At 42.1% G+C, this 60,948-nt stretch overlaps 2 protein-coding genes and 1 long non-coding RNA gene across 3 annotated transcripts; all 3 read left to right on the forward strand.

The window, feature by feature from the left end:
- The first annotated feature begins 5,831 nt into the window (after positions 1 to 5,831).
- LOC109897653 (uncharacterized) lies at positions 5,832 to 7,518 on the forward strand. The gene is made up of 3 exons (XR_004211111.1): positions 5,832 to 5,949; positions 6,831 to 7,006; positions 7,364 to 7,518. It is a non-coding gene; the product is annotated as an uncharacterized LOC109897653 (long non-coding RNA).
- A 4,549-nt stretch (positions 7,519 to 12,067) lies between these two features.
- Positions 12,068 to 20,317, forward strand: LOC116375770 (interleukin-6 receptor subunit beta-like). The gene is made up of 8 exons (XM_031832855.1): positions 12,068 to 12,265; positions 12,562 to 12,793; positions 12,994 to 13,182; positions 15,762 to 15,863; positions 16,015 to 16,290; positions 16,397 to 16,490; positions 16,668 to 16,774; positions 20,289 to 20,317. The coding sequence occupies exons 2-8, from the start codon at positions 12,730 to 12,732 to the stop codon at positions 20,315 to 20,317; spliced, it is 861 nt and encodes a 286-aa protein (XP_031688715.1). The 5' UTR covers positions 12,068 to 12,265; positions 12,562 to 12,729.
- Positions 20,318 to 26,386: 6,069 nt separating this feature from the next.
- Positions 26,387 to 60,030, forward strand: LOC109897871 (phospholipid phosphatase 2). Its single transcript, XM_020492497.2, has 6 exons — positions 26,387 to 26,779; positions 51,066 to 51,217; positions 51,415 to 51,677; positions 51,923 to 51,980; positions 58,068 to 58,244; positions 58,609 to 60,030. Exons 1-6 carry the CDS (start codon positions 26,719 to 26,721, stop codon positions 58,759 to 58,761), a joined length of 864 nt encoding a protein of 287 aa, XP_020348086.1. The 5' UTR covers positions 26,387 to 26,718; the 3' UTR covers positions 58,762 to 60,030.
- The last annotated feature ends 918 nt before the right edge of the window (positions 60,031 to 60,948 follow it).

Consider the following 60,948-nt stretch of genomic DNA (forward strand, 5'->3'; position numbering starts at 1 on the left):
TTCTCTTCAAGGTGGTATGACCAGTTCGTGTAGATTGAGTATAGTAAAGAAAAAGATGTAATTCATTGTAAGTTTTTTAGGTAACAAATGTCGAATTCAGATTTGTATGAGATGGATTTAAAAACTGGAAACTCACAAGAAATGCTTGCTGCAAACACGAGAATAGCAAATGACATGCTAGTGCCCTTGCAAAATTTGAATCCTACAAGGCGACCCATGGGCCTAGAAGTTGTGGGACTGTGTTGAACCAAATACATGGTGATGCAAACATGGATTTTATAGAAAGAAACCGTGCCCATGTTAAAGTGGTCATAGATATGGTCCTAATGTGTGCAAAGCAGGATATTCCACTCAGAGGGCATAGAGAAACCGAATAGAGGCAATCAACATGGTCACTTTTTAGAAATCTTCAATTTCATCTCAAAGTATGACTCAGAAATACAAAACAGGCTTAATGAGCTACCTCACAATGCAACGCTTATGAGCCCCGAAATTCAGAACGAGTTGCTACATCATTGTTACTGTGCTATCCATGTTTCTAGGCCTATCCCCACCAAAATAAATCTGGCTACGCCCCTGCCTGGATCTACTGTACATTTCTGCGCTTTTAACATAGTGTTTTCAATTTACATATGTGACACACGTTGACCAAGATTGTTACTTTGTGCATGTTCATTTCTACAGGTATTATTATTCAACAGTTCGCACCTGGGTTTTTGAACCCACAGCCTCTTGGTTCCCGGCACTTCAATCTGTCCACTACACCACCATGCCCGTGTTCATAGCGGTTATCGGTTAATCTGACTATTCTCAGCATTGATTTTATTTTTTTATTTCAGCAAGTTAGGGCTTTCTGTATAGTCTAATGTTTGTCGGCGTGTTAACCTGTTTTAATGTTTGTGGGGCGTGTTAACCTGTTTTAAAGATACTCATGAACAATGGTGAAAGTATAACTAATTTCTTCCCTGTACAGGACCTCCACATTTTTGTATGTGCCTAATCATATATTTCCGTACATAATATCTTAATTCAATATGATCTCTGTGGAAATAGTCATAAATATGTGTCATTTAACTTTTCAAATGTAGACCTAATACATTTTTATTCTGTCATAAACTCTACCAGTTATGATGTTTTAATCTGATTGTCAAACAATCACGTTTAGGCTAGCGGCTGATTGCACGCATGTTGCTGAAATATGAGAGGTTGCTGAAGAGCATCGTCATAACTGGTATGAGGGGCTCGTTATACTAGCTATGTTCCTGGAACTGTCACAGGTCTTCACACTGTATATTCAGAGCTCTGTTGTGTGACACTCCGAGGACACCGTTAGTGACAGCAGGAGGAGGCATAGGAATTCATCGTAACTCGAGGATGTTCGACAGGAGTCTAGCACTTGTGGCTCTTTACATTGGACTAAATATTTGCACTGCTACAGGTGAGAGTTTGTATAACTTTTTAGTGTGTTTTATCAACATACATTGGAAGTTGGAACAAGTCTTGTTTCTCTTATGAAAGTTTTTAAAAAACGACATATTTAAGAGATCTTGATTAAATACTAGGTCATGTAATAATTGGCATGCTGCTACCTACCCAGCTAACAACAAACATTCCCACAACTTTAGAGAACGTTCCTTTGAGTCTCATTAGGTCATTAACTAACGTTTTCATAGGAATGTTCATTTGATGTGCAAGGAATGTTTCCAGAGACTTTTCCCATAATGTAAAATATAACTTACCCAGAATGTGGTTAACATGTTCTCAGAATTTAAGATATTAATGTTCTGGACATGTTTCATGGGAATGTTGCAATAACATTCATGTGTCCAGTTCTGAGGATTAGGAGAATATTCAATCAACATCCCACCAAACATACACAGAACATGGTTGCCATGTTCTCCGAATAGAAGATAATGTTCTAGACATGTTTCATGCTAACGTTGCAAGAACATTCATGTGTCCTGTTGTAAGGATGTCGCCTGATGTTTAAAATGTTTATTTCATTACACATCAAGCCTTATTTCTGTTGCCGATTAGTGTACCACTAATCTGTTCATAGCTCTTTGTCTGTTGGCAAGGTTAGGGATACTCTCTCTCACACACACACACACACACACACACACACACACACACACACACACACACACACACAGTACTTTTATATACAGTGTTTTCAACGTTGACAGCAGTTGCCATACCAAGCGGTGATGAAGCCAATCAAGATGCTCTCAGTGGTGCAGCTGTCATTTAGTAATGACAAAATGTATTTAGAACTTCACGCACAGTAAAACTTTTGTATGATTTAATACATATGTATGATTTAATACAATTATTTTATTAATAGGAGAGGGGAAAATGTCCGGCTGTTTGCAAGATACATTTTCTTTAATTTTTATTTAGTCACAAATGAAAATGTGACACTGACTCACCCATGGATTCATGTTTCAGCATTGTCTTAATGAAGAGTTCAGCGGTCAGTATCCACCGGTCGTAGTACAGATGTGTAACATATACCCTGGGAATCGGGAAGCATGTACAGGGAGTGCAAATGTAATAACAAATAGAACATAGTACAAAACAAGAAACACGAAAGCATACAGATAAGAAACAGAGTCAATAACACCTGAGGAAAACACCAAGGGGAGTGACAGATATAGAGGAGGAAATCAGGAAGGTGATGGAGTCCGAGTGAGTGTCATGAGGCACAGGTGCGCATAATTTGTATTTATTTATTTATTTATTTGACCTTTATTTAACTAGGTAAGTCAGTTAAGAACCAATTCTTATTTTTACTGACAGCCTAGGAACAGTGAGTTAACTGCCTTGTTCAGGGGTGGAACAACAGATTTGAACCTTGTCAGCTCGGGGATTCAATCTTGCAACCTTTTGGTTACTAGTCCAACACTCTAACCACTAGGCTTCTTGCCGCCCCAATGATGAGACAACTGGCGCCGGAGAGGGTGCCTGAGCTGGAATGTGAAGCTAACTGAAGCTGTCTAGCTTTAGAAAACCCTGAGTAGATCTAGCTTCCTTCATAGTATAGTACACCTGGCATACTACAAAGCAGGATCAAGGAGTTAGCCAGCTAACTAGCCTAAATATTCTGGGGGAAAAACAGATATTTTTGAAAGATAAGCTTGAAATGGGCAATCTCTAATTGACTCAACAACAAAGAACACATATCTAAGTTTAGCTTTCTTACTGAACTGGAAAATCATCAATTATTTCTCGCTATTTATCAAAGTTATCTGGCTAACTTATTGCTCCTGCTTTGTAGTATACCCTGCAGAACTAATAACATAGATTTCTGCAACCTACTTCAGGTTGGTTAGTTGAGGTCAAGCCTACACTGATATATTTAACAGTGTCAAGAGCACGTGTGGAGAGGTAGCATACCAAATTTACATCACTCTAGTAGTCAATCAAGGTCAGTATTTTTGGTGTGCCAAAATCCTGGACTATCCCAAATTCAGGACCTTAATTAAGAGCTTGGTTGTGGAGGAATGCAATATTTTTTGGAATGTATTGCCTTTTGATTAATTACTATGTATGTTGTTTCTTAATATTTTATTGGCTTTCAGGATATAGATCTAATTTCAAAAATAGGTTAGCTAATCTCAATATGACTTCATAGAAATTATATATAAGGCTAAATAGATAACTAGATTAGTAAGGAATGCACAGTAATATCCAGGAGTATATCAGAAAGGACTATAATTTGTTGGTATTTCTTGAGAGAGACAACGATAGGGAGGAGGTCAGAGACCTGGCAGTGTGGTGCCAGGATAACAACCTTTCCCTCAATGTGAGCAAAACAAAGGAGATGATTGTGGACTACAGGAAAAGGAGGACCGAGAACGCCCCCATTCTCATCGACAGGGCTGTAGTGGAGCAGGTTGAGAGCTTCAAGTTCCTTGGTGTCCACATCACCATCAAACTGTCATGGTTCAAACTAAGAGGTTGACCGATTATGATTTTTCAGACTGCTCTATCAAATATCAAATTATAGACTTAATTATAATATAATAAACGCACAGAAATACGAGCCTTAGGTCATTAATATGGGCAAATCCAGAAACGATCATTTCGAAAACAAAATGTTTATTCCTTCAGTGAAATACGGAACATTTCCGTATTTTATCGAACGGGTGGCAAACCGAAGTCTAAATATTGCTGTTACATTGCACAACCTTGAATGTTATGTCATGATTATGTAAAATTCTGGCAAATTAATTACGGCCTTTGTTAGGAAGATATGGTCTTCACACAGTTCGCAACAAGCCAGGTGGCCCAAACTGCTGCATATACCCTGACTCTGCTTGCACTGAACGCAAGAGAAGTGACACAATTTCCCTGGTTAATATTGCCTGGTAACATGAATTTATTTTAACTAAATATGCAAGTTTACAATAATATACATATGTATTGATTTTAAGAAAGGCATTGATGTTTATGGTTAAGTACATTTGTGCAATGATTGTGCTTTTTTCGCAAATGCGCTTTTGTTAAATCATCACCTGTTTGGCGAAGATGAAGTAGGCTTTGATTCAATGATAAATTAACAGGCACTGCATTGATTACATGCAACGCAGGACAAGCTAGTCCTAGTTACACTAGTAATATCATCAACCATGTGTAGTTAACCAGTGATTATGTTAAGATTGATTGTTTTTTATAAGATAAGTTTAATGCTAGCTCGCAACTTACCTTGGCTCCTTGCTGCACTCGCATAACAGGTGGTCAGCCAGCCATGCAGTCTCCTCGTGGATTGCAATGTAATCGGCCATAATCGGCATCCAAAAATGCTGATTCCTGATTGTTTTGAAATCTTGAAATCGGCCCTAATTAATCGGAAATGCCGATCGGCTATGCCGATTAATCGGTCGACTTCTGGTCCAAACACACCAAGAGTCGTGAAGACAGCGCCTATTCCGCCTCAGGAGACTGAAAAGATTTGGCATGGGTCCTCAGATCCTCAAAAAGTTATATTGCTCCACCATCGAGAGCATCTTGACTGGTTGCATCACCGCCTGGTATGGCAACTGCTCAGCCTTCAACCGCAAAGCACTACAGAGGGTAGTGCGTACGGCTCAGTACCACACTGGGGCCAAGCTTCCTGCCATCCAGGACCTCTATACCAGGCGGTGTCAGAGGAAGGCACAGAAAATTGCCAAAGACTCCAGCAACTCTAGTCATAGACTGTTCTCTCTGCTACCGCACGGCAGGCGGTACCGGAGCGCCAAGTCTAGGTCCAAAAGGCTCCTTAACAGCTTCTACCCCCATAAGATTCCTGAACAGCATAATCAAATGGCTACCCAGACTATTTGCATTGTCCCCCCACCCCCATTTTTACGCTGCTGCTACTCTCTGTTTATTATCCATCCATAGTCACTTTACCTCTACCTACAAGTACATATTACCTCAATTACCTCGACTAACTGGTGCCCCCGCACATTGACTCTGTACCGGTACCCCCTGTATATAGCTTCGCTACTGTTATTTTAAAAAACATTTTTACTTTACAGTTTATTTTTGTAAATACTTTCTTAACACTTTTTTTCCCTTAAAACTGCATTGTTGGTTAAGGGCTTGTAAGTAAGCATTTCACTGTAAGGGCTGCCTTCACCTGTTGTAATCGGCGCATGTGTCAAATTACATTACATTTGATTTGATTTGAGACTGTGGTTTGTTCAGCCAATGGCAAGCAATAACATAGATCAAAGCAGATGATTTTGAATGTGCTGTTTCCATATGTGAGCATTAATTAAATATTATTTCTACACACTTTGAATCACCTGTATCCTTTCTCTCCCCTCTGGTCCATGCAGAATTCCCTCTCAGCCCTAGCCAGCCTCAGTGTGTCTTTATTGCCTACTCCAACGTGACCTGCTACTGGACACCTGGACAAGGCTCTCCCTCAGACACGCGCTTCACACTGCAGGTCAACATGTAAGACACGTGCTACAACATCTACGGCACAAGTTAATGGTTGTGATTGTATGAGGCCCCTTAGACAAAGGAAGAGGCAGTACTTGAATGCCAATATATCCTTCAACATGCAGTGTGCCCTGACTGAAGTAAACAAAGGCAGGCTGACATATTCCAGCAGTTGCGCAACCACAGAATGATTCATTACATTTCGGAGGAAGCTGGTGGGAGGAGCTATAGGACGGGCTCAATGTAATGGTTGGAATGGAATTCTTGGAACAGAGTCAAACATCTGGTTTCCATATGTTTGATGTGTTTGACACCGTTCTATTAATTCCATTCCAGCCATTACAACGAGCCCGTCCCATAGCTCCTCCCACCAGCCTCCTCTGTTCTATTTCAAAGAGTACTACACCTTGACATCAGCATGCCTTTGTTTTCTCCATGACCACAGGCTGAATGAGGAGATTTAAAATATAATTCATAGAGTTCATTAGTTATATTGATGGCAAAGCTCCCAGCATAAGTTGCCTAATGTCTACCCAAAGCCATTCTGGTATTTCAACTTTATCATTGTGTTTCATTATGTGTTAGTCATATTTGAGTTTGTAATGGTTATTTCCCTGGTTTGTACTTAAAAATGAAATTGTAACATGTTTATTACACAGATCTGTAGAATAATATATTCTCAAAGTTGGTACTCATGAACCTTTACATATAGATCATCTTATTTCATCACCAGGCAACATCAGGCGAAACACCTGACTGCAGTGTAATATGATTTGAGGTTCGGATTGGGTTGTTCTGAGGCTGACACAGTGGAGATTCATTGTGCAGGAAACTATTCAGGAAACAAACAAAATTTTGTGTGCGTGTGCATGCCTGTGTGTTTGTGCCTGCAGAACCGGATGCGATGACCCTGTGATCCATCAGTCCCAACTGTGTCAGACTGTTACCCAGACCCACTGCTCTGTTAACGTGACCTATCTGAGCCGCTGCTACTGCATCAGGGTCCTGGCCGACAGCCCTTACACAACAGCCAGCTCACCCAGCCTCTGCCTCAATGCCATAGACGCAGGTAATACACAGTGTCATACAATAGACTATACAGAATGAAGGATCTTAATTTGATCACCCTGTTGCAGGAGAATATTGGAAATGTAAACCTTGTAGTTTATTTAAAGTTTAAAATGGCTTCTGAAGTTTGTAAGTTCCGCTTTGACATTTCTGAGTTGATTTTCCCTTGTGAAAAATGTATCAACCCCTACAAAAATGTCCATTAATTACAAACCCCATAATAATTCACATTTCCTATTGCTACAGGATTATTTTTCTGCTGTAGCAAACTGGCTCAAATTAAGATCCTACATCTGTACGCACATGTTTTACACACATCTTACTTTACATCTAACCCTTTGTCTTTTTCTCCCCCCAGTGAAGCTTCCCACCCCTGTCCTCTCCAATGTGTCAGCAGTGAGAGGCAAACCCAGATGCCTGAAGCTGCAGTGGACTACCAATACCAGCTTCCCGGTGACCAGAAAACATATCTCCAATGGTGCTCTGGTCTTCCAGGTGCAGTACAGCACAGAGGAGCAGGTGTGTGGCCCACTGTCATCTCCAATCTATCAGTTACTGTAGGACTATGTAATGTATACAGTGTGATGTGTATAATATATGTATATCTACAGCGGGTGTTTGGCGTTAAGTTGTTATCCGTTTTTTTCCCTATATATTGCCATCAGCCTGAGCCCAAGACAGTGAAGGTGGACCTGAGACCTGAGAGAGAGCAGGGTCTCTTTTCTGCCTCCACGTGTCTCTTCTCCGCCTCCACTCTATATACAGTGATGATGCGTTACCGATACAATAGTACCCTCAGCCACTGGAGCGACTGGAGTCCAACACAACAGCAGTGTACAGAGGTGGCAGGTGAGAGTGAGTGAGTGTGTCAGTGAGTGTGTGAGAGAAAGAGAGAGATCTAGTGGTCTAAGCCGTGTCCTCCAGACCGAAAACACATACAGTGGGATCCAAAATTACTGGCATCCCTGACTGGCAATGCACAAATAATACTTTAAAATTAATAATTATAGAGACAAACTCAAAATAATGTACTTTATTAATGTTTCAATGGAACCAACCAAAATCATACAATTATTTAATGCAAAATACATTTCCCCAAAGTCAAGGTTTCATAATTATTGGCACTCCTCATTTAGTACTTAGTTCAACCACCTCTGGCAAGGATAACAGCATGGAGTATTTTCCTGTAATGTTTGACAAGGTTAAGGAACACATTTGGAGGGATTTTGGACCATTCCTCTATGCAGATCCTTTCAAGATCCTTCACATTCTTTGGTTTGCGCTTATCAACTGCCCTCTTCCACTCAGCCCACAGGTTTCCGATTGGATTGATGTCCGGCGACTGAGATGGCCATGGCAGAACATTGATTTTGTTGTCATAGAACCATTTCGGTGTGGATCTTGAGGTATGTTTTGGGTCATTGTGTTCTTGGGAAGTTCACCTACGGCCAAGTCCCAGCCTTCTGGCAGAGGCAACCAGATTGCCAGCCATAATTGCCTAGTACTTGGTGGAATTCCTTATGCCATCAGTCTTAACCAGTGCCCCTGGACCTCTGGAATTAAAACATCACTGACCCACACAAAACATCACTGACCCACCACCATATTTCACCGTGGGTATGAGGTGCTTGTCCTAGTATGCATCTCTGTTTCGACACCAAACATGCTGATGCTGTATCTGACCAAAACGTTCAATTTTGGTCTCATCTGACCAGAGCACCTTCTTCCAGTCATAATTTAAAGGACGTTTGGCAAACTCCAAGCGCTTGCGTCTGTGTTTTGGGGTCAGAAATGGCTTTCTTCTGGCAACCCTTCCAAAGAGCCTGTAGTTGTGGAGGTGGCGTCTGATGGTGCTTTTTTAAACCTGGTGACCCCAAGACGCCACCAAGGCCTGCAATTCTTTCACAGTGATTCTTGGCGATTTTTTGGCTTTTCTCACGATCCTCATCCCTATCCTGGGGGGCTTAATGCATTTGCGTCCTCTACCCGTGAGGTTTTCAACTGTTCCATATCTTTAGATTTAAAAATAATAATTGCCCTGACAGTGCTCAGTGGTATATTCAATCGTTTGTGGATCTTCTTGTAGCCATTACCAGATTTATGAAGGTCTACGACCATCTGTCTCTTTTGAACTGCTAGTTCTTTTGTTTTCTTCATGGTGTTGGCTGACAGAGGGATACCGCATGTGTGTTACCTCATTTTTATATCCTAGTGAAACAGGAAGTAATTTAATGGCTCAATATAGTTCCTTAAGACTTAGATAAACTTAAATAAGTGGAATTTAATTCCAGGTTTAATTTTGGTAGATGTTATTTACAATAATCTTTAAGGGTGCCATTAATTGTGAAACCTTGATTTGGAGGTCATAGATTCTTTATTAAATCAATAATTGATTTTGGTGGGTTCCATTGAAACATTAATAAAGTACAGTATTCTCACATGTTGGTATCTTGAGTTTATCTCTATAATTATATTGTTTATATTTTTTAAAGTATTGTTTGTGCATTGCCAGTCATTTTGGAGCCCACTGTATACAGCTGCAGCATGGATTCCAATGCCCTACTCCTTTAGGAAAAAGAAAATAAGAAAAAAAGAAAGCGAGGAGAGGGAAACCATGTGACCATGAGAGAGTTTGATGTGCTTTCTAGTAGAAAAAGAAAAGAAGGGATGTAGAGTAGAACATTATATTGTCAGCGTAGTGTGCTTTGTTCCTAGGACTATGAAACGGTCAAGGAACAATGATCTGGGAATATCTTTTATCACATCAAATCTAAAACTGCTGATAAACCCCAGTTTCTCCTATTCCCCTCATATAGATCTGTGTGGCTTTTCAAATTACTCATGTAGAATCATTTGACCTGTTAAGCTAGAACAGAAGTTGATTTCTAGTACATTCTAGCTCCTGAGTGGCGCAGCAGTCTAAAGCACTGCATCTCAGTGCAAGAGGCGTCACTTCAGTCCCTGGTTTGAATCCAGGCTGCATCACATCCGGCTGTGATTGGGAGTCCCATAGGGCGGTGCACAATTGGCCCAGTGTCATCCAGGTTTGGCTGGGGTAGACTGTCATTTTAAATAAGTAACTGACTTGCCTAGTTAAATAAAGTCAACAAAACATTCAAATGAAGGGAAGAGGAAATTCAACAACCCCTGAAGAGTTGTATTCATGATCATTTCATGACCGTTGGTTGGAGAGGGAGGTAGTGGCAGTGTAGCTTCCCCTTAGCACACGAAAGGGGCAAACTGCATTTTAACTTAATGATATATACCCAGAGATTTTTTACGAATTTAACTTATGCCTCATGAGCTTAGTTCAACTAACCCCATAAGAACCCAAAATATAAGCTTGTTTAACTCCTTAAACTATGTAATTGTAAACAAACACTGTATATCCTCAAAACATGGTTAAAACTATCATGTTGATATCGTTAATGGTCAAATCAAATCAAATGTATTTATATAGCCCTTCGTACATCAGCTAATATCTCAAAGTGCTGTACAGAAACCCAGCCTTAAACCCCAAACAGCAAGCAATGCAGGTGTAGAAGCACGGTGGCTAGGAAAAACTCCCTAGAAAGGCCAAAACCTAGGAAGAAACCTAGAGAGGAACCAGGCTATGAGGGGTGGCCAGTCCTCTTCTGGCTGTGCCGGGTGGAGATTATAACAGAACATGGCCAAGATGTTCAAATGTTCATAAATGACCAGCATGGTCAAATAATAATAATTACAGGCAGAACAGTTGAAACTGGAGCAGCAGCACGGCCAGGTGGACTGGGGTCAGCAAGGAGTCATCATGCCAGGTAGTCCTGAGGCATGGTCCTAGGGCTCAGGTCCTCTGAGAGAGAGAGAGAAAAAAAGAGAGAATTAGAGAGAGCATACTTAAATTCACACAGCACACCGGATAAGACAGGAGAAGTACTCCAGATATAACAAACTGACCCTATCCCCCCGACACATAAACTACTGCAGCATAAATACTGGAGGCTGAGACAGGAGGGGTCAGGAGACACTGTGGCCCCATCCGATGATACCCCCGGACAGGGCCAAACAGGAAGGATATAACCCCACCCACTTTGCCAAAGCACAGCCCCCACACCACTAGAGGGATATCTTCAACCACCAACTTACCATCCTGAGACAAGGCCGAGTATAGCCCACAAAGATCTCTGCCACGGCACAACCCAAGGGGGGATGCCAACCCAGGCAGGAAGATCACATCAGTGACTCAACCCACTCAAGTGACGCACCCCTCCTAGGGATGGCATGAAAGAGCACCAGTAAGCCAGTGACTCAGCCCCTGTAACAGGGTTAGAGGCGGAGAATCCCAGTGGAAAGAGGGGAACCGGCCAGGCAGAGACAGCGAGGGCGGTTCGTTGCTCCAGAGCCTTTCCGTTCACCTTCACACTCCTGGGCCAGACTACACTCAATCATATGACCCACTGAAGAGATGAGTCTTCAGTCAAGACTTAAAGGTTGAGACCGAGTTTGCGTCTCTCACATGGGTAGCCAGACCATTCCATAAAAATGGAGCTCTATAGGAGAAAGCCCTGCCTCCAGCTGTTTGCTTAGAAATTCTAGGGACAATTAGGAGGCCTGCGTCTTGTGACCATAGCGTACGTGTAGGTATGTACTGCAGGACCAAATCAGAGAGATAGGTAGGAGCAAGCCCATGTAATGCTTTGTAGGTTAGCAGTAAAACCTTGAAATCAGCCCCTGCCTTGACAGGAAGCCAGTGTAGGGAGGCTAGCACTGGAGTAATATGATTAAAAAAATTGGTTCTAGTCAGTCCATAACTCTTGTCTATGAATTTGAGAGTGGTTACGTTTCTCCAGTCCCATCACTCAATTGTTTAAAGAAAGCAGGGTGACCACTTTGTTATTGTTTAAATTGCAGATTGCCCCTTTAAAAGTCACACGTTAGGTGAAAATGAAAACCAAGCCAAGTTGGCCATAGTGTGCTTCCTCCTTGGCTGCACAGGCATGTGGGAAATGTTGTCTGGGCAGACCATAAATCATATGTAGATAAGAACAGAAATTGTCTGCTTAAATGAGCACATTATTGTCCATTAATCTTTTATACATCACCTTACATGTGTGATGAGGTTTTTGAATGGATGTGGTTAGGAGTGTGTTCTAGATACTAGTGAGGTTTGCGCTATCTGATTGTGTTCTCCCCTCTAGCACCCTCTACTGTCCCTCAGCTATGGAGAACCATTGAGCTTGTAGGTGGAGTAGACCTGAGACGAGTGACTCTGCTGTGGAAGGTAAGGTGGCACAGAGGAGGCTGGTGGGGGGAGGTATAGGAGGACGGGCTCATTGTAGTGGCTGGAATGGAATGGTATCAAACACATTAAATATATGAAAACCACGTTTGACTCAGTTCCATTTCAGCCATTACAATGAGCCCATCCTCTTATAGCTCCTCCCACCAACTTTCTCTGAGGTGCCACTAGGGCTAGTTATTCTGCTCTCTCAGGTCTATTCCATTGTAAAGTGTCTATATGGATATTCTTCTATAAACATTCAGTTTGAGTTGTTGTTGTCCTTGTGTGTCTTGCAGTCCCCACCCAGGAGTCAAGTGAAATGCTCAGTCCCATGGTTTAACGTATCCTGCTGTACTGAGGGTTCCCAGAATGCACTGCATACATGGGACTGCAATGCCCTGAGTGTGTCCGACACTTCCTGTCATCTGACCCTTCCCCCTGAGCGCTGCTCCTGCACACTGAGCATGTCCAACCCTGCCGGCATCTCTCCTCCAGCTACCATCACAATCCCCAGCACCACGGACTCAGGTACACAGACTCTGACTCTATTTGACCATTGACGTCAATAGCATTGCGACATATTAAGACGATAGCATTGTGTGGCAGTGTATATATTGATATGAATTTGAAGAAATGCCCAGAAACTTTTGCATCATTTTAGTTGTATTGTGTCCAATGCATATCCTCTGTAAAATGAGAGTATAACTTACTGATGGTATGATCACCAGCACCCAAGGCTCTGGTGGATGTCAGTGTCACAGCATTGGATGATTTCAGACTGGAGGTACGATGGACAGCTCTAGAGTCCCCATCACTAAGCAGCTTCCTGGTGGAGTGGCGGGCTTTATCTGAGACAGCTAGCTATACTCCATACTGGCAAAGACTGAGCCACAATGCAAGCAAAATTATAATCACAGGTAAATGGGTTGATTGTATGCATCATTCAGCTAGTTAATTGTCATGCCTATGACTAGGACACAGAGTTTTCCCTGATCAGGTCACATGTCACAGGGGCCTCCTACTCTATGTGTGCCGGGGGATGTTGTAGTGGTTGTCCTGCTGCCCCCGCCACGACCAGGTATGCCCCTGGTGGCAGTGGTCTCTCATATCTATTTCCCCATCTCATATTCTAACCTATACCTGTCAATATAACTTCCAAATACTCCACAAAATATGGCCAAAAAACAAAGTGGATAATATCCACCCCTTAGTAAACTGAAAATGGCAGAACATTTATTGTGGGTCTTACTTTTCCTCATCAAGGCACTCTTGAAAAAAAACGGAGAGATGCACTTGTTGATCCTTTTACACCCTATTGAAGGCTTGTACCAAACCCAAACACTTAGGCATTTCGGGTTCTGTTTTTTATTATACCGTATAAAAACATGACAAACCAAAATGACAAGACAATAAAGGCTTTTTACATCACCCCCCTTCAAAATTGCCTTGATGTGAAAAGTCAGCCCAATTATAATTCTTTCTACATTTTTCACTTATGAAGTTGTGGACATTATACTTTTTGTTTTAATGCCAGTCATAGTCCACCTTTTGCAAAGAGCACCTTCTACCAAATTTCCAATGGCCTTACAGCCTTTACCAGTGGAGGCTGCTGAGGGGAGGACGGCTCATAATAATGTCTGGAATGGAGTCAATGGAGTAGTATCAACCAAATGGAAACCACGTCTTTGATGTGTTAGATATCATTCCATTGTCCCCATTCCAGCCATTATTCAAATCAACTCACATTCTATTGGTCACATGCACATATTTAGCAGATGTTATTGCTGGTGTAGCGAAATGCTTGTGTTCCTAGCTCCAACAGTGCAGTAGTATCTAACAATTCACAACAACACACACAAATCTAAAAGTCAAAGAATGGAATTAAGAAATATATCAATATTAGCACTAGCTATGTCGGAGTGGCATTGACTAAAATACAGTAGAATAGAATACAGTTTATACATATGAAATGAGTAAAGCAGTATGTAAACATTATTTAAATGACTAGTGTTCCATTATTAAAGTAACCAGTGATTCTATGTCCATGTATATAGGGCAGCAGCCTCTAAGGTGCAGGGTTGAGTAACATGGGGCCAAGTAACAGGGCGGTAGCCGGCTACTTATTATGACCCGTCCTCCCCTCAGCAACCTCCACTGGTCTTTACCCATTTGAGTGCAGCAGCATATTGTTTTTTCTACCCTAAAAATATGTACTGAACAAAAATATAAACCCAACATGTAAAGTGTTGGCAACATGTTTCATGTGTCTAAATAAAAGATCCCAGAAATATTCCATACGCACAGAAAGCGTATTTCACATCCGTGTATTTGAGCATTTCTCCAATGCCGAGATAATCCATCCACCTGACAGGTGTTGCATATGAAGAAACTTGTGCTGGAGACAATAAAAGGCCACTGTAAAATGTGCAGTTTTTTCACACAACACAATTGCCTGAGATATCTCAAGTTCTGAGGGAGCGTGCAATTGGTGTGCTAACTGCAGGAATGTCCACCAGAGCTGTTGCCAGAGAATTCAATGTTAATTTATGTACCATAAGCTGCCTCCAACGTCGTTTTAGAGAATTTGGCTGTACGTCCAACCGGCCTCACATCCGCAGACCGTAACCACGCCAGTTCGGACCTCCACATCCGGCTTCTTCACCTGTGGGATCGTCTGAGACCAGCCAGCTGGACAACTGATGAAACTGTGGGTTTGCACAACCAAAGAATTTCTGCACCTACTTTTAGAAACCACCTCAGGGAAGCTCATTTACATGCTCGCCATCGGGGTCTTGACTGCAGTTTGGCATCGTAACCAACTTCAGTGAGCAAATGTTCATCTTCGATGCCCACTGGTACCCTGAAGAAGTGTGCTCTTCAACTATGAATCCCGGTTTCAACTGTACTGGGCACATGGCAGACGGCGTGTATGGCATCGTGAGGGCGAGCGGTTTTCTGATATCAATGATGTGAACAGAGTGCCCCATGGTGGCTGTTGGGTTATGGTATGGGCAGGCATACACTACGGACAATGAACACAATTGCATTTTATCGATGGCAATTTGAATGCACAGAGATACTGTACCATGACAAGACCCTGAGGCCCATTGTCGTGCCATTCATCCTCCGCCATCACCTCATGTCAGCATGATAATGCACGGCCCCATGTTGCAAGGATCTGTACACAATTCCTGGAAGCTGAAAATGTCCCAGTTCTTCCATGACCTGCATCCTCACTAGACATGTGATTTCCTCATATGCAGTGTAACTCAGTAAAATCTTTGAAATTGTTGCATGTTGCGTTTATATTTTTGTTCAGTGTAAATAAATAAAATGGCCTATATTTGGTGACGTGATCAGGAAAACCTCTGGGGCCCTACTTTTACAGTATATGTTGTATCTACAAAGACTTAACAGACAAGTATGTTTTGTTGCATGGGATTACATTCTGACGATGGGTGTGAGTAATGTGCGACCAAATACCCATTGTTGTCAGAGGGCGTGTGGCCGAAACTGTGCTACAAAGTGACTGTGAGGCCTGAGTATGATGCAGAGACTGGGGAGGAGCTGTCAGTAGAAGCCTACACCAGGCAAGAAGGTCAAACACACACACACACCACAACAACTTACTTTATATCCTAGGCTTTAGCTCATTCATTGTTTTTTCAATAGCTGCCACCATAATGAATAACCTTTTATGTGGATGTGTTGTACACCTTTTTACTCACCCTTTTACACTGACTCTTCAGCTCCCTCTGCTGGCCCCAAGCCAGTGGTGCAGGAGCTGAGCAGCAGTGCTGTTGTCCTGCAGTGGGAGCCTGTTCCTCTGGAGCAGAGGCATGGCTTCATCCGCTACTACACCCTCTACATCCAGAGTGAAGAAGAAACTCCAGAGGTTGTAGTGGTGCCAGGAGACAGCCTGAGGTACCAGTTGAGTGGTTTGTCTGGACTGTACAGGATCCACATGGTGGCTCACACTGATACAGGAGGGAGTCCTCCTGGTCCAATGCTTGATGTGGCTGTAGGTGAGGACTAATACAGGCTGAGATGTTTTAACTGTTCTACTGACCTACCTCCGTTGGAGTGGACAGTTGTTCATTCATTTGTGTGTGTGTGTGTGTTCCAATCTAGGGGGGGTTGTTTTAGTGGACACCATCCTGTGGTGTTGCATTCCTACAGTGCTCACTGTCATGATACTGCTGAACTGCCTACAGTGGAGACAGAGGTGAGAGAGCCACAGAGAGGGAAGCCTACTAGTAGAGGTCTTGAAGTGGAACTCTCCCCATGTCTTGACAGCCTGCTGCACTTTTCCAGACCCACATGTATCCCTGGCTGATTAGCAGCAGACTGCAGATGCCTCCACTTAGTCTGTGAGTCTGATAACAGTGTCTGTTCTCTGCAGGATAAAGCAGAATCTCTGGCCTACAGTCCCTGACCCTGCACATAGTAGCCTGTCCACCTGGAACACGGAGACTAAATACACCACAGTCGTTTTCACTGGGGGGGGGGGTGAGTACTTTTATGATCCTTCCCATCCGGAATCCTCGGGACGTCCCTACCCCATTAAAGTTTACATTTAAAATGGTTAAGGTTAGAGTAATAATACATTTTATTTTAAGTGCTTTTCACGACACCCAATGCCACTTTACATACACAAGAAAATCAGAAGGATTAAAGGCAATAAAATCACACATTAAAATAAGTAAGTGTATAAAACCAAACCTGATGACAGACTAACCATGGAGAACACTAAACATGATGACAGACTAACCATGGAGAATACTAAACATGATGACAGACTAACCGGGGCAGCAGGGTAGCCTAGTGGTTAGAGCGTTGGACTAGTAACCGGAAGGTTGCAAGTTCTAACCCCCGAGCTGACAAGGTACAAATCTGTCGTTCTGCCCCTGAACAGGCAGTTAACCCACTGTTCCTAGGCCGTCATTGAAAATGAGAATTTGTTCTTAACTGACTTGCCTAGTTAAATAAAGGTAAAATAAATCTATAAAAAACCATGGAGAACACTAAACATGATGACAGACTAACCATGGAGAACACTAGACATGATGAAAGACTAACCATGGAGAACACTAAACATGATGACAGGCTAACCATGGAGAACACTAGACATGATGAAAGACTAACCATGGAGAACACTAAACATGATGACAGGCTAACCATGGAGAACACTCAACATGATGACAGGTGTCGTGTCTTTGGCTATGCCAGATTAAGTGATATGACATGCTATTCTATAAAATTATTTCTCTGTAATTAATATTACCTGATTAAGCTAATCAGGTAGATAATTAACTAGAAAATCGGGGCACCACGAAATAATATTAATATTAATGTTATCTTCCGAATAAACCTGGTAATCTTTTACATCAATAGCAGTCAATTATTAATCGTCACCTTTTTAGTCTCATCTGAAAGTGATACATTCTTGGTCATCTTCCCGAACCCTGGCTAACAAGTTGAATCAGCAATACAAAATTTGATTTAATTATTTATTTACTAAATACCTAAATAATCACACAGAATGGATCATACATTGATTACAAATTATGTCATAAAGAAAACGTCCCTGGTGGACGGAACAGATATGACGGCTGAAAGAGCGGGAAGACTGAGTAACAAAGGGAGAAGCTATGCTTTCGTAAATACAGAATCTTATGCATTCTAAATAACCGCCTATTTGAAAAAGGAGAATGCAATAAATATTTACTCTGAGCTGCGCTTCAGTAGATTGGTCGTCGATGGAAGGCCGGTTTGTCCTTTATGGATCTCTGGTCCTCGTCGTCCTCTCGTCGTCCTTTATGGATCTCTGGTCCTCTCGTCCTCGGATCAGAAAGTTACATTTTCGTCAAAGACTTTATATAGGAGGGGAGAGAAGGGCGTGTTTCATAGTTTATAACGGGGCCACTGAGTGAGCAGAGCTTTAACCTAAAATTACATTTTATCTTTTCACAAATAGTTTCATATTTAAATATTTAAATTGCACAACAATTCCATGTGAATCTGATAACTATAATGTGTAGACTTTCCAAGATACAGTTTATGTCATCCTATCATTAGTAAGAATGTCTCAGACGCCACCTGATCTGGCATCATATTCATTAAGTACCAATGCATATTTTCAACTGGTTGGATTACCGAAATATGGTTCCTTTCCCCCCACCTTTTGATGTTCCCAGACTCTATATGTTTAACAAAGGCTTTTCAAGAGTCCTTCTGTAGAGTCAAGAGAGAGGAAAGGGAGAAAGGTATTTATGGGGTGGGGTCATAAACCTCACCCACAGGCCAACGTCATGACAGTCTCCCCATGTTGGGTTCAATCTTGAGATTAACCTGCACGTTGGGGGTGATCTTAAATACATGTTTAATTGTCACATACACATCTTTAGCTGATGTTATTGCGGGTGTAACGAAGTACTTTTGTTTCTAGCTCCAACAGTGCAGTAATATCTACCAATTCACAACAATACACACAACCTAAAAGTCAAATAATCTAAGGAATATACAAATATTACGATGAGCAATGTCGGAGTGGCATAGACTAAATACAGTAGAATAGAATATAGTACATACAGTGAGATGCAGCCAAGATGCAGCCAAGAGGCCCATGATCACTCTGGATGAACTGCAGAGATCTACAGCTGAGGTGGGAGACTCTGTCCATAGGACAACAATCAGTCGTATATTGCACAAATCTGGCCTTTATGGAAGAGTGGCAAGAAGAAAGCCATTTCTTAAAGATATCCATAAAAAGTGTTGTTTAAAGTTTGCCACAAGCCACCTGGGAGACACACCAAACATGTGGAAGAAGGTGCTCTGGTCAGATGAAACCAAAATTGAACTTTTTGGCAACAATGCAAAACGTTATGTTTGGCGTAAAAGCAACACAGCTCATCACCCTGAACACACATCCCCACTGTCAAACATGGTGGTGGCAGCATCATGGTTTGGGCCTGCTTTTCTTCAGCAGGGACAGGGAAGATGGTTAAAATTGATGGGAAGATGGATGGAGCCAAATACAGGACCATTCTGGAAGAAAAACTGATGGAGTCTGCAAAAGACCTGAGACTGGGACGGAGATTTGTCTTCCAACAAGACAATGATCCAAAACATAAAGCAAAATCTACAATGGAATGGTTCAAAAATAAAAATATCCAGGTGTTAGAATGGCCAAGTCAAAGTCCAGACCTGAATCCAATCGAGAATCTGTGGAAAGAACTGAAAACTGCTGTTCACAAATGCTCTCCATCCAACCTCACTGAGCTGTTTTGCAAGGAGGAATGGGAAAAAATTTCAGTCTCTCGATGTGCAAAACTGATAGAGACATACCCCAAGCGACTTACAGCTGTAATCGCAGCAAAAGGTGGCGCTACAAAGTATTAACTTAAGGGGGCTGAATAATTTTGCACGCCCAATTTTTCAGTTTTTGATTTGTTAGAAAAGTTTGAAATATCCAATAAATGTCGTTCCACTTCATGATTGTGTCCCACTTGTTGTTGATTCTTCACAAAAAAATACAGTTTTATATCTTTATGTTTGAAGCCTGAAATGTGGCAAAAGGTCGCAAAGTTCAAGGGGGCCGAATACTTTCGCAAGGCACTGTATGTAAAAAATGTTAAGTGACTAGTGTTCCATTATTAAAGTGGCCAGTGATTTCAAGTCTATGTATATAGGGCAGCAGCCTCTAAGGTGCAGGGTTACGTAACCGGGTGGAAGCCGCCTAGTGATGGCTATTTAAGTCTGATGGCCTTGAGAAGCTGTTTTTCAGTCTCTCTGTCCCAGCTTTGATGCACCTGTACTGACCTCGCCTTCTGGATGATAGTGGGGTGAACAGGCAGAGGCTCGGGTGGTTGTTGGCCTTCCTGTGACATCGGGTACTGTAGGTGTCCTGGAGGGCAGGTAGTTTGCCCCCGATGAAGCGTTGGGCAGTTGCCGTACCAGATGGTGATACAGCCCGACAGGAAGCTCTCAATTGTGCATCTGTAAAAGTTTGTGATGGTTTTAGGTGCTAAGCCCCCAAAATTGGCCTCCTGAGTTTGAAGAGGTGCTGTTGCATCTTCTTCACCACACTGTCTGTGTGGGTGGACGATTTCAGATTGTCAGTGATGTGTACACAGAGGAACTTGAAGCTTTCCACCTGCTCCACTGTGGTCCCATCCATGTGTTTGGGGGCGTGCTCCCTCTGTTGTTTCCTGAAGTCCACAATCAGCTCCTTTTGTTTTGTCGACGTTGAGTGAGAGGTTATTTTCCTGGCACCACACTCCCAGGGCCCTCACCTCCTCTCTGTAGGCTGTCTCATCATTATTGATAATCACGCCTACTACTGTTGTGTCGTCTGCAAACTTGGTGATTGAGTTGGAGGCGTGCATGGCCACGCAGTCATGGGTGAACAGGGAGTACAAGAGGGGGCTGAGCAAGCACCCTTGTGGGGCCCCTGTGTTGAGAATCAGCGAAGTGGAGTTGTTGTTTCCTATCTTCTCCACCTGGGTGTGGCTTGTCAGGAAGTCCAGGATTCAGATCCAGGGCCCGAGCTTAATGATGAGCGTGGAGGGTACTATGGTGTTGATTGCTGAGCTGTAGTCAATGAACAGCATTCTGAAAAATCCACATCCAACCTGACAGAGCTTGAGAGGATCTGCAGAGAAGCAAATACAGGTGTGCCAAGCGTGTAGCGTCATACCCAAGAAGACTCAAGGCTGTAATCACTGCCAAAGGTGGTTCAACAAAGTACTGATTAAAGGGTCTGAATACATTTTTATATTTACATTTGCTACAATTTCTAAAACCCTGTTTTTGCTTTGTCATTATGGGGTATTGTGTGTAGATTGATGAGGGGAAAAAACTATTTAATCAATTTTATAAATATATATTTTTTACCTTTATTTAACTAGGCAAGTCAGTTATGAACAAATTCTTATTTACAATGACAGCCTAGGAACAGTGGGTTAACTGCCTTGTTCAGGGGCAGAGCGATAGATTTTTACCTTGTAAGCTCAGGGATTTGATCTAGCAACCTTTCGGTAACTGGCCCAATGCTCTAACCACTAGGCTACCTACCTCCAATAAGGTTGGAACGTAACAATATGTGGAAAAAGTTATGAGGTCTGAATACTTTCCGAATGCACTGAAAACAGATAAAATCCTTAAAAATAGGCTACTACACCAGAAAATATGATGATTTGGCCACAGGGGATCATTAGCTTCATAAAAAAAAGATGTGGATTGTTTTAAATCACATAACCTACAGTCTGAAGGGCCCGCAATTTGCGCAGCTCATGCTGCAAATACCAAATAGATGATTGTTGAGTTATGACTGTCAGTGAAAAGCAGAGATCCAGCCAGGCATATCACAATATTTAAAAATACAATCATGGAGAAACTGTTTTAAAAGCAAATGGCTATTACTGTAAAAAGATGACATTGAAAAGACTCCAATTTGTCTTTTAGTTATCAAAATGATTAAGTTAATTGAGCAAATCTTATTGGCACCAGCGGAGAACATCGGCCATATCCCCTGTGAGTGTGCATATTCACTGTCTTTATCATTGGGTCAGTGCCACCTTTGTTTCTTTTTGGACAATAATTTCCTCCTTCAGGTTAGATGGACGTCATATTGTATTCGTGTCGCCACTTTTCGTAGGCCGATTATATGGATCAGACAACATGGTTTTTATTGATCTGTTTGTCAGTGTCAACAGAGTAAGCTACCCTGTAATTGTTGTAGTATAAAAAGAAATGTGTGTGTGCACTTGGGTGTCCCGTACCATTAAGAAAGGGTGAGACTTGCAGCTGTTGGATAGATAGCCTCGACTTTGTTTTGAAAAGAGGCCAGAAAACTGACATAAAGGTCGATGGTGAAGTTTGTTGATGTTTGAGAAGAGCTCTCTTGGGTTTCCTTGTTCATTCCTTATGATGTTGGAGAAATAGGCAGATTAGGTTGTGGCAAGTGAGTCCTTGCAGTTGTGAATGTGGTCTTTGTAGGCCTCCTTATGGACAATGAGCCCTGTTCCGTTTGTAGAGCCGTTCTAGTTGTCATCCTGTGGCTTTCATGGCACGCAACTCAGGATTGTACCATGGCGCTGGGATGTTGAAGGAGACCCTCCTTTTAAGGGGGAAAAGGACATCCAGGTGGGAGGATAGTTCACTGTTGTAATGAGCCACCAAGTCAGTCACTGCATGAGGGTCAGAGGGGTCATGCAGGTAGGGGTTAGGGTTTAGGGTAGGGACGTCACAAGGATCCACAATTGCATACTTTTATATTCCCGATGGCAAAATTGGACTGTGCCCTAAAAAATTTAAAAACACAGATTTCTATTGTACATATCTGTAGACAATGATCTCATTGAAGATCTCTGGAAGTCCACATAAAAATACACAGAGTAGGACTAATTTAGTGAAGCATTTTTGTTTGATTGATTACTCTGTATTGCACGTTTATTCTATATTATTTGTCTAACCAAAAAAACATGTTCTAAGTTATTCTCTTTATTTTTCAGAATCTCAGAGGAGAGAACACCATTTCAAATAAAGCCCCAGTGTCCCCACTCCCCCAGCAGGGGGCAGAAAACTATTGATGTTGATTGTATGTGGTAATATAATTTCTTATGACGTCTGAACCCTGTTCTTTGTTTTTCTGTTATATGTTCTGAATTTGTTAATGTTATAACACACTGTGAGGTTTTCATTGGCATCTGTACAGTACTTTGAATATTGTTTTTATCCAATCAAGTTTCATTGTGACCTGGCAAGTCAAAATAAGGCCACTTGCAAAGTAATTCAAGTAATATATGTTTCATCTGTTCTATATATATCCTTTATATGCTGTAACATCGTATCATCTACTGATGCTACTGATGCATGTCTACGTATTTACTGCAGTTTCTTTTAAGAGCTGCTGTGTTATAAGAGAGGCTATAAGTCTGTCAAACCAGGCTAGAACATCTAGCCCCAGGTCTAGTGCTGATGAAGAAACAAAAAGTTATCCCAGTTCCTCTGAGTCCTACTGTTGCTTGGTGATGTTAATTCTACAGTCCCAGCAGGACTTATAAAACTCCCTTTGCTTTTGTAACTCATAGAGTTTTAATCTTTCCACATACTGAGTCCAGTACGCCCACACACACTTTTTTAGAGCTTTGAATAATGCCCACAACTTATGGCACATTTAAACCCTATTTTATTTTTACTACCCAGTGTCAACCGGTCAACCCCAGTCATGTGTGAGTCAGCATCCCTGGTGTTTTTTGCTCTTTCAACAGCGGGTACAGAAGGGGTTGACAGTTTGGGAGGATAGCATGTTGTTAAATACTGCATACTGAATTAAGGGTCCGGCTCTGCATGGTAAACTATGCAAATGATTTTCAAGAATGCAGTATTGGCTCCGGACAAGAAAACGCTGCATGCGATGCCTGCTGAGGTCTGTAGCCTACTGGCTCGAGTGGATGGAGTTTGGTTGTCATGGATGTCATGTCATGTTGTAGCGACCTTAACTTAACACCTAATGAGCTAGTCAAGAGTATACGACCTCATGGTGTCACAGTTAAGGTGTTGGCTACACAGTTACTGGACCCATGTTCGAGTCCTGATTGGGGCTACCCCTGAATTTGTAACGATAATGTTATTAGAATGTTTAGAATTATATTTAGTAAATAATTACTTGCCTTGAATTCTGTGACTGATCACTTTAGACTAATCATATAACATATAAAATATATAAAAATATCTTTATTATCAATATGTCACCATTAATGTAGAGTGCCATGGATTTCCCCCCAAAATCCCAGTAGACACTGATCTATGGAAATGCCCTAAAATATCCCCATAAGTTTTATGGCACATGTAACACAGGCAACTCCCCAATAGTCAGCTGCTATCCACTGTGTGCACTGTAGAGTACTCTGAGAAACTAACTGCTTTACCACCAGCAAGACTGACAGGGGCTGGTGCAGAGCGCAAGGATGATTTCTGCTCTGCTTTCCTTTATTGTTGCTGTCAGTAGCTACAGTAGGTTTCCATCCAATTGGGAGTATTCAAAAATCCGCATAACAACAATATGTGCATTTTCCCACAAGAGATGTTTCCATCATTTCCATTGACTTGTGTGAATAAAAGGCTGTGCATGATGACGTAGTGCACAAAAATAAATTTTTGCTGTTAAATTCCCATATACCAAATAAAAAATATAAGTTAAAGGAAAATTCCACCCCAAAACTTTCAAAATACAGAATACAGCCGTTATGATCATATGATTCAAAATGCATCATAGAGGCTGTATTTCTGTATTTTGAAAGTTACATATCTTGAAAACTTAATTGCTGAGATACAAAACATTTTGAGACAATATCAACAATGGAAAAATGAAATTAATATTACGAGAGTTTTTGTGTAGAGTTTTCCTTTAACCTCTACGGGTTCGGTGTCCCCCCCCCCCACCCACCCACGGGATGGTTGAGTAAACGTGCTCTTATGTGATTAGCATGACGTAAATAACAAGAACATTTCCCAGGACATAGACATGTCTTATATAGGCAGAAAGCTTCAATTATTGTTAATCTAACTGCACTTTCCAATTTACAGTAGCTATTACAGTGAAAAAAATACCTTGCTATTGTTTGAGGAGAATGCACAACAACAAAAAACTTTCATCACGGCAACTGGTTTGACCACTGAAGGTAAATAAAATACTTACGTTTTTGTAATTTTTGTAATCTTGCTCTGATTTGTCATCCTGATGGTCCCAGAGATAAAATGTAGAATAGTCTTGTTTGATCAAATCTATTTTTATATTCAAATGTAGGAACTGGGTTCTACAGTTTGAATCCCTGCTGTGTCTGGCCCCCCTCACCCCATCTAGATGTGTGAAGGTTGGTGTCTTTTCTGTAGGGAAGCTAATTATCCATAATTTATGACATTCCTGGGAGTGTGTAAACTTAAATGTTGTATTATCATATCATTTTTGTATGTTCTCTATTATGTTGTGTACTTGAAAAAGTATAAATTGACGAATTTGGCACATTATACAACATTTTGAATCGTAATGCAATGGTTCATTGGATCAATCTAAAACTTTGTACACACACTGCTGCCATCTAGTGGCCAAAATCAAAATTGCGCCTAGAGTCCTACGTGTAATAATGTATTTTCTCTTGCATTTCAAAGATGATGAAAAAAATAAAAATTTGAAAACGCATGTTTTTTTCTTTATATTATCTTTTACCAGATCTAATGTGTTCTATTCTCCTACATTACTTTCACATTTCCACAAACTTCCAAGTGTTTCCTTTCAAATGGTATCAAGAATATGCATATCCTTGCTTCAGGTCTTGAGCTACAGGCAGTTAGATTTTGGTATGGCATTTTAGGCGAAAATTGCACAAAAAAAAGTGTCGGATCCATTTTAAATGGGTTTCCATGCGTTTTCAACTCTGCCGATGGTTTTGTCTCAAACTGTTGCATTATATAGCAAATGTGCCCAGTCTGGTCTTGGCAGTGAGCTCTAGCCTACAGCTCGCAGATACAGTGCTGGTATAGCCTACATTATGATATTATGGATAAGAGCGGGATAATTTTTATTTCTCAAACTGGAGCCAATTTAGCATTGATCATGTCACCAGAATTAGATCCCCCATATTTATTGGAATGGAGCATTAAACTCATCACAGTGCACTTTCACCACCCTGTAAAGTTCATAATTTATTTCAGCTGCAGCCTTCTAAACTGCATGCTTTCCCGAGTCATAGTGGGAAGACCATACGTCATCGCGTCACCTAAAATGTACTACGATATGATGGTTATTAGGCCTATAGGCTATCAATATTTGAGCATAATGTCGTTTCCACCACAATTTCTCGAATTTCTCATTTATTTTACCGAGGCAAACAAATCACACCTTTTCTATCATATTTTGTTTTGTCAACATTTGGAAAGTTTACTGATTTGCTATTACCATCGTGACATTTTTTATCCGACATGTACTTTATATCTATAAAAAGGTTGGCTGGAAACCTGGCTTGTGTCAGTTCTTACCTTTCAAATTTCGCACATTTAAGTAACTATTTCCGAGTTCCCAGTTGTTTTGAACGCCGCATAAAATACTGTAAGGAAGTGGGAAGGAGGGATCAGTGGCGTGGTGCACTGAGAGGGTTGCGTTGGTTTGTGAGACGCCTCAACTAATATAAAAACGTTTTCTTTTTCAGTCCGTAACCAAAATATGCGGGCAAAGGGCGTAATAGTTTTAACACTGTGGCCGATTGAGATGATTAGAGTCTGAGTTCGGAAGACATCTTTGGGATTTCAAAATTGCATTCCAAGGTAACAGCATTTGTGGGCAGGTAGGGAAGTAGCCTTCCGGAAGAACTCGCGATACAGGTTGACAGTTTGCATACGGCACTCGTGAAGTGAGTTTTGAAAAAAGTTTTTAATCAAATACAGAAGGAAAAATGACGGATTTTAGAAAAAAGAAGCTGTATGTCTTCGTGGACGTGCTGTGCGTGGTAGTGGGTAAGTACAGTAGCTACAGTGTATCAATTTCACACTGCGCTTGAACAAAGACAGGATTATATACTAGGCAGGCTACGTAATCAGATCTATTCACATACAGTCATTGGGACTACCGTGTCCGTGCCTCGGTAATTTTAATTTTAGACTGATGAAAATCCATTGGACATGAAATGGAAAAGGTATATAGATTGTTACCAACATAATATTCCCTCCTCGTGGTTAATGTATGTGGCAAATGACAACGTCTTTACTGTATATTTAACTGATTTAGTCACTTTTGATTACATAGTTGAGTCGAACTGTCGGCCTACTCTTCATTAAAAAAATAGAAAGTTCAAATATGTGCGCCCTAGAGACAATTCTTATAAAGCTGGCGGACTGTGAAAGAGTCAGATTTAAGTTTTTGTGTTAACACTTTCTCCAGTTTATATTGATTATAACACCGTAGTAGAGAATAAGATGGGAGTAGCTTGTTTTTAATGCCAGCCTGTCCCTGCTCCAGACCATCACCACTTACAAACATGCACATTTGTCCAGATGACATGATGCGATATTAAAATGCACCATGGGAAAATAGGAAAGGCTCATTTGCATCATGGGCCTTTACTTTTTGTAATGAATTTCAGAAAACTCAATATTTGTTTGTGGAAATGTAATATGAGTGCCCCCTTATCCCTATTTTCCTCTATTTGGCCTTCCAACATCTTTTGAAGAATATGCCTCTTTTCCACATTCAATGCATTTTCAAGTATCTTGCTTGCAAATGTGTATGACAGACCAGCTACTTCAATACTGAGTTAGTTCTATATGAATTCTGGCTGGGAATTTAAAGTGCAGACTGTCAATGAATCAATGAAGATAAATGATAGGGCAGTGCAAATGTACAAGTGGACAGTGGTTTGAGGTGAAGCTATAGCAATACAATCAGTACCAGTCAAAAGTTTGGACACACCTACTTATTCAAGTGTTTTTCTTTATTTGTACTATTTTCTACATTGTAGAATAATAGTGAATAAATCAAAACTATGAAATAACAAATATGGAATCATATATTAACCAACAAATGTGTTTTATATATTTTATATTTGAGATATTTCAAAGTAGCCACCCTTTACCTTGGTGACAGCTTTGCACACTCTTGGCATTCTCTCAACCACCTTCATGAAGTAATCACCTGGAATGCATTTCAATTAACAGGTGTGCCTTGTTAAAAGTTCATGGCACGGTAGGGGTGGTACAGAAGATAGCTCTATTTAGTAAAAGACCAAGTCCATATTATGGCAAGAACAGCTCAAATAAGCAAAGAGAAACGACAGTCCATCATTACTTTAAGACATGACGGTCAGTTAATTGTGAACATTTCAAGAACTTCAATAGCAGTCTCAAAAACCATCAAGCGCTATGATGAAACTGGCTCTCATGAGGACCGCCACAGGAAAGAAGAACCAGAGTTACCTCTGCTGCAGTGGATAAGTTCATTAGAGTTAACTGCACCTCAGATTGCAGCCCAAATAAATTCACACAGTTCATGTAACAGACACATCTCAACATTAACTGTTAAGAGGAGACTGCGTGAATCAGGCCTTCATGGTTGAATTACTGCAAAGAAACCACTACTAAAGGACACCAATAAGAAGAGACTTGCTTGGGCCAAGAAACACAAGCAATGGACATTAGACTGGTGAAAACCTGTCCTTTGTCCAAATGTGAGATTTTTGTTTCCAACCGCCGTGTCTTTGTGAGACGCAGAGTAGGTGAACGGATGATCTCTGTATGTGTGGTTCCCACCGTGAAGCATGGAGGAGGAGGTGTGATGGTATGGGGAAGCTTTGCTGTTGACATTGTCTGTGATTTATTTAGAATTCAAGGCACATTTAACCAGCATGTCTACCACAGCATTCTGCAACGATACACCATCGGGTTTGGGCTTAGTGGGACCATAATTTGTTTTTCAACAGGACAATGACCCAACACACCTCCAGGCTGTGTAAGGGATATTTGACCAAGAAGGAGAGTAATGGAGTGCTGCATCAATGACCTGGCCTCCACAATCACCCAACCTTACCCAATAAAAAAAATTATATATATATTTAACTAGGCAAATTCTTATTTACAATGATGGCCAAACCCGGACGACACTGGGCCAATTGTGCAGTGCCCTATGGGACTCCCAATCACGGCCGGTTGTGATACAGCCTGGATTCAAACCAGGGTGTCTGTAGTGACGCCCCTAGCACTGAGATGCAGTGCCTTAGACCACTGCGCCACTCGGGAGCCTGAATTGAGATGGTTTGGGATGAGTTGGACCGCAGAGTGAAGGAAAAGCAGCCAACAAATGCTCAGCATATGTGGGAAGTCCTTCAAGACTGTTGGAAAAGCATTACAGGTGAAGATGGTTAAGAGAATGCCAAGAGTGTGCAAAGCTGTCACCAAGGCAAAGGGTGGCTATTTTGAAGAATCTCAAATATTAAATATGTTTTGATTTGTTTAACACTTGGGAGTTGGGAAACACTGCTTAGCGGTAGGTTTTCCATCTGTCAAGGCTCCAATGTGGGGGTGTTACACAGGGGGTGTATGATAACTGATAACTGCACTTACACTTGGCAGACTGATTGCGTAATGGTCTGGCCTTTAGCAGCACATTCCCACGTTGTTGTTGTTCAGTGTGGTGTGAGAGAAGAGGAGAGCAGAATGGGTAATGCCTGTTGGGACCTGCTTCAGGGCAGCATCCCCAGGCTTTCAGGATATGATCCATTCCACCATGAAATTTCAGCAGTGAGTACATCACACCGACTGCTACATGGAGAGAGTCTGGCTGGCCCCCCTAATGAACTCTAAAGCCCACCATGTCACGAGTCTTATCTTAAATTCTCACGGTCAAATTTAGATGATCCACCTCACTTCTTGCACTCTCCAAAGAAAGGAGAAGTAAGTCATATCCATGCTCCTGATCTTCGCAAAAAATAGTGTTTTTAGACACAGGATACACTAGTTATGGTGTGGCTTTTGTTCCACCTCAAAAATGGATTGAAATCCACTCCACTGCCCAAGCCTGAAGGACATAAATTGCTAGAAGTAAAAATACAACTGAATCTCTACCATGGGGAAGTTGATATAAAGGGAGGGTGCAGTGATGTGGTCTGTAGTTTAATTATTAGAAGGTTACTGTGTGAATTAATGGTATTGCAATGGTTATGCAACAAGTCAGAACCACATTCCCCAGGGTTAACCTCTGATGTAGGCTATTACATTTAAATGACATTACACTAAGCTCTGTAGATATAATCACAGAGTAATATAACTGGTAAATACTTATCCTGCCCAGGGCTTTGCCCATGTCAAACTATGAAAAGCTGGTGTGGCAGGTGAGGTGTGTGATTATTAACCATGGGTCATTTCCCTTTTAAAGGAGCCATGAGCACCAGCATATGAAGTTCATAGGAGCATATCAAATTGGGTGTCAAATGAAAGCTAAGAGTCTATATTTTTGGAAAATGAAGGCATAGATACATTTTTCAACCATTTTCCATGTAAAACAATTGTAATGGCTTTGATTTCTGGTCAAACAGATGGAAAAGGAATCTTAGAAAACATCTTCAAGAAAAAGTCTTCAAAGATTTTAGAAATACATCAAAACACAACAATGTTGAAGAAAGACCCCTGCCAACTAATATCAACACTTCTATTTAGTTTTGGATAATTTATTTTCCTTCTGTAAATTTATGAAACATTGCCTTGTGCCTTGTAATTCTATTACCAAAAACCTGCATATCATTAAGATATTTTCAAAAGTCTCTCCCTCATGATTAGGGAGGGTTATGAAAGTTCACAGAAGTAACAAGTAAAGGTAGACCTACCAATTTGTTAGTGTTTTTACTGATATCAATATTTGTTTGAGTTATTAAGCGAACCAAACTAAATTCTGTTACCAAATCAGTAAAAATGACTGAAAAATCATTAACGGAATTACTGCAATTGAATTGGCTACAATAGGAGATGATAGTAGTCACAAACCACAGTTGCGTAACCTGCTACTGTCCTCCCTTCCACTGCCATACTGTTTATGTTCAGTTTATAACGGTTGTCTTTCTCTTTCTGTGGTTTCATGGTCAAAGCCAGAGTGAAAACTGTCTGGACAACCCATCCGCTCTCTCTCTCTTTGCCTCTCTCTCTCTCTCTCTCTCTCTCTTTGCCTCTCTCTCTCTCTCTTTGCCTCTCTCTCTCTCCCTTTCTCTTTCTCTCTCTCTCTTCTTTCTCTCTCTCCTCTCTCTTTCTCTCTCTTCTTTCTCTCTCTCCTCTCTCTTTCTCTCTCTTCTTTCTCTCTCCCCTCTCTCTTCTTTCTCTCTCTCCTCTCTCTTTCTCTCTCTTCTTTCTCTCTCCCCTCTCTCTCTTCTTTCTCTCTCCCCTCTCTCTCTCCAGTTAATGTTACCTCTCCTCTCTTACTGACACCTACCCAGCATGAGCCCCCTCTTTTTCTATTTGCTGTAACCAGCATCCCTACCAACTGAGCACTGACCGACACCGGACATCCATGGACGTTGAAAAGTACTTGATTTGATTTCAACATCCACAGATGTCGTTTTTTAGTCCGGTCCGGAACAGCCGTGATTTGGCCCAAACGTGGACGTGAACCAATCATAGACGTCTATTTCACAAGTTTGGTCATCACAGTACAGTCGTGTATAGTACTGTAGAGCACCCTAGAGTTTAGTACAGAATAATGAACTCTACTGAACTGTACTGACCTCTACTTTACTGTGATGTACTGTGCTGTTCAAACAGTGTGAAACAAAGATGTCTATGATTGGTTGAGATTAGGTCCGAAACAACCAAATTTGGGCTTGTTTGTGGGCGGAGCCCATTACAATAATAGCCATATATGCAAAGGATTATGTTGCATATTTCTACCTTTATGTACCTGTTTAGGATACAGCACCATGAAGAGAATGACATTCATATCCATAATTATGCATTTCTGTGTAGTACAGATCAGGGATCCATGATTGAATTCCGTTACTGTTGTTCAGTAACCAAAATTGATGATTTAAAGCTCAAGGTGTCATGTCATAGCTGACATCCCATTCTTTCTGCAAACATCTTTGAATCTAAAAGGGATACTTCGGAATTTTGGAAATGAAGCCCTTTATCTACTTCTCCAGAGTCAGCTGAATTCATGGACACCATTTTTATGTCTTTGCTTCCAGTATGAAGGAAGTTCGCATTAGCTCGCAAAACTACCTCTAACTAGTGTTACCATGGACTTCCAGTCATTGCGATATCTACTAGCAGCTACCATAGACTTCCAGTCATTGCGCTATCTACTAGCAGCTACCATAGACTTCCAGTCATTGCGCTATCTACTAGCAGCTACCATAGACTTCCAGTCATTGCGCTATCTACTAGCAGCTACCATAGACTTCTAGTCATTACGCTATTTACTAGCAGCAACCATAATTCGGAGCAAATACTGTTTTCGAAAAACGTGGTCGCATATATGTTTTTTTAAACTTTGAAATGAATGTTTTTTGTTTGGCTCAGCATAATTCCATTATTGTGGAATTGTCCCATGACAAAGAGGCAGTTTCAAAGTCACTAGTTGGAGTCCTCACAAGCCCCCTGCTTTACAACCCATGCTAGGATTTCACTGTGGAATTAGATGTTCCTCAGACAATACGACTCTATGCTTCAGAGAGCTTTCTCTCTCATGTTTATGTCCTAGATGGCCTCAGCGGCTAGTAAGTAATCTGCAGTTACCAATTTTTTGGGATACTCAAATATCTGCCCTAGTTTAGGCTTGAGTTTGACATTCAATATAGGCTCCTCACTCCCACCCCTCTCAAACCCTCTAACCCTCTTTTTCTCCCTCCCTCTCTTCTGTCTGTAAACCTACACTCAGCACAAATAGACAGTGGGTGTTGGCTGGGGTTAACCTCTCCCTGTCTGAAGTTTTCATAGGTAGCACTACAGAGAGACCAGCAGAGCAGAATAACAGTCTACATTTTCAGCTGTACTCACCACATACTCTCTCCAGAGCTGAGAGGCTATGAGTGAGTGTGACTCAGTTAGGTCTCCACATACATACTACTGGACCCCCAGGGTCTTGGCACAGCTACAGAGGGACACAAGAAGGAATCAGCTGGTTTAGAATGGGACTTGAGGAGATTTCTCTTTTTTTTTCACTCAAACTCAGTGGCACAGCAATGCAAATCAGAGTATCCCTGGCACATCTGAGGAAATGAGTGCAAGACAGCAAAGGAAATGCTTTGTGATCAGTTAAGAACTCACAATGTCTTTTCTCCAACTCAATCATCAAGTTTTCTGATGACACCACAGTGGTAGGCCTGAATACCAACAGCGATGAGACAGCGTACAGGGAAGAGGTGAAGGCCCTGCTGGAGTGGTGCCAGGAAAATAACCTCTTTCCTCAACATCAACCAAACGAAGGAGCTGATTGTGGACTTCAGGAGACAGCAGAGAGAGCACATCCACATCGACAAGGCCACAGTGGAGAGGTTGAAAAGCTTGAAGTTCCTCAGCATGCACATCACTGACAACCTGAAATGGTCCATTCACACAGACAGTGTGGTGACACATCACTGACAACCTGAAATGGTCCATTCACACAGACAGTGTGGTGACGCATCACTGACAACTTGAAATGGTCCATTCACACAGACAGTGTGGTGAAGAAGGCGCAACAGCTCCTCTTCAACCTCAGGAGGTTGAAGAAATTTGGGTTGGCCCCTAAGACCCTCACAAACTTGTTGTACCACCACCTGGTACGGCAGTTGCACGAACCGTAACCGCAGGGCCCTCCAGAGGTTGGTGCAGTCTGCCCAACCCATCAACAGAGGGACACTGCTTGGCCTCCAGGTCATCTACAACACCCGGTGTCACAGCCACCCGAAACACAGCCTGTTCACCCTGCAACCATCTAGAAGGCAGAGACAGTACAGATTCTTCAAAGCTGGGACCGAGAGACTGGAAAACATCTTATTTCGCCAGGCCGTCAGACTGTTAAACAGTCACCACTAGCCGGCCTCCACCCAGTACACTGATCAGTCTCTGACATCCCATTTGGCCTAAAAGCAACATATTAGAAGTTTTGGAATGGCCCAGTCAAAGTCCAGACCTAATTCCAATTGAGATGTTGTGGCAGGAATTGAAATGAGCAGGTCATGCTTGAAAACCCACAAATGTCGCTGAGTTGCGCATGGAAGAGTGGGACAAAATTCCTCCACAGCGACTTGGGAAACTGATCAATAAGGACAGGAAGTGTTTGGTTGGAGTCATTGCAGCTAAAGGTGACGCAACATGTTATTGAGTGTAAGGGGGCAATTACTTTTTCACACAGGTGTTGAGTGTTACATGACTTGGTGAAATAAGGATGTAATTGTTGTATAATTTTTTTCCCCTTTATATATTTATATATATTAGATTTTGGTTGAAGATCTGATTACATTCTGTAAAAAAAAATATGCAAAAGTAGAGAATTAGTATGGGGGCGCAAACTTTTTCACAGCACTGTAACTACTGCTGTACACACCTTTTCTATTCATATACTGTCCTTACTATCTATTCACACCATTATATACATATATACATTGAGTGGACAAAACCGGATGCTGAGTTTGTCAGCATTTCCATTCTGTTTTCAATCGGCTTGCAAGGTGTGAACATTCCTACCAATAGGATTTTGTATTGAATGGCTGTGTGTGTGGAGACAGATTTCATGTCATACTGTCTAAAACAGTTTATTTTTATTGGTAATATATGTCCATGTACACTGAGTATACAAAACATTAAGGTCACCTGCTCTTTCCATGACATAGACTGACCATAGACTGACCAGGTGAAAGCTATGATCCCTTATTGATGTCACTTGTTAAATCCGCTTCAATCAGTGTAGATAAAGGGGAGGAGACAGGTTAAAGAATGATTTTTAAGCCTTGAGAGAACAGACATGGATTGTGTATGTGTGCCATTCAGAGGGTGAATGGACAATACAACATATTTAAGTGCCTTTGAACTGGGTATGATAGTAGGTGCCAGGCGCACTGGTTTGTGTCAAGAACTGCAATTCTGCTGGGTGTTTCCTGCTCAACAGTTTCCCGTGTGTATCAAGAATGGTCCACCACACAAAGAACATGCTACCAATTTGAAACAACTGTGGGAGCATTGGAGTCAACATGGGCCAGCATCCCTATGGAACGCTTTCGACACATTGTAGAGTCCATGCCCTGACAAATTGAGGCTGTTCTGTGGGCAAATAGTGGTGCAACTCAATATTAGGAAGGTGTTCTTAATGTTTTGTACAGTCAGTGTATATATTTATATTCTGGTCTCTGACATTGCTCGTTCTGATATTTCTTCATTTGTGTGTATTGTTAGGTATTACTGCACTGTTGAAGCTAGAAAAATAAGCATTTCGCTGCACCTGTGATAACATTTGCAAAATATGTGTATGCGGCCAATAAAATGATATTTGAATCTTAGTGCCACCGGTAAGAAAGCTTTTCTATCTGTGTTGAATAGGATGGTACTGGAAAAATGTTGGGAAAAAGATTTGACTCAATAAAATATGTTCCCATGTTCTTTGACCTGACTGCCCTGGAGTTTAGTGGTTGAAAGAGGCTTGTGAAGGAAACGATGAAGCTGTCTCCAGGGATTCAGGACTCTCATCCAGATTGGTTGGGAAAAGGCATAGTCATGAGTTCTCTAACTGTTTCCACTCAATGAGAGATGTACTGATGACAGCAGAGGGAATAGTGCTCCCAGGACAGTTATGTTCTGGAATCTGAAGGCATTTCACTAAACAGAGTAGAATAGGTGGACAAACACACTTAGATGAGTTTGTTTAGTGAGGTATTACAACATAAATTTCACAACCAATGACCATAAGCACTACATTTTTAGGATTTGATACTATTAGGTTAAATGGAATGGAGAAGAGTACCTTTAAATAGTTTCTTAACCATGGGTCTACAAATATCTATAGCTCCCAGATGTATAATCAAAATGTGTTGTCTGGTCTATTTGTTTGATCTAAGTAAAGTCAGACTGTTCCCCAGACCAGATTTAACTGCCCTCCATCCGCACTACTTGGTGCTCAGAATGCGTAAATGATGAGAACGAGAGAAAGGGGATTAGAAAGCAATGGGTAGCTGGATTTGGTGTGACTGATTGGGGAAGTCGGGTGTTTCTAGTGTGAATTAGAATTCTCGATCCAAATGCAGAAGTTGTATGCTCAGCACATACCTTCCACATTAGTCAGTCTAGCCTGCCAGAGAGGACCGCGCAGAGATGACTGGGGCTGGGAGAAGGGCCCTAGTCCACACACTACACAGTGAGGGAAGAAGACACTGAGAGAAGTTGAATGAAGGGCTCTACACAGTCTACGCAAACAGAGCTGACGTAGGTCCATTTTCATTGTGTTCCAAAAATTCAGCCAAACAAATGTACATTGAACTACGTAGAGAACGACACCGATGGACCTCCGCCAGCTCCATTTGTGTAGACTTGGTAGAGAGGAGTGAGAGTTGAGGAAAGGGCGTAGATGGACTGGCGAAGGAGGAACAGAGTAGAGCCACTGAATGTGAGACTGAGAGGAGAGTGGCTGGAGAGAAAAAAGTCACTGGATGACCGACCCTCAGTGTGGAAAGACAGGCCATCCAATCCCAGTGTTCAAGCACGTGGCCCAGCTGTGACTCTGTAGGAAGGCCGCCTCTCCAGTCTGAACCAGTCAGGTCACATCTAGGGCTGTTGGGGTGACAGTGTTACTGTAAAATTCTAGATGACTGTCGAGTCACAGTAATCTCCTCTTGTGCATTCTTGTACCTTTTTTATTGACCTTTTTATTTCAGTATTTGCACTGTCTCTATGCACATCACAGGGCCCTATACACTCTCTCACTCACACACACACAAACACTCCAACAAACACTCACTCCATCATCTGCTCACTCACACACACACAAACACTCCAACAAACACTCACTCCATCATCTGCTCACTCACACATAATAATGCACATACATTTATACTGACTCTATATACCCGCACACCCACTCACATACAAGCTGCTGCTACTCTGTTTATCTTATATCCTGCTGCCTAGTCACCTTACCCCTATACATATCTACCTCCATCACTCTAGTATCCCTGTCCCCTTACCCCTATACATATCTACCTCCATCACTCTAGTATCCCTGTCCCCTTACCCCTATACATATCTACCTCCATCACTCTAGTATCCCTGTCCCCTTACCCCTATACATATCTACCTCCATCACTCTAGTATCCCTGTCCCCTTACCCCTATACATATCTACCTCCATCACTCTAGTATCCCTGTCCCCTTACCCCTATACATATCTACCTCCATCACTCTAGTATCCCTGTCACCTTACCCCTATACATATCTACCTCCATCACTCTAGTATCCCTGTCCCCTTACCCCTATACATATCTACCTCCATCACTCCTGTATCCCTGTCACCTTACCCCTATACATATCTACCTCCATCACTAGTATCCCTGTCCCCTTACCTCTATACATATCTACCTCCATCACTCTAGTATCCCTGTCCCCTTACCCCTATACATATCTACCTCCATCACTCTAGTATCCCTGTCCCCTTACCCCTATACATATCTACCTCCATCACTCCAGTATCCCTGTCACCTTACCCCTATACATATCTACCTCCATCACTCTAGTATCCCTGTCCCCTTACCCCTATACATATCTACCTCCATCACTCTAGTATCCCTGTCCCCTTACCCCTATACATATCTACCTCCATCACTAGTATCCCTGTCCCCTTACCCCTATACATATCTACCTCCATCACTCTAGTATCCCTGTCACCTTACCTCTATACATATCTACCTCCATCACTCTAGTATCCCTGTCACCTTACCCCTATACATATCTACCTCCATCACTCTAGTATCCCTGTCCCCTTACCCCTATACATATCTACCTCCATCACTCTAGTATCCCTGTCCCCTTACCCCTATACATATCTACCTCCATCACTCTAGTATCCCTGTCCCCTTACCCCTATACATATCTACCTCCATCACTCTAGTATCCCTGTCCCCTTACCCCTATACATATCTACCTCCATCACTCTAGTATCCCTGTCCCCTTACCCCTATACATATCTACCTCCATCACTCTAGTATCCCTGTCACCTTACCCCTATACATATCTACCTCCATCACTAGTATCCCTGTCCCCTTACCCCTATACATATCTACCTCCATCACTCTAGTATCCCTGTCCCCTTACTCCTATACATATCTACCTCCATCACTCTAGTATCCCTGTCCCCTTACCACTATACATATCTACCTCCATCACTCTAGTATCCCTGTCCCCTTACCCCTATACATATCTACCTCCATCACTCTAGTATCCCTGTCCCCTTACCACTATACATATCTACCTCCATCACTCTAGTATCCCTGTCACCTTACCACTATACATATCTACCTCCATCACTCTAGTATCCCTGTCCCCTTACCTCTATACATATCTACCTCCATCACTCTAGTATCCCTGTCACCTTACCACTATACATATCTACCTCCATCACTCTAGTATCCCTGTCACCTTACCACTATACATATCTACCTCCATCACTCTAGTATCCCTGTCCCCTTACCACTATACATATCTACCTCCATCACTCTAGTATCCCTGTCCCCTTACCCCTATACATATCTACCTCCATCACTCTAGTATCCCTGTCCCCTTACCCCTATACATATCTACCTCCATCACTCTAGTATCCCTGTCACCTTACCCCTATACATATCTACCTCCATCACTCTAGTATCCCTGTCCCCTTACCTCTATACATATCTACCTCCATCACTCCTGTATCCCTGTCCCCTTACCCCTATACATATCTACCTCCATCACTCTAGTATCCCTGTCCCCTTACCCCTATACATATCTACCTCCATCACTCCAGTATCCCTGTCACCTTACCCCTATACATATCTACCTCCATCACTCTAGTATCCCTGTCCCCTTACCCCTATACATATCTACCTCCATCACTCTAGTATCCCTGTCACCTTACCTCTATACATATCTACCTCCATCACTCCTGTATCCCTGTCCCCTTACCCCTATACATATCTACCTCCATCACTCTAGTATCCCTGTCCCCTTACCTCTATACATATCTACCTCCATCACTCTAGTATCCCTGTCCCCTTACCCCTATACATATCTACCTCCATCACTCTAGTATCCCTGTCACCTTACCTCTATACATATCTACCTCCATCACTCTAGTATCCCTGTCCCCTTACCTCTATACATATCTACCTCCATCACTCTAGTATCCCTGTCCCCTTACCCCTATACATATCTACCTCCATCACTCTAGTATCCCTGTCCCCTTACCCCTATACATATCTACCTCCATCACTCTAGTATCCCTGTCCCCTTACCCCTATACATATCTACCTCCATCACTCCAGTATCCCTGTCACCTTACTCTTACACATATCTACCTCCATCACTCCTGTATCCCTGTCCCCTTACCCCTATACATATCTACCTCCATCACTCCTGTATCCCTGTCCCCTTACCCCTATACATATCTACCTCCATCACTCCTGTATCCCTGTCCCCTTACCCCTATACATATCTACCTCCATCACTCCTGTATCCCTGTCCCCTTACCCCTATACATATCTACCTCCATCACTCTAGTATCCCTGTCCCCTTACCTCTATACATATCTACCTCCATCACTCTAGTATCCCTGTCCCCTTACCCCTATACATATCTACCTCCATCACTCTAGTATCCCTGTCACCTTACCTCTATACATATCTACCTCCATCACTCTAGTATCCCTGTCCCCTTACCTCTATACATATCTACCTCCATCACTCTAGTATCCCTGTCCCCTTACCCCTATACATATCTACCTCCATCACTCTAGTATCCCTGTCCCCTTACCCCTATACATATCTACCTCCATCACTCTAGTATCCCTGTCCCCTTACCCCTATACATATCTACCTCCATCACTCCAGTATCCCTGTCACCTTACTCTTACACATATCTACCTCCATCACTCCTGTATCCCTGTCACCTTACCCCTATACATATCTACCTCCATCACTCTAGTATCCCTGTCACCTTACCTCTATACATATCTACCTCCATCACTCTAGTATCCCTGTCACCTTACCTCTATACATATCTACCTCCATCACTCTAGTATCCCTGTCCCCTTACCCCTATACATATCTACCTCCATCACTCTAGTATCCCTGTCACCTTACCTCTATACATATCTACCTCCATCACTCTAGTATCCCTGTCACCTTACCCCTATACATATCTACCTCCATCACTCCTGTATCCCTGTCACCTTACCCCTATACATATCTACCTCCATCACTCTAGTATCCCTGTCACCTTACCCCTATACATATCTACCTCCATCACTCTAGTATCCCTGTCCCCTTACCCCTATACATATCTATCTCCATCACTCTAGTATCCCTGTCCCCTTACCCCTATACATATCTACCTCCATCACTCCTGTATCCCTGTCCCCTTACCCCTATACATATCTACCTCCATCACTCTAGTATCCCTGTCACCTTACCCCTATACATATCTACCTCCATCACTCTAGTATCCCTGTCCCCTTACCCCTATACATATCTACCTCCATCACTCTAGTATCCCTGTCCCCTTACCCCTATACATATCTACCTCCATCACTAGTATCCCTGTCCCCTTACCCCTATACATATCTACCTCCATCACTAGTATCCCTGTCCCCTTACCCCTATACATATCTACCTCCATCACTCTAGTATCCCTGTCACCTTACCCCTATACATATCTACCTCCATCACTAGTATCCCTGTCACCTTACCTCTATACATATCTACCTCCATCACTCCTGTATCCCTGTCACCTTACCTCTATACATATCTACCTCCATCACTCTAGTATCCCTGTCACCTTACCTCTATACATATCTACCTCCATCACTCTAGTATCCCTGTCACCTTACCCCTATACATATCTACCTCCATCACTCCTGTATCCCTGTCACCTTACCCCTATACATATCTATCTCCATCACTCTAGTATCCCTGTCCCCTTACCCCTATACATATCTACCTCCATCACTCCTGTATCCCTGTCCCCTTACCCCTATACATATCTACCTCCATCACTCTAGTATCCCTGTCACCTTACCCCTATACATATCTACCTCCATCACTCTAGTATCCCTGTCCCCTTACCCCTATACATATCTACCTCCATCACTCTAGTATCCCTGTCCCCTTACCCCTATACATATCTACCTCCATCACTAGTATCCCTGTCCCCTTACCCCTATACATATCTACCTCCATCACTAGTATCCCTGTCCCCTTACCCCTATACATATCTACCTCCATCACTCCTGTATCCCTGTCCCCTTACCCCTATACATATCTACCTCCATCACTCTAGTATCCCTGTCACCTTACCCCTATACATATCTACCTCCATCACTCTAGTATCCCTGTCCTCTTACCCCTATACATATCTACCTCCATCACTCCTGTATCCCTGTCCCCTTACCCCTATACATATCTACCTCCATCACTCTAGTATCCCTGTCACCTTACCCCTATACATATCTACCTCCATCACTCTAGTATCCCTGTCCCCTTACCCCTATACATATCTACCTCCATCACTCCTGTATCCCTGTCCCCTTACCCCTATACATATCTACCTCCATCACTCCTGTATCCCTGTCCCCTTACCCCTATACATATCTACCTCCATCACTCTAGTATCCCTGTCACCTTACCCCTATACATATCTACCTCCATCACTCTAGTATCCCTGTCCCCTTACCCCTATACATATCTACCTCCATCACTCTAGTATCCCTGTCACCTTACCCCTATACATATCTACCTCCATCACTCTAGTATCCCTGTCCCCTTACCCCTATACATATCTACCTCCATCACTCTAGTATCCCTGTCCCCTTACCCCTATACATATCTACCTCCATCACTCCTGTATCCCTGTCCCCTTACCCCTATACATATCTACCTCCATCACTCCTGTATCCCTGTCACCTTACCCCTATACATATCTACCTCCATCACTCTAGTATCCCTGTCCCCTTACCCCTATACATATCTACCTCCATCACTCTAGTATCCCTGTCCCCTTACCCCTATACATATCTACCTCCATCACTCTAGTATCCCTGTCCCCTTACCCCTATACATATCTACCTCCATCACTCTAGTATCCCTGTCCCCTTACCCCTATACATATCTACCTCCATCACTCCTGTATCCCTGTCACCTTACCCCTATACATATCTACCTCCATCACTCTAGTATCCCTGTCCCCTTACCCCTATACATATCTACCTCCATCACTCTAGTATCCCTGTCCCCTTACCCCTATACATATCTACCTCCATCACTCTAGTATCCCTGTCCCCTTACCCCTATACATATCTACCTCCATCACTCCTGTATCCCTGTCACCTTACCCCTATACATATCTACCTCCATCACTCTAGTATCCCTGTCCCCTTACCTCTATACATATCTACCTCCATCACTCTAGTATCACTGCACATGTATAGTAAATATGGTAGTACAAGCTTTTTTTATCAATAGCCTGTAGTTGCATCACGCAGCCCATATATGTTTTGATTACTAATGCATTCTAAGGTTTGTATCATTAACAAGTAAAGTTGCCCAATAATTAGAAATCTAGCATTTAGGACCTGTTTCAAATGATCACTTTTACGTATAACAAAGCCACTTCATATGCGCGCGCTCTCTTGTTCCGGAATGGGAAAAATATCCATTATATTTTATTCAGCTAAGTTCAAATATATTCTTCTTACTATAAAATCATATAAAATAATGTCACAGGACTTATAAGCATATCTTGTCAGCTAAATGAACAAGCATACAGCCTATATCATGGTGCATAGCCAGATAACATACAGTAGGCCAAATCATATTCTGTTCTTCTGGAATACATTTCCTTCAAGTTTCTTTAGACCTGCCTAAAATAAATAATGAATTTATTGTGATGGTGTGTATTCAATTGATTTATTCAGCTTTTTTAAAATGTAGATTTTCCAAAGGCGAGCATCAGAGGATGCTGCTTGTGTGAGTGGAGCCTGGAGATGCTAAATGTGTTTCTGTCAAATAACGGGAATGACATTAACCAGCTGACATCTTTTCAAGACAGCCACAGCCCTAGTCACACCACAGCATGTGAATATCACATCAGATGAATCAGCTATGCTTTAAAAAATCACACAAAGTAAAATCCCAGGCTGTATGTTTTTGTAATTTTGTCCAACTGTGTCTATAAAGCAGTCCAGGTGCCACACAGTAAAAAGCAGGAAGAGGCCCGCCCGGTCTACAGTGCAGTGTCAGTAAAGTTTGAGGCGGAGAATGATTCTTTAATTAAATCAGTGGTCTAGATGTTCTGTGCAGTCAGCGCAGTTACTCAGGTGTTTGAGTTCAGGCTCTGACCACTCCATTACTGCACTCATTTCAGGGAATAAATGTACATTTCAATGCAAGAATCGAAACGAGCCGTGTACAGCCAGGTCCAACATTATTGGCACCCTTGTTGAAGATGAGCAAAAAAGACACTGAAATAAATAATACATTGTATGCTTAACATTTTTGGGAAATGTATATTTTATACTAATACAATTGCTCCAAAAAGAGTGTAAAAATTATTGGCACCCCTGTTTTCAATACTCCCGGCACCCTCTCCTTGCGAGGATAATGGCACTGAGCCTTTTTCTTAAGTGTTTTATGAGTTGGAGAACATATTGGGATGGATCTTAGACCATTCCTTCACACAGAATCCTTCCAGATCCTTGATATCCTTCACCTGCGCTTTGGACTGCCTTCTTCAATATAAACCACAGGTTTTCAATGGGGTTCAAGTCTGGAGACTGAGATGGCCATTGCAAAATTATGATTTTGTGTTCAATTAACTATTTATTTGTGGATTTTGATGTATGCTTGTATTGTATTGCTGGAAGATCCATGTTTTGGCTTCCTGGCAGAAGCAACCAGATTTTTGGCTAAAATGTCCTTGTACTTGGTAAATGCCGTTGATCTTAACAAGGGCCCCAGAACCAGTGGCAGCAAAACAGCCCCATAACATCCAAGATTCACCACCATATTTACAGAAGGTATGAGGTTATTTCCTGTATACGCATCCTTCTTTCAACGCCAAACTCACCACTGGTGTGCGTGGCCAAAGGGCTCTATTTTCATGTCATCGGACCATAGTACTGGTTCCAATCCAAGTGCCAATGGCGTTTAGCAAACTTTTACATTTGTTGGTTGCTCTCAATAAAGTCACTTTTTATGGCAACCCTTCCAAAGAGCCTATTGGCATGGAGGTGGCGTCTAATTGTAGATTTGGAGACGTGGTGACCCACAGATGCGACCAAGTTCTGTAATTCTCCAACTTTGGGTCTTTGATATTTCTTTGCGTCCTGAACCATCTTCCTCACTGCGTGGGGACAAGATATGCCTCCAAGTTTATCACTGATCTTAATTGTTGCCCTAATAGTGGTAAGTGGCATGTATTTTTTTTGTTGCTATTTTCTCTGTACCCATTGGTGGATTTTATGAAGGTCAACAACCATTTGTCACTTGATTTGTGAGCTCTTTGCCTTTTCCCATGGTAATGGATGACAACAGGAATTTACATGCGTATTATGACATTACCAGTAAAACAGGAAGCCATGGAAGGCCACAATAGTTAATTTGTTGAAATTAACTTAGAATCTGCATTCAAATTCAAATGTTTGATTTTGTTTGATTTTATTTCTGAGAATCTTTAGATGTACCAATAATTTCAATTCCATATGTGTTATTTCATAGTTTTGATGTCTTAACTATTATTCTACAATGTAGAAAATACAAAAAAATAAGGAAAACTCTGGTATGAGTAGGTGTGTCCAAACCTTTGGCTGGTACTGTGTATATATAGCCTCCAATAGCTCGGTATCTATTTTAATTATTTGTTTTATACAGTAATTTTTGCTTATATTTATCAAGGGTGTCTGACTGTATTTTCAATTATGTCTCTTTGATTCTTGTGCTGGAAATTCACTTCATGAATTGAGATGGCATTGATCCCTGCCCTCCACTGTGTAGACAGAGAGAGGACGTGACAAATTGCAGTGACTCTCAGTTTCCAGTGAGATCATGACCCAAATCATCCCATGTAATTGCAGATCAGCTGTCTAAAATAAGCCGGGCTCCATTCAGACCTCTATATTTACAGAGCGGGAGAGTATAGGAGGACACGGGGATTGAAGGAATGACAAAGGATGAATGAGCTCGAGAGACTCTGAATAAGAGTGAGGGCACAAAGGAGGATAGAAATGAGTGGCGTTGATGGAATAAAATGAATCTCTTCTACCCAGCTCAGAGGAGTCAGGTAGCTTAGGACCCTCTATGAAAAGATAGGTAGATCTTATGCATATCCTGTAACTTTGAGCAGGTGCTGGGTAGCTTTAACAAACTTTTTTCCCATGTGTTTGTGTCTGAACCAATTGTCTTAAAGAGTTATTTTCCTCCCCTCTCCCTTGTATTTCTGTGCCCCAAGACCCCATTTAGGAGAAGCATAGAGTAGGCGAAGGTGCCATTGTAAATTATTGTGAATCGAAAGTAGAGGAGGAAGGGGAACATTAGCTTCTCAAAATGTGACTGAAAGCTGTTCAAATGGGGTTCCTTAATCTGAGGCAGGTAATGTGAACTCCTGCTTCTTGTGACTTCAGAAGGCCTCATTATGGGCTCAAATAGGAGATATTTCACTGGCATTCCAAGCAGGGCCTCATTTCCCTCCAACTGTAGAGTCAGGTGATTCATGGGGCGAATACATTCCCTTTCAAACCTGCTTTCCTCTATTACTCTACCTTTTCTTGTAACAACTTTTATTTGGACCATTAAAGACCAAGTTCCCTATTTTCTTTCTGTAAAGATGAAGTTCTGCAGCACTGTCAATTTGGGCTGTGGCATTTTGTTGTGGTATCCTGGAGACCTATTTTGCCTGTCTATTTTTGCCTGTCAGTGTGACTGTGTTTGTTTGTGTCTGTCTGTGCGAATGTTTTTTGGGGTGGGTTAAGAGGCTTGGAAATCTAATAGACACCCCTACTGTAGGACACTAGTGCCGATTTTATTTTAATTTTATATTTTTAACTTATTAAATTTTTTTGCTGACATTGTTTAAAAAACAATATTTTCATATGAACTTTTAGATGTATGTCTCATCAGTCAAAGTGATGTGTCGGCAGTATAAATGCAGTATTATCAGTTCAGAAATAAAGACACACACAGCTTAATAAGCCTGGAGGGGGTCATTTCAGGCTAGGTGTACTGCCTACACCATGCCTTCTAACTTCTTTATAGCCAGACGTGCTAGATCCAAACTTGAGATGTGCAACTTTCAAGCATTGATGTAATGTAAGATTTGTGCACAAATATTTGTTATTTTTGCTCATCTCAGATTCGACACTGATTTCCTGCACTGTGTTGTCGTGATATTTTTCTCGGTGTTCTGTTTTCAGTTTACAGGAACTAATGTTCAGAAGTCTGATTATTCGGTCGCTTTTCTTTCATAATTTGAACCTTATTTTTCCCACTGAGCCACTACTAATGCTTCTGACAGACCCTTCTGAACAATGGTGTTGAGAGCATTGCAATTGCTGCAGGGTGTTTGTTATACAGCATCAAGCACAAACTGTCTATTTAAAATGGCCTTCACCATGCTGTATTAAAGAAAAGAAAAATGTCCTAGATTTTATCCAGAGGGCCAGACCAGCGCTCAGACTCACAACACTAATACTGTAAGCATTCTAAGTTCACTCATATGGGCAATGCAAACCAGATACAGGTTTCAATAAGCCTTGAGTTTGTCAGCATTTCCATTCTGTTTTCAATCGGCTGCAAGGTGTGAACATTCCTACCAATAGGATTTTGTATTGAATGGCTGTGGGTGTGGAGACAGATTTCATGTCATACTGTCTAAAACATTTCCAGCTGTACAGTAACGACAGCCATGCACACAGTAGCCCTCAAGCACAAGTTTATTTTTATTAGGAATGTATGGCCACTTATATTCCCGGTAAATATTGTTTTTCTGAATACATTACAGAGGATTTGACAGCTGGTACTAATCCCAAGCAAGTTACATTATGAAAGATCAAGAGTCTGGAACTTCGCTTTAAGAAAATACTGTATGTTGTATGATTAACTCAGAAGTGAAGTGGTGATAGAGTGAATGTCCTTCAGAGATCATCAGCCTGTCCTGATTTAAGTTACACTCAGCTCAGATGTTGGGAACAAAAACATGGCAAATTATTCCTCCAGAAACCAAACACATGTTAACGTGGACACTGGATCAGGGGGAGTGGGATGAATGAATAGTCACAATAACCAAGAAACACAAACCTCCTCCACTCTTTCTGTGGTTCACTTCCTGCCATGTGTGGATTTGGAGGAGGAAAAGGAAGCCATTCCTTGACGTTCTTGGTGTGATTCTGACTGATGTTGTTTGTGCTAGCTGGAGGCAGGATGTAGGACAAATGAATTGACAATAAAATGGTGGATGGCCACATTGTCTTGTGGCACCACCAGAAAGGATGGAGGTGCTGAGGGCCTGGGGCCACTAAGGCTTTTATTTTAGGGTTCTATTCCCTCACAAAGCTTTCTACCACTGTGTAAACACTACCCCAACAGCCTTGTGCTGAGGAAAACAGGGAGCGGCGGGCAGGTGAGCATAGTACAGAGGGATAATGGTTGGTGCCGGTTGAGAATGAAGGGTTGCCACTTGGATCCCATATCTGACGGTTAAGTGCCACCTGTTTGGTGGTGACGCTGTCTGATCTCTGTTGATATAATGGTGGGTGCTTGCATTCATATTAAATGTAATAAACATATCCTCTTGAACTAATATTAGAAGGCTAGCAATACAATGGACACTTTTTGTAGATGTAGCTTGAGTGAATCTTAGCGGCTATCTCCAGTTTAGGTTTTTCTCTCAAATGTTTGTCTCATTGTGCCTTTTGTCGTGTCTGAAACCTAGCAGCAAGGTTAGACTGTATGACACAGTATACTGATCTGTCTTTATCCTATAGGGTCATTCCACCTCAAAAAGCACAAGAAAGAGGATTTCGACACCCACCATCTCAGATTGTTCTGAAATTGTTTCTGTTGTTGTAAGCAGATAAGATTAGCATTCCTGCAACATTGTTTTATATAATTTGATCTCTGAGAAATTAAGCTAATTGATTACACCCAAATTTGCCATTTTAATTGATGGGATTCATATAATATTCGATAAATATAGTGCCTAACATCTGATTTGGACCAAACTTTTTTTCGAACAATGAGTTAGACCATTTCTTTGGATTCCTCATGTCTAATGCCCCTCACGGACCCCACCCCAACCTCACATGCCAATCCCACCCCAACAATGAGTATATCATCAGTTCTCTATGTCTAACAAGTAGTTTGGAGCTGCGGCTTGGAGTGTTGTTTCTTTATCCAATGTATTGTATTCTAAGTGAATTTTGTGATCTTTTTTTCCCCCTGTTCAGAGAGATTAGTCATTGAAATTGTTAGGTTTATGTCCCATCCTACATTGTTCTTGGTGCCGAAGACGTGGATGTAAATTATGGCAGCCTCCCACACCTCTCTGATTCACTGATTTCAAAGGGGTTGGGTTAAATGTTGAAGACACATTTCAGTTGAATGCATTCAGTTGTACAACTGACTAGGTATCCCCCTTTCCCAATGTAGACAGTGCTGTTTCAGCGGATCTTGTATTTTTGCATATTTATTTTTAGAATCGAGGATGAAATGAGATGTGTTGACTCTCTGTTCATGTGATACGAGTTAGATCTGATATAAATATCATTTTCTTCTTCAAGCTTAGGCTAATTCTTATCCATGTAAATGTATATGTCATCAACATCTAGTTTACAGTAAACTAGATGGTGTTATCTGGCCTTGTGTTTTCTTCATGATATTTACTATGAATACTAGTTTGCCCAAAACAGTCATTGAGCCGGCCGCAACCGGTAGATCCATGAGGCGGCGCACAATTGACTCAGTGTCGTCTGGATTAGGGGAGGGTTTGGCCAGTAGGGATGTCCTTGTCCCATTGCGTACTAGCGACTCCTGTGGCGGGCCGGGGGCACTGACACAGTCGGTGCACAGTGTTTCCTCCGACACATTGGTGTGGCTGGCTTCCGGGTTAAGCGGGCATTGTGTCAAGAAACAGTGCTGCTTGGCTGGGTTGTGTTTCTGAGGACGCACAGCTCTTGACCTTCGCCTCCTGAGTCCGTACGGGAGTTGCAGCAATGGGACAGGACTGTAAGTACCAATTGGATACCATGAAAATTGGGGAGAAAATGGGTATATAAAAAAGTCCATAATAAATTAGTAATGCTAACTGGCTAGCTACCCACGCCAAATTTACATCTACCTTGCATAACGTTAGTTTTGGGTCATTTTTGCCTGTTTAACTAGCTGGCTAGCTAGATTATTACATCAAGCTGATAATTATGATGTCAAACGCTTGCGTTGTTTATTTCTTGTTTCGTCTATTGTTGCCATTGTCCTGGCTGGAAGAAGGTTCAGTGAAGGGGGAGGTGCAGCATTAGTTAATACAGTAGGGGAGCGACTGCTTCTTAAATGTCATGTTTTATGCGTTCTCCACACTCTCTCCCTTACAAGAACGTCCCCTGAGAATGCACTCGGAGAGTGTGGAGCACGATAGTATGCATATTGAGAAACACCCTGTGTTTTAAAGCACTGTCTGTGTGTCCCTAACCTTGCCAACAGACAAAGCTGTGAATGGATCAGTGGTTCACCTTGATAAGCTCCGCAACAGTAACAAGGTGTGATGTATAATGAGAGAAAAAAAATGGGCGGAGAGAACGTTTCTTTAGGACCATCAGGTGACATCCTGACAACTGATACACAAAAATGTGTATGGCAACAATGTTTGGTGGAACGTTGATGGAATATTCTAACCCTCAGAAAACTGGACACATGAATTGATTGCAATGTCCCATGAAACGTGTCTAGAATATTAATATGGGATATTCTGAGAACATGGTAACCACGTTCTGGATTGGTTTGACATTAAGGGAATGTTCGCCTAACTCTAACCCCAAAACATGCTGAATAGTTTGTCATTGAATGTTCCTGGAAAACTGGACCCTCAAACATCAGTGAAACATTAGGGGTGATATGACAAACACTTTCTCTCTCCCTAGAATTGTTAGCTGGGAAGAGCTCCTAGCAGTTGTACCAATAAGGTCTTTTTCACATACTTTTTAATTTGTAGATGCAGCACAGACGAGAAGAGTATTATTCATTAGGTTGAGTTTATCAACATGAACTGCAGTAATGAACGCATAATGCCTTCCTCATGGTGTGTTTGTGGCTTTGCATCACACATCAGACAGGTTGAGCGTGTGTGTATGGATTCGAATATGTTTTCCGAAAGTTTCAAGTGCATTTTCCATCCACTCTATAGCCTTGAGAGGCTGTATTTGGGCTTGTTTGTGCACACCACCACATCAGTCAGTCTTCTAAGGAAGTGCACTGGGGAGGTGTGTGTGTGTGTGTACATCTGAGTCCATGTGTTTGTTTTTGCAATCCCTTACTCTAAAGATTTTACTACAACATTTCACAACCTACTTCAATGTTTGGTGGGCACTGCTTCGGTATGCTGGGCTTTTCTGGGCCATGAATGTGGTATATTTTCAGGATAGTGTTGTTCCACTGAACGAGGTCTTCAGGAAAGGAGGAGAAATAAAACTTCTCAGAGCACCTTGAAGAAACATTTAACCTCCCAGATTGAATAGTGATGTAATGTCTGGGTTTCTGGAAATGTAAAATATATGTTATTTAACTGATGGATGCTCTCGTAAATCTTTATATACGTTAGCTTGAATCAACAGCATTATCATTAATCGCTCCTGATGTACTTTATCACCCTTTATTATAGGAAAAGTCGATGCTGGTAGTTGAAGTAAAATAATGAAAGAGAAAATAAAATTCACATCCTGCTAGTTCAGGTGCTGGACATAAAAATGAATGAAGAATTAAATTATGTCAGCAGTTGGATCCATACAATTGTTGCAGACATCATTTTTCAAGTTGGAGTGAATTAACAAGTTGCCTGCCTGCTCTTTCTTCTCATAGCGGCACTGCCTTTCCTCATTATGACCGTCGTTTTCCGGCCCTACCAGAGGGGTGTGTACTGTGACGATGAGGACATCAAGTACCCCTTCAAACATGACACTATCACCCACGGCCTGCTGGCTGCAGTCACCATCTCCTGCACCGTCGTCATCGTGAGTCCTGCCCTATACTTTCCTCTCTGACACCTAGGTGAGATAAAGAACATCTGAATACATTGATTCCCAGATCAGTGTCACAAACAGGCGTTTGTCTATGTAGCCAGTGGACCAAACCATATATTACCTGTCATACTGGAAGATACTGGAAGGTTAGATGTAATTCAAGCTCCTCTCTCTTTCTCTTCTCATAGCTAGCATCAGGAGAGGCCTACCTGGTCTACAGTAAGAGGATTCACTCTAACTCTGAGTTCAACGGGTACGTGGCGGCGCTCTACAAGGTGCTAGGTACCTTCCTGTTCGGAGCAGCTGTCAGCCAATCACTGACAGACCTGGCTAAGTTCACCATTGGACGCCTGCGGCCCAACTTCATGGCCGTCTGCAACCCCAAGGTCTGCAAAGGCTACATGCTGGATATCAACTGCACCGGCAACTCTCATGACGTCACTGAGTCCAGGTAGTTACTGAGGTAGAGGGTATGAGGGGAATATTGTTGACCGGTGCATTGCTTTATGCCAGTGGTTATTGCTGAACTGGAACCAATGCTTGCACAAACTGCTGCTCACCAGGACAAGGGTTGGTGACCACAGCTTAACGCTCTGGTAGAAACACACTGAATAGATCCACTGTAGTCTCCAAACAGTCATGACAGGTTGACATGACCATTTTTAAGAACATCCATTTTTTTCTCAATTTTTCCAGGTTGTCCTTCTACTCCGGCCACTCCTCCTTCGGGATGTACTGTATGCTGTTTCTAGCAGTGAGTATACAAGGCTCATGGAACAGATGCAAATATCAACTACAAACACCCTTATATTCAACATTCTCAAATGGAATCAATTAATGTAACGCCTCTCCATTTAAATTAGGAGTAATGGGGTAGATATGAAAAGGCTAAATAGAGCAGGCTGTTCCTGGTTATCTAGTTCAACTGCCCTGGGCCTTGTCATTGTGAAATGTAGTATTTATTAAGATCCCCATTAGCTGCTGACAAGGAGGCTGTTACTCTTCCTGGGGTCCAAACAGGAATATAACAACACATCACAACAAAACAATAGTCCACATCATAAATAAAACAATTACATCACAACAAAACAATAGTCTACAGCAGTGGTTCCCAAAGTGTTTATAGTCCCGTACCCCTTCAAACATTCAACCTCCATGTGCGTACCCCCCCTAGCACCAGGGTCAGCGCACTCTCAAATGTAGTTTTTTACCATCATTGTAAGCCTGCCACACACACAACCAGCCTTGTGGGAAGTGACAAAGAGCTCTTATACAATAGGACCAGGGCACAAATAATAATGACCAATAATTTTACTCTTTATTTGACCATCTTACATATGAAACCTTATTTGTTCATTGAAAATTGTGAATAACTCACCACAGGTTAATGAGAAGAGTGTGCTTGAAAGGATGCACATAACTCTGCAATGTATTGGAGAGAGTCTCTGTCTTAAATAATTTTCCACGCAGTCTGTGCTGGTATTCACATAGGTACGTGGTTGCAAAGGGCATCAGTGTCTTAACAGCGCATTTTGCCAAGGCAGGATACTCTGAGTGCAGCCCAATCCAGAAATCTGGCAGTGGCTTCTGATTAGATTAAATTTTCACAGAACCGCTTGTTGCAATTTTGATGACGCTCTCTTGTTCAGATATCGGTAAGTGGACTGAGGCAGGGTATGAAAGGGATATCGAATCCAGTTGTTTGTGTCATCCGTTTCGGGAAAGTACCTGCGTAATTACGCACCAGCTCACTCACGGTGCTTCGCTATATCACATTTGACATTGTCCGTAAGCTTGAGTTCATTTGCACACAAAAAAATCATACAATGATGGAAAGACCTGTGTGTTGTCCTTCTTAATGCAGACAGAGAAGAGCTCCAACTTCTTAATCATAGCCTCAATTTTCTCCCGCACATTGAATATAGTTGCGGAGAGTCCCTGTAATCTTAGATTTGGATCATTCGGGCGAGAAAAAACATCACCCAGATAGGCCAGTCGTGTGAGAAACTCGTCATCATGCAAGAGGTCAGACAAGTGAAAATTATGGTCAGTAAAGAACTTTAAGCTTGTCTCTCAATTTAAAAAAAATTGTCAATACTTTGCCCCTTGATAACCAGCGCACTTCTGTATGTTGTAAAAGCGTTACATGGTCGCTGCCCAAATCATTGCATTGGGCAGAAAATACATGAGAGTTCAGGGGCCCCGCTTTAACAAAGTTAACCATTTTCACTGTAGTGTCCAAAATGTCTTTCAAGCTGTCAGGTATTCCCTTGGCAGCAAGAGCCTCTCGGTGGATGCTGAAATGTACCTAAGTGGCGTCGGGAGCAACTGCTTGCACGCACGTTACCACTCTACTATGTCTCCCTGTCATGGCTTATGCACCATCAGTACAGATACCAACACATCTTGACCACCAAAGTACATTTGATGTCACAAAGCTGTTCAGTACTTTAAACATATCCTCTCCTGTTGTCCTGGTTTCCAGTGGTTTGCAAAAGAGGGTGTTTTCCTTAATTGACTCTCATAAACGTAACGGACATATACCAGGATGATGAAGAAATTGTCTGTATAGTTTTTTGGGCCTTTTCCCCCAGCATTGTCCCAGCCATATCCGCGGCAGCAGGAAGAATTAAGTCCTCTACAATAGTATGGGGCTTGCCTGTCCTGGCCACTCTGTAGTTCACAATTTAAGACCTTCTAGCCCCTTCTTAATAATGGTATCTGTTGCTTTTATACATGTCTTACTACTTGAAAGTCGTCTTAATTCTCACTCAAAAAACTCCTGTGGCTTATTTTTCAAATTGGCATGTTTTGTTTCTAAATGTCTGCGCAAGAGTGAAGGTTTCATCGAGTTGTGAGATAGTACTTTTGCACATATGACACACTTTGGCTGAGGAAAGGCACTACTCCCAATATAAGTGAACCCCAAATCAATGTAGTTCTCATCATATTTGCGCCTCTTCGATGGTCCAACGTCCCTGTCTGTTATCCGGTGCTTTCCCGGGTAAGGGGGTAGTAGCTCTTAGAAACTGTCAGTGTCCATGCTAGCTGGGCTATCAACAAATGTAGATTTACTGATGCTAGCATTGGATGTGCTCTTGGAAGCAAAACAACTTGTGTTGTCGACAGGTGCAGGTGTAGTGCTGCTGGTAGTAGCAGTACTACCAGTAGAGCTGGTATGTGTCTCTATGGACGCAGAACAACTTGTGTTGTCGACAGGTGCAGGTGTAGTGCTGCTGGTAGTAGCAGTACTACCAGTAGAGCTGGTATGTGTCTCTATGGACGCAGAACAACTTGTGTTGTCGACAGGTGCAGGTGTAGTGCTGCTGGTAGTAGCAGTACTACCAGTAGAGCTGGTATGTGTCTCTATGGACGCAGAACAACTTGTGTTGTCGACAGGTGCAGGTGTAGTGCTGCTGGTAGTAGCAGTACTACCAGTAGAGCTGGTATGTGTCTCTATGGACGCAGAACAACTTGTGTTGTCGACAGGTGCAGGTGTAGTGCTGCTGGTAGTAGCAGTACTACCAGTAGACCTGGTATGTGTCTCTATGGACGCGGGCCTTACATTTGTTTTATACCATTTATCCATTTTAGAGCAAACGGAATGAGCAGCAGCTACATTTGGCTACATACGGACTGTTAGTGGGATTCCCATGAGAGAGTAACGATTAATGTGATTGGATGTTAATTATTTGACTAGGCTACCTGAATTTGACATTGTTATTTCGCTGAACACTAGATGGTTTAATTGTATTTTTGGCAGTGAAACGAGGCTACTCAGGTGAGAAAAAAACCCTCACACAAATGTATAGCCCTGTTGGAAAATATAAATGGACTGTTTGAAAATGTGAAGATCATTTTTTTTAAACAAATACAACTAAAACAATAAAATAAAAAAATGTGAATCCCATTTTTATTTGGCGTACCCCCGACGGCATTGCGCGTACCCCCAGTACCCAGTTTGGGAATACCTAGTCTACATCATAAATAAAACAACTACATCATAACAAAACAATCTACATAATAAATACAAATAAAATAAAATCATTATAAAATAAAACAATTACATCCCAACAAAACAATAAATAAACATAAATAAAATGATACAAAGATATTGTGCACTATGCAAATGTACAATAATACAATATTACTGTGTGTGCATGCATGTCTTTACAGTCCGTGTTTTTCCGTGAGGTGTTTTATTTTTTATTATAATGTAACCTTTATTTAACTAGTCAGTCAAGACCAAATTCTTATTTACAATGACAGCCTACCTGGGAACAGTGGGTTTAACTGCCTTGTTCAGTGGCAGAACGACAGATTTTTACCTTGTCAGCTCTGGGATTTGATTCAGCAACTTTCGGTTACTGGTCCAACGCTCTAACCACTAGGCTACCTGCCGCCCATGTTTTATGTTTTTTTTTCTGATTTCACTGCTAGCTTGTACTGGAGCCATGATGTGGAAGAGTTCCATGTGGTCATGGCTCTAGTACATTGCTGTACAGTGCAATGCACTGCATTTCCCAGCCTCTATGTTTGGGCTTAGGGACTGTGAAGAGACTCCCGGTGTCATGTCTTGTGGGACATGTATCGGTGTCTGAGCTGTGTGTTCGCTGTTTGAAGAGACAGTTTGGTGTTTTCAACACGTCAATAGCTCTCAAAAAGACCAGTAATGCTGCAGTCCATCTCTCCTCTACTCTGAGCCAGGAGAGATTGACATTCATGTTCTTGATATTCGCTCTCTGTGTACATTTAAGGGCCAGCCGTGCTACTCTGTTCTGGGCCAACTCTGCACTTGACCATGTAACTGGGCAGTAGTCCAGGTGTGATAAAACCAGGGCCTGTAGGATGTGTTTGGTTGATTGTAATGTCAAGAAAGCAGAGCAGCATTTTATCACAGACAGACATCTCCCCATCTTAGCAAATGTTGCATCAATATGTTTTGAGCATGTAAGTTTGCAATCTAAAGTTACACCGTGCAGTTTAGTCTGCTCAACTCACTCAATTGCCACATTATTCATTAAAATATTTAGATGAGGTTTAGGGTTTAGCTTTTAGTTGTTTTTTTTATATTTAGGTGTAGTTTATTACTAGCCTCCCATTCTAAAACTGACTGTAGCTGTTTATTATAGGTTGCAGTGATTTCACTTGCAGTGGTAGCTGAAGTGTAAATGTTTAGTCATAAACACACAAGCTTTACTCAAGGCTAGTGGTAGGTCATTAGTAAAAATAGAAAACAGTAAAGGACCAAGACAGCTGCCTTGAGGTATATCACACTCTACCTGGTTTACGTGAGAGAGGCTTCCATTAAATAAAACCCTCTGTGTTCGAATAGGTAGGTAGCTCTCAATCCACGATATGGCAGAGGATGTAAAGCCATGACACGTCTTTTTCAGCAGCAGATTACAATCGATAACCTCAAAAGCGGCACTGAAGTCTAACAAAACATTTCCCACAATCTTCTTTCTGCTTATCATCAGTCATTTGTCTCAGTGCCATACATGTTGCGTGCTCCTCCCTATCAGCGTGCTGAAAGTCCGTTGTTAATTTGTTCAGCTATTTGAACCAGAAAGGGGTACTTCAATATTCTTGGGTAGCGGAATGACTTTTACTTCCCTCCAGGCCTGAGGGAACACACTTTCCTGTAGGCTTAGATTGAAGAGATGGCAAATAGGAGTGGCAATACAGTCCACTACTATCCTCAGTCATTTTCCATCCAAGTTGTCAGCACCAGATGGTGTGACATTGATCGACAGCAATAAATCTAGCCATTGACAGACAGACAAGGCAGGCAGACGACTCGGTCCTCACTGCCAATCAAAGCAATCAGTAATCTGCTCTGCTTTGTTCCTCTTTGATATTCCCTTTTAGATGTGATTAATATCTCCATCTCCCTACAAGTGTTGAATGCTGAGATTGAGTGTATGTGCGGTAGGGGGGCATGCATGGATGCCAATTTACATACCTACTATGGCTGGAGCCTGGTAGCAGCCCAGAGAAATGAATGTGCCAGTTAGACATTCTGGCAGCAACTCTCCTCTTCTGTGAAAATGGTTTTCAGTCCATAGTTGGGCATAAATTAGATCAACATTCAACGTCTTTTCATGGTTTATGCAATTCAAAGCATACCATATTTCCGTTTTTACTGGGATTTGATTTAGTATGAAGGGGCATTTAACTTTTAAATTATTGCCTGTTATCATGTGATTTGATTTAGTCATATAAACATTTCATTTACTGTGTATTTAACAAAGTTACGACACACTTGACAGAAAGAAATTGAATACCATTCTTGCCTGTTACGTGTTTATCTGACTAGTGACTACATGTAGCCTGCTGATGTTAGCATTTTGTAAAAGCTGAACAATGTGCTTTCATATTAGCCACTTGTAGAATGGACTCTCACACACTGTATACATGAAAATAACATTTACTAACATATGCTGTGTTTCAGACGTTCATTGAGGCATATTTGATGGACTGAAATATGATGATAGGCATAATGTTACTGGGGCCAGTTTACAGTCAAATAACATTGCCTTATTTGGTGAGATGGTTCACCACTTGTGAACACAAAAACCACTAATGACCTCAATCAGCAGTAAAAGCAAATGGTCTTCAAACAAAGATGGCTCTACTTATGAGAACTGAAACATCTCCTCCCTCTCCTTCTCTCTAGTTGTATGTCCAGGCGAGGCTGAGGGAAAAGATGGCTCTACTTATGAGAACTGAAACATCTCCTCCCTCTCCTTCTCTCTAGTTGTATGTCCAGGCGAGGCTGAGGGCAAAGATGGCTCTACTTATGAGAACTGAAACATCTCCTCCCTCTCTTTCTCTCTAGTTGTATGTCCAGGCGAGGCTGAGGGCAAAGTGGGCTAGACTCCTCCGACCCACAATCCAGTTCTTCCTGGTGGCTTTTGCAGTGTACGTGGGCTACACCCGTGTGTCCGATTACAAGCACCACTGGAGCGACGTTCTGGTGGGCTTCCTCCAAGGTGCTCTCATTGCCATCCTCAACGTGAGTGTTGCCTGCTGGCTTTTTATTGTTCCTAGTCCCCTGTTTTTATTTAAGCTCTTTCAGCAGCGCCTTTGGGAAGTCTCGGAGACGTGGGTGATTCATATTGGAAAGCGTAGCCGCGATTCGTATTTCAGACTACTGCATGCAATTGGGGACCCTCCCAGGCCCAATGTTTTATGACTTCTCTGGCCTGGTTAGAGAGCTGGAGGGGTTATGCAACGCACTGTGTGTTCCTCTGAGACGTGGAGCAGCTGCATGGTGCCCTCCACCACCAGACATACAGTATACAATCACATTTTCCAGCCCTACTCTGGTCCTCTCACTTTGTCTGACCCACACCATTTCACTCCTCTCCTCCCTACAGGTGCGCCACGTGTCAGACTTATTCAAGCAGGGTCCTCCCCACTGCTCCAGCCCAGACACGGTCGAGAACGAGGAACTGGAGCGCCGCAAACCCAGCCTGCAGATTGCAGATGCAGATCACAACAACCATTACAGCTACCCAGGGCCTGTGTGAGAGGGGCCAACCCAGTCAACCACTCTCACAACAAGCTCCCACAAACCACTGGACTGACTGAGGGGGCTGCGCACATTACCAGAATCCTCTATGTCCTGGGTGCACCAGCGCATGAGTGGGAGAGGACTTTTATATTGAGACATCATGGTTGATGTTCACTAGTTTCTTAGTATATTCGTCTCAGAAGTTTTTATGTTGCTTTTTTTTAACACAATAGATTAGGTAAGAGTACCAAACATTCAGATAAGAAAAAAAGACCATTCTCAGAAGAGAAGATGTCTAGATGAGTCCCATTTTAGTGCACCTTTAGTCATATGAGTAATCTCAACTTCAGTGGGAGTTTGGGATTGATATGTTGATTGTTTCACCTATGTGAAATGGACTGCAGAGATTTAGAAATGTTGATGTTGATTGTGTAAGCTTGATATACCACTAGATCACAAACAATCAATGCAAACGTTTGGCATAAAGATTTTAGAAATTGAAAATGAGAAATTCTGCTTTTAGCTATGCACATTCTGGCATCAATCACTCTATTTTTAAATGAAGAAATCAATGTTTTAACAGTAACATTGCTCCTTTAAGGTATTTGGAAAGTGCCTATTCATTTTTATTTTATAGATGACTTTATTCACAAGGTCAGAAATGTCTATAATGCCAGCACTGTTAAGGTATTGTGCAATCACAATCACCCCTGTTAGCCACTGTGAGCCACAAATACTGTATCTGCTAATATTATGACATTTTTATTTTTTCAAGTATGTTATTTTTTTCTGTGGCCCATATCAAACCAGTGCCTTCTTGGACTAGTGCCCTTTAAGAATGACACAAATGGATCAGATTCCAAGTTCACAACACAAACCAGATGCCTTAACATGAGCCTTTTAAGAGTTGTAATGATACAGCTTACCATTCGAGTCATTTGTGGCAAGCTGGTATAATGCTCTATGCAAAGTTCAAGGATTTTTCCTTTCTTGTGTGGACTGCTGGGGCTAATTTGTGAAGAAATGCTCCTGTACAGTGACTATGTCAGGCCTGGCCCTGCTTGGCACAGGAGGACTGATGACAGATCAGTCAGCTCTGGCAGAGAGAGGCTCACCTCTGGTAGTAATTGTGAGGCTCAGAGAGCTGACTCAGAGCTGGCCTGTGACTGTGGAATGGCAAGGTACTCAGAGGGGCCTCCTGCTAAGACGCAGGTCCTACGGACTTCAAGAGATTTAAAGACTTTTCTTTGAATTCCATAAATGATAACCACCTGGAGCAGCTTCAGTGAAGTGTTGTTGTTGTGTAACATCTCACCTGTGTATTACTGAATCCCCCAGCCCAAATTTGCCCATGAAGCAATAGTATCACAATGTTATGGGGTTTGAGTTTCCTCCAGGTTTTCATCATAAAAGGCCCTCCGTTAGCCTTGTTCTGGGTGGTGTGTGTTTCATATGTAATAATACTATTCCTGGCCTGCCGGGTGGCGCATTGGTCTAGGGCACTGCAGCGCTAGCTGTGCCACCAGAGACTCTGGGTTCGCGCCCAGGCTCTGTCGCAGCTGGCCGCGACCGGGAGGTCCGCACAATTGGCCTAGCATCGTCCGGGTTAGGGAGGGTTTGGCCGGTAGGGATATCCTTTTCTCATCGCGCACCAGTGACTCCTGTGGCGGGCCCGGGCGCAGTGCACGCCAACCAAGGTCGACAGGTGCACGATGCGGCTGGCTTCCGGGTTGGATGCGCGCTGTGTTAAGAAGCAGTGCGGCTTGGTTGGGTCGTGTTTCGGAGGACGCATGGCTTTCGACCTTCGTCTCTCCCGAGCCCGTACGGGAGTTGTAGCGATGAGACAAGATAATAATTGGATTGGATACAATTGGATACCACGAAATTGGGGAGAAAATATGTTTATAAAGAATAATAATACTATTCCCATTAGCGGATTGGACCTGGTTGGCCATTATACATGTACAGTTGAAGTTGGAAGTTTACATACACCTTAGCCAAATACATCTAAACTCACTTTTTCACAATTCCTGACATTTAATCCTAATAAAAATTCACTGTCAGTTAGGATCACCACTTTATTTTAAGAATGTGAAATATCAGAATAATAGTAGAGAGAATTATTTATTTCAGCTTTTATTTATTTCATCACATTCCCAGTGGGTTAGAAGTTTACATACACCCAATTAGTATTTGGTAGCAT

The sequence above is a fragment of the Oncorhynchus kisutch genome, linkage group LG10 (assembly GCF_002021735.2).
Source record: "Oncorhynchus kisutch isolate 150728-3 linkage group LG10, Okis_V2, whole genome shotgun sequence".
Lineage (NCBI taxonomy): Eukaryota > Metazoa > Chordata > Actinopteri > Salmoniformes > Salmonidae > Oncorhynchus > Oncorhynchus kisutch.

Coding starts and splice junctions, on each gene's coding strand:
- LOC116375770 (XM_031832855.1), top strand. CDS start 12,730: ATGTCCAACCCTGCCGGCATCTCTCCTCCAGCTACCATCACAATCCCC. Junction 12,794..12,993: donor CCCCAGCACCACGGACTCAG/GTACACAGACTC, acceptor TATGATCACCAG/CACCCAAGGCTCTGGTGGAT. Junction 13,183..15,761: donor AAGCAAAATTATAATCACAG/GTAAATGGGTTG, acceptor CATTGTTGTCAG/AGGGCGTGTGGCCGAAACTG.
- LOC109897871 (XM_020492497.2), top strand. CDS start 26,719: ATGACGGATTTTAGAAAAAAGAAGCTGTATGTCTTCGTGGACGTGCTG. Junction 51,678..51,922: donor CATGACGTCACTGAGTCCAG/GTAGTTACTGAG, acceptor CAATTTTTCCAG/GTTGTCCTTCTACTCCGGCC. Junction 51,981..58,067: donor ACTGTATGCTGTTTCTAGCA/GTGAGTATACAA, acceptor CTTTCTCTCTAG/TTGTATGTCCAGGCGAGGCT.